Source organism: Peromyscus californicus, unplaced genomic scaffold, assembly GCF_007827085.1.
Source record: "Peromyscus californicus insignis strain IS unplaced genomic scaffold, ASM782708v3 Scaffold_10__1_contigs__length_136768540, whole genome shotgun sequence".
NCBI lineage: Eukaryota > Metazoa > Chordata > Mammalia > Rodentia > Cricetidae > Peromyscus > Peromyscus californicus.
Window position 1 is genome coordinate 14073711 of NW_026294391.1, and position 72089 is coordinate 14145799.

A 72089-nucleotide genomic window follows, 5' to 3' on the forward strand; every position below is an offset into this window, starting at 1 on the left:
TTTGGGGGCTGCCACCCAGATCCCAAATAAATCACTCATGGAGGCATATTCTTAATTACAAACTAGCCTTAGCTTGTTTTGTTTCTCGTCAGCTTTCCTTAACTTATCACATCTACCTTTTGCCTCTGGGCTTTTCCTATTCTTTTACTTGTATAAGTCTTACTTTTACTCCATGGCTTGCTGTGTAGCTGGGTGGATGGCCCTTGATGTCCTCCTCCTTCTCTGGCTACTTCTTTTTTCAATCTCTCCTCTCAGATTTCTCCTTCTATATATTCTCTCTGCCTGCCAGCCCTGCCTATCCTTTCTCCTGCCTCACCATTGGCTGTTCAGCTCTTTATTAGACCATCAGGTGTTTTACACAGGCACAGTAACACAGCTTCACAGAGTGAAACAAATGCAACATAAACAAAAGTAACACACCTTAAAATAACATTCTACTACATGGCTTTCTCCATTCTCCACATTCATCATTTTTATTCAGCAATATGTTTGTTTGTGCTGTCAGTAATTTCCATTATTTTATTCATATCCTCTTTAAGTTCATTCAGGTGTTTGTGTACTCTTTGAACTCCTTAAATTTTTTATGTTTATAACCTTTTTAATCATCTGTGCTGGAGAGATGATGGCCCAGTGGTTAAAATCAGTTGTTCTTGCAGAGGACCTGGGTTCAATTCCCAGCACGCATATGGCAGCTCCTAACCATCCATAATTCCAGTTCCAAGGGACACAACATCCTCTTCTTAACTCTGTAGGCCCCAGGTATGTATGTGATGCACAGGTACACATACAGACAAAACACTCATCCACATAAAATAAAAAGAAATAAATTGGAAAAATATTAAATCTGTGTCCTGAGTTCATCTAGGTAATTCACATTGGAGAACATTTCTATTGAACTAGTGGTCTTTGTGGTAGACATAATTTCCTGGCCTTTTATATTATTTGTGTTTTTTCGATGGTCCTGGCCATGTAGGTTTATTTCATTGATTGTGTGCTGATATGAGATTTCAGCTTGCCTTTGTGAGTGAAAATCTGTTTCTGTTGTTGCCCAAACTTGGTTGATTTCAGATCAAGTAGGAAGAGTTTGTATGTCAGTCCTTCAGATATTATGTTGAATTTTAATCATAGAGAGGTTGTTTCCAACTCAGTCTTAAGACATTGAGGCACAAGAATGTAGCTCCCAGCTGAGTGTGGGCATGGAGCGGCATGGAGCTGCACAGAGGGGGATACGACTACCTAGCTGGGAGTAGAGTTGAAAGCTGACATGGAGCAAGGGACCTGGTGTGGATTTACAGACAGTGTGTGCAAATGGTACTCCTGGATGGCCTTGGGCACCACGGGTGATGCCAGGCAATGGCTAGCCCAGACTCACAGAGGATGTGTGTGTATGTGGGTGCCACTTCCAGCTGGTCCTATGCAGGGCACAGACCTGGGTGAGAAGACGTGGCTCTGGGTTTGGATGTAGGTGTCTCTTGCAGAGAGTGCAAGGGTGGGACCCCTTTCTGTTCTTAAATGTCGGTGTGACAGCATCTCTCACTGTAATGCAGGTTGGTTGCAAATTTAATCTCCTGCCTTGATTTCTGGAATACCTGAATTACGGAAGTACATTGCCACACATGCTTTGATCCCTTCAGGTTTTGTTCCCATTCATTTTAGACACAATGAACCAATTTCTTTTTATAAAAAGACCTCACTCTGTCTGGCTTCCCAAACCTCAAATCTGTTCTTCCTTATCTCTGGAGCTCCATTTTGGTACTTCTGGTTCAGTCTTATTTCCTGTTTAGGTGCCAAATTACATGGCATTTCCTCTGAGAAGGATTAGTGTTCCCTGCTATGAGATGAGCCTGCAGAGCTGAGTGAATCATCACTATCATAAAAAAGTCATCCATTATGTTAGAATTCCTTCTTTTTTATACAAAAAGCTATACAAAAGGCTTAGTGAAGACAGAGGCCACATTTTATTTGCTCAACCCTTGTATATATAGAGATAGTATAATTCTTGACCCAGTGTTTTGAGTGGTTTTCTGAAACTGTAAGGCTAGAGGCATTAGATAAAATCGAATGGCTTTCTATTTATGTGCCTAAAGCTTGCTAGAAAAAAACACAAAGAACTCACAATTTTCTATTTCAAACTCAATGGAGGTGCTTTCTTCACATATCAGCTGTGAGAATTAGATGAAGTTATTTGTAAAAAGAGAGTGTTCCTGAGAGAGGATTCCTATATATATAATGTTATGGGATACATATAGATAATGAGATAGTTTAGAGAAACAAGTTAATATATCCATACACTCATGTTTCCTCATTTAAAAAATGTGAGCAAGGGGCTGGAGAGATGGCTCAGAGGTTAAGAGCACTGACTGCTCTTCCAGAGGTCCTGAGTTCGATTCCCAGCAACCACATGGTGGCTCACAACCATCCGTAATGAGATCTGGTGCCCTCTTCTGCCCTACAGGGATTCATGCTGTATACATAATAAATAAATAAATCTTTAAAAAAAAGTGAGCAAAAGCAGCTGGCTTTCATTTTGTAGTAGAACAACAATAGTATTCTTCATATCTGGTACTCAGTTCTACCTCTCTTCCTTATTGAGAATGGCTTATTTTACTTAATCATGTTGAGCCTCTGTTTTCTCATCTGCATTTGACTAATGGGATCAATGTGATTTGATCAGTACATGCTGGATTTGTGTATCAACATACTACACTATTAATTTACCATTAATGTGTAAAATTATTTCATGTTAACAAAAATTACTTAGTGATTTCTAAAATGTGCACCAGGTAATGGACCCACCTACTCAGAATGGCTTTTGAAGTCTTCCATATTTTCTTTGTAGCACCCAAGAAGTAAAGCTTAAGTTTGACTGAGCAGACAAAAGGGAACATTTTACTTTTAATCAATTCTGCCCAGAGCCCTCCTCTATCCCCTCAGCACTGGTCTCAAATGAGTTCAGACTCCCAGAAATACTTGCATGCTTCTTTATGTGTAGACCTGGCAAAGCAGTGTTTTAATAGTCTTCTTAGACAGAGGATGGACTTTTTTGTTTACCATATTTACCATTTCAGAAATATGAGTAACATTGAATTCACCATACCATTTTGTCAGTCTTACCCATGATCTTCATCCAAGAGCATGAGCTTTGAAAGTAAAACTGGATTTCCATCCTCAACTCACAGTGTTAGCTTTTTGATTCATTTAATTGGCTTCAGGTGTACATTCTTTTCTGGGGCTATAAATTTGAGATAGCCTAGGTTCTAGAGAGATGAGTTGAGGGAGCAAGTTTCTCCACTTTATAGCCATGAGAACCACCATGCCTATGATGTGAAACTTTGAACTCTCCAGTTTTGGTAGTGATGCATGTTAGAGGGACTTTTTCCTTTATTTCTCCTGTGGAAATTTTAAAATGTACTTTGCTTTTTTTTTTTTTTTTTTTTTTTTTGGTTTTTCAAGACATGGTTTCTCTGTGTTGTTTTGATGTCTGTCCTGGATGTCCCTCTGTAGACCAGGCTGGCCTCGAACTCACAGAGATCTGCCTGCCTCTGCGTCCTGAGTGTTGGAATTAAAGGCGTGTGCCACCACCACCCGGCTGTACTTTGCTTTTTAAAACAAGTTTTGTTTTGATTCACATAAAAATCAAGAAGGCAGTACAGAGGTCCCTTGAACCTTATATCCAGTTTGCCCTATTAAAATCTTACATTGTAGTGATGTGTGGTGATATATTGTGTCCCCCAATATATTGTGTACCCTAATAAAACTTATCTGGCGTCAGAGAACAGAACAGCCACTAGATTAGACATAGAGGCCAGACAGTGGTGGCACATACTCTTAATCCTAGCATTCTGGAGGCAGAGATCCATCTGGGTCTCTGTGAGTTCAAGGCCACACTGGAAACAGAGCCAGGCATGGTGAAACACACCTTTAATCCCAGCACTTGAGATCTCATGTCTTTGCTTGGGAAAGACACATGCCTTTAATCCCAGGAAGTGATGGCAGGAAGCAGAAAGGCATGTAAGGCATGAGAACCAGGACTAGAGGCTTTTAAACTTTTAGGCTTTTTAGCAGCAGTTCAGCTGAGATCCATTTGTGTGAGGACTCAGAGGCTTCCAGTCTGAGGAAACAGGATCAGCTGAGGAATTGGCGAGGCGAGGTTGGCTGTGGCTTGTTCTGTCTCTATAGTCTTTCAGCCTTTCACCCCAATATCTGGCTCTAGGTTTTTTATTTAATAAGACTATTTAAGACTCATGTTACAGACATGTTTATTATAATTAAAAATTATATAATATTATATTGAAAAAAGTTATTATTTAAAACATTTTTGAATTTAAATATATTTTAATCATATTCTTCCTCTCCCCCAAGTCCAGATCCTTTTTCCCTCCCTATCCATCCAACTTTTTAAGTTCTTTCTCAAAAAACAAACACCAAATACAATGAAACCCCTAGAACAAAGACAATAAAACCCTGACCAAAAAGAAAAACAAACAAACCAATAAACAAAACCCCATCAAACTATAACCAAATAAAAGCACACAAGAACTGTGGAGTCCATTCTATGTCTGTCAACTACCACTGACCAGGAGGCCTGCCCTGGAGGGGCTGGTATACCCAGTGCCACTCCATTGGAGAAAACAGATTTTCCCTCTCCCAGCAGGTAAAAGTGACAGTTCAGCTGTTAACCTTTACCCTAATGGCTAGGTTTCCATTCATTCATTTAAAAGATATAACAAAATAAAATATAATAAAACCAAAACCATCACAACAAAGTTGTACAGGACAAACCAACAGAAGGAATAGAGCCCAAGAAAAGGAACAAGAATCAGAGACTCACTCATTTGCATCCTCAGGAGTCCCATGAATACACTAAACTGGAAGCCATGATATATACACAGAAGACCTGGTGCAGACCTATGCAGGCCTATGAAGGCCCTGTGTACTCTGCTTCAGTTGAAGTAATTCATTTTCAAGCCATTTCAGTTCTCAGTTCAAGGGTATAGTGTTGTAAAATATTATTGAACTGGGCAAAGATGTGTTACATTTGTTTATGCTGCAGAATAGTACTTTAACTGTGTAAAGGTGTGTTACTATTGTTTATCCTGCATTTGTTTAACGATGTAAGGATGGGTTGCATCTGTTTCACCTTGTCTGCTGAAGGCACCTGATTGGTCTAATAAAGAGCTGACTAGCCGATACCTAGATAGGAGAAAGGATAGGTGGGGCTGGCAGATAGAACAAATAGGAGGAGAAATATAGGCTCAAAGAGAGAGAAGAACGAGAGAATGAGGGACACACCTCCAGCCAGCCAGAGAAGCAGTGAAAGTAAGTTATACAGAAGGAAGGTAATAAGTTCTGAGGCAAAAGGCAGATAAACAGGTTAATTTAAGTTAAAAGAGCTAGCCAGCAAAGAGCTTAAGCTAGGCTGAGCATTCAAAATTAATAAGTCTCCGCTGTCATGATTTGGGAGCTGGTCCTGGTGGCTCCAATGAAAAAGCATGGAACAGTATAGTCTCATCATAATGGGGAAGTCAAGGCAGCATGAGCTTGAAGCTGCTGGTTATGATGTCTGAAATCAAGAACCAGGCAGGAATGGATGTTTGCTGTTGCTCAGCTTTGGCTACTTACATAGTCCAGAATTTCAATCAAGGATTGTTTCCACACACAGTGGGCAGGTCTTCCTACCTCAGTTAACCTAATCAATACAGATCCCCACAGACTTGTCCAGAGGCCCAATTCCCATATGATTCTAAGCTGATGATTGACACTAGCTATTATGCCATCTGAACTGACTAGTTCAAGACCTGTGGCTTCAGAGCTTTGTGTGTGAAGATATTAAGACACTGACACACACACACACACACACACACACACAGCACAGCACAATTGACCTACTTTGTCTTGCACCAGGAATTTGTAAATAGTGTATCTAGAGTTCAGACCCAAGTTTTATGTTTTGTTTCCTGTATTTGTGCATATCAGAAGCAACACAAATTTAATAGTGGCCCTTAGCAGCAGCCTAAACTTTCTAAGGAAGAGCAATGTGTCAGTGTGGAATGTGATTAAAATAGAAACATCATGGACTTTTTGTAAATATTCTAGTGGAGATCTATCTATCTATCTATCTATCTATCTATCTATCTATCTATCTATCTATCTATCTGTGTGTGTAATATATAATCATATAGTACATTAGATTATATGCAAAGAATCAAGACTGAAACTTGCCTTTTTAAAAAGCTTGGTTATCTCTGGAGAGAGGGATTATGCGTGATTTTTTAACTCAATTTTCATTTTCAGAATTTTATGAAGATGAATTAAAATATGTTATTTTCAAAGAAAATTGTGGGACTGGAGAGATGGCTCAGAAGTTAAGAGCACTTGCTGTTCTTGCAAAGGACTTGATTTCGGTTCCCAGCGCCAAATTGGCAGCTTACAAAATATCCTTAACCCCAATTCAGGGGATCTGGTGACCTCATGCAGTGCACATACATAGAAGCAAAACACTCTCTCTCTCTCTCTCTCTCTCTCTCTCTCTCTCTCTCTCTCTATATATATATATATATATATATATATACACATATATATATGTATGTATATATAAACAACAGAGATTATACAGTGGAGTGTTGTTCCTTTTGCACTTTAACTTACATCCTGCTCACATACTGCATACTGGGTGAACTAAGATCTTTTTGCACAGGTTAACTGGAGGTCTTCCAAGAAAAAACTTCTTGGAAAGAAACCGGTAGTTAGCAACACATGTAGCTCAGGAAGAAAACCCAGCTTTTTAGAGTACAGTTTATCTTTCTGTGAATTATTATTCTGACCAGCCATCCATACTTAGACTCTGAAAGAGAGAGGTGGCCTACTAGTAAACTCTAAGGCATACATCTTTCCAATTTTTATTATGGAAAATTTCAAACATATACAAAAGTATAGAGAATAATGAATTCTCAAACATCTATCACACAGCTCCAACAATTATCAAATCAGAGCCAATCTTGTTTCATCTATATACAAACTTATACCACCCTGATTATATTGAAGCAAATAACAGTAGCATATCTTTAAATTTTCAGTACAGTTTTCTAAAAGATAAGGGCTTCTTTAGAAAGCAAAACCACAGTACATATCACAAATAGAAACTCCAGTAAATGATAAGATGTGGTTTTATTTCAAAGTCTGTAGGATATGGGGACACAATACATTTATTTCACTGGTACCATGAGGAAGGGTGTTTACACTAAAGTGGAGTTCAAGCCTTTCCCAATATAATGGTTTATAATGAAAAAGTAAAACACAACAGCCATATTAGTACCTCTTTGGAACCCTTGTAATGAGCTGAATAAGAGTATTGACATCACACACCCTGTGGCAAAACTCCATAAAATTTCCTTGTCCTTATCATAAACTTACTCCTCTGGAAAGAGTTGACCCAAGCTCCCTCATTTAAATTCTTCATTTTGGGTTCCTCTTTTACAGTAGTCTTTCTCCCTGAAGCCTTTCTAAATCACACCAATTTAGCACTCTCAGCCCTTTGCAATTTTACATGCAGAAAGCATGTGGTACTGAGAAGCTAGGAAAGGGATGAGAACCACAGGCAACAGAAACAGTGAGAGAGGCAAAAGACACTTAGGCAATGAAATGGCATAATGAGCTTTGAAAACTGCTTTAAAAGCAGGTATTCTTCATGCTCACCATCAAATATTACAGAATACTGAATCTTTAAAATTAAAAAAAAAAACAGCATTTTTCTGCAAGGAAATGTTGACATTTAAGAAATAGAGCATTGCAAAAAATTAAATGTATTATTTGTATATTATTTTAAAATTTATTTTTATAAAAACTCACAATAGGTTTTCATTGTAGTGTCTTTACAATTACCTTTATAGCAAGTGATATTTTTGAATAAAATTTTAAGCAAATTAACAACAGTACAAAAACACTAAAGTTGTTACATGAAGGACTAATTCTATAAAATGTTACCCTCAGTGATGGCATAATATTAAAACCGTACCAGCCGTTGTATGATATGACATAAAATGAGTACTAATTCTTGTCCTGGAACATCTTCAACTGTCCTGAAATGTTTATGAAACACCTAATACACATGAGCCACACACATGGTGCTGAGACAGCAGATACTCTACTAGCACCAGATTGGGAGGGAAATGCTTTGCCACAAAGAGATTACAAAATATTAATTGAATCAAAGACCTCCAGTGATGCCAACCATATTTCAAGTAGTGTCTTGGATGCACAATATGCAGAGTAAGGAAAAATAGTCGTTGCTCTCAAAGGTAATAGTCTAATGAAGAAGGCAGACACATCAGAAAAGCACAACAAAAGGCTATAGGTGCTGAATTAAGTCCGCTCACATACAATAGTACAACAACCAGAGCAAAAAATGTTGGTAAAATAGACAGAGGAGTGTTCCAAGATGTAGAAGGAAAACCAGATGGGCGGTCTTCCAGGGAACCTTAAAAGTGCTCCGGTGAACTTGACAATACCACTGAATACTGGATTCACATCAATGATTTTATTTCAGTGTAATCTGGAACATGGTTTCTGTTCATCTGGAAAAAGAAACAAACATACATTTTGCAGGTGTATATTTACAATTCTTCCAAGCAGCACAGTTATTAAGGCCATAGTAGGTGCACCCATCACTTGGCGTTAGAAAGCCCATGCAGGCTCTAAGGCAAATGCAATGTGAACCTAGATCAGCAGTTAAGGGAATTACAGGTACACATGTACACACATACACACACATTCCCATTGTCTCTTTCAAAAAATCGTGAAACCAGTGATACCAAAGGGGAATTGGAAATTAAGATGCAAAAAAAAATTCATGAATTCTACCTTGTAAACTAGAGTCTAGACTTACAGGAGTAATTCAAATTGGTCAAGTCCAACAAACTGTTAACCATTACACAGAAGTGTGTTTCTTAATTCAGTTAAAAGACCATCTCATTGGAGATGTTTACAACAGTATCTATTTTTGTATCATCTACAATGACAGATTTAGGATGATTTGGTAATTTGGGTGAAATTACAGTGTAAGAACTGCAATTAGGTCTAACTTCCAAGTCCTGGTGTAGTTTCTATCACCTCCCGTTCTCTCATAAAAACCTCTTGTGGCCATACTGACCTCTCATAGTCCTGTTTGCTCTGTTACATACAGTGTCATATCAAGAGAGGGCTACCAGGCAAATAGTAAGCCTGAAGGTAAAAGTTCTGCTCAGGGACAATTTTCATCTACATCCTGTAAGGCAATCTTAGAGAAATGAAACCATCCTGTTCAATGAAAAAACCTTATTACTCATCTCAAATGAATCTATACAGAATAATAAAGCAAATGGATTATACAAGTCAATTTCCTGTCTTTAGTTTGTTTCTAAAGTATAGACAAGATTACATTTCCAGTATATATACAAACCTATATTAACATGTTTCCTCTGTACATCAGGAAGAACAAAACACTTTACCATGGGGCTGTGAGTGGAGCTAAGTAGTCCAGTGCATGCTCAGCATGCATGAGGTGCTAGGGAAAAAAAATCCCTAGTTACCAACAAAACACTTGAAAAGTGGAAAATGAAAGCTATTTATAAAATGTATGGGAAATAGCAGTCTAGTCATCCTTTGTTTTACATCTAGTACCCTCCTATGAGTGAGTACATACCATATTTGTCTTTCTATGAACCAATAGCTGAGGAGCCCCCAACTGGATCAGGCCCTCTGGGTAAGTGAGATAGTTGATTAGCTTGAACTGTTTGGGAGGCATCCAGGCAGTGGGACCAGGACCTGCCCTCAGTGCATGAGCTGGCTGTTTGGAACCTGGGGCCTATGCTCGGACACTTACCTCAGCCTGGGAGGAGGGGACTGGACCTGCCTGGACTGAATCTACCAGATTGAGCTGAATCCCCAGGGGAGTCCTTGCCCTGGAGGAGATGGGCATGGGGGGTGGGCTGGGGGGAAGGCGGAGGGGGGCGGGAGGAGGGAGGACAGGGGAATCCGTGGCTGATATGTAAAATTAAATCAAATTATAAAATTAAAAAAATAAATAGATAATACATGTTAGCAAAAAAAAGTATGGGAAATAAACTTCTAATTCATATCTGCAAATAACAATTATCTGATGGAGTAATCTTCCCTTTTCAATTGAAAGATGGATGTAAAATTTGGTTGTATATTAGTATAATCATAAATACTATATAAAATGACTTAGCACTCTTGGAAAAATACCCAGTTGTTAAACAGCTTTTGGAGGACTGACTGGTAGAATTAATATACTATCCCCAATTACCTGTTTAAATATGGAACTACTGACAAACTCTTGAAGAGAAAAATAATTCACAGTATATTTATAGGCAAACAATTCTTAATAATGTATTATGAATACACTTTTGATTATGCATAATTTAAAAATGCACTAAGAGGATCTACAGGATGGCTCAGTGTGTAAAGGCACTTGTGACCAACCCTGACTACATGAGTTCTGTTTCCTGACCCTGCGTGGTGAAAGAATAGACCACCACTCCTACACCTTGAAGTCCTTTGACCTCTATAGCTACACAAACACACACATGCGTGCATGTATATGCACATACACACAAATAAATGTAATTTTAAAGGATGACATATTGCTGACTCTAGTAATAGCAAGTAAAGCCTCCATTGCATTTCTGACAGGGTTTCTAAGATTTTTATAAAAAGAAATATCCATAAAGCCAAATTCATTATATCTGTAATGTCAATATTGAAGTTAAGGTTAATGGAAATAAAATTGCAGAATCTACTAGAAACTTTTTAACTTTGAAGACAGGCGGTGGTGGCGCACGCCTTTAATCCCAGCACTCGGGTGGCAGAGCCAGGCGGATCTCTGTGAGTTCGAGACCAGCCTGGGCTACAGAGTGAGTTCCAGGACAGGCACCAAAACTACACAGAGAAACCCTGTCTCAAAAAACAAAAAACAAAAAACAATAAAAGTAATTTTGATTGGAATTAAGAATAAGTGCTTCAAATTAGTCATATAATCTTTCCTTTGGTCAAAGTATATTTTGATCAAAGTATATTCTGGAAATTAGGGTTTGTATTTTAAATATGAAGTAAAATTTTTCATAAAGGGAAACCAGAGTTCTTCAGAAAATGCAAGGACCCTACTTTTAGAAGCTTAAAACAATATTGTGAAATAACAAAAAGCCAAATGGAGAAAAAAACATTTGAATGCTCTGAATATAAATCACACAAAAAGGCAATAAGAACAAATATACATAGGGTTCAAAACCAAAATTATCTCTGGTATTAAAGGGCAGAAACCCAGTATAGTGATGAGGACAAATAAAATGGCTTTGGTGTTAGAAACTATGAATTCCAGGAGCTGCATACTGATTTTTTTATGTGTTCATGAAGTACAAATTGTTTACACATTGATTTGTACATTAATGAAATTTTAAAAAGATGGTGCCCCATTAAATTTTTAGCAGTAATTATGTTTTAAAAATGTAATTTGAGAGCAATAAATGCGCTATCTTTATCAAACAGCCCTCCTCAAGGCTCAGGAATCTATAGGGAAGAGGAGGCAATGGATTGATTGTAAGAGTTGTAAGTGGTGTATGACACCAAAGAAACAGCATCTCCCCCAAACACAACAGGACTGAAGTACATGTGAGCTCACAGAGCCTGTGACAGCATGTACAAGGCCTGCCCAAATTCAAGTGAGACACAATCCCAGCATGGAGAAGGGGAAGTGGCACAAAGTCCCACCCCTGACCAAGAAGCTATTTGCAATTGATACCTGCTGGGAGAGAGAAAATCCGTTTTCTCTGGGGGAGGGGTGACACTGCCTCTTTCAACCCAACTCCAGCTTAGGCCTCATGCTCAGGAATAGTTGAGCAACACAAAATGGACCCCATGTTATTTTGTGTGCTTTTATGATCTGGTGTTTGTGTTTGTTTCCTTGGTTTCTGAGCAAGAAAGAAAGCACAGAGTTGAGTGTGGGTTGGGGGGTGAGGAGCTCCTGGGAGGGCTTGGGGCAGGGGAAACAGCATGATCAAAACATAGTCTGAGATTTTTTTTCAAAATAAGCTAATAAAAAGTAAACAGCTCTAACTCAAGTGAATTTAGTTCTTTAACATGGTCATTTTCCCCCAAGTATATTCATTGTCCTCATCAGAGATGTTTCTTAAAAATGCTCCTGTTAAATATGGAATGATCTTTCCAGTCTTTAATATTATCTTTTAAAAGTGCCTTCTAGATACCTAAACAGATATGGCAGGGGACCTGAGGAGAGTTCCAGAAGACACAATGACATATTTAGAGGTGGCTCCTTATTTCAAACAAGTATCAAAGAGCAACAACAGTACAACCAAAAGGTTTATCGTAAGAAATGAAACCTTCACTCGGTGCTTCATGTGTCTTCACAGTTTGAGAAGTATGTCAACAGCTGAGCAACAGGAATATAAAGAATGGAAATGGTCTGAATGATTGCAAATATGCAATCACCATAAAAGATTCCATTCCTGCGGTGACCGAGGGGCAGGGAATTTCAACTGGGAAGTCACTAAATTCAAGTATAGATTACTTTCACAATGAACATACACTGAGAAAAGCACAGTTTTTAAAAGAGGATCCAAAAAGTTGCTGGGGGTTGGAAGCTGTTGGATGAGTGGGCTAAAACTATTGTATAAATAGAATTACCCTGATCAAAAGTATCTTATTAGCAAGTCTCTAGAAATATCCTGTCTATCCGGGCAACCCCTTGTATTTTTTTGGTTTTTTGAGACAGGGTTTCTCTGTGTAGCTTTGCGCCTTTCCTGGAACTTGCTTTGTAGACCAGGCTGGCCTCGAACTGACAGAGATCCGCCTGGCTCTGCCTCCCGAGTGCTGGGTTTAAAGGCGTGTGCCACCACCCCCGGCTTCCCCTTGTAAATTATATAGGAAATGGACATAACCATTTTAATTTTCAAGAAAATTCTACAGTTGGTGATTCCTCACTACTGATTTAAAGTGTCCAGTAGTGAAAAGTCAACTGTAAAATTTTCTTGAAAATTAAAATGGTTTTCTGTTATAGGAAAATACAGGAAGCTTCTGTCCTAGGCATGTTAGATGACATTTTGAGGTCTAAAAGTACTGTATGTAGAAAAGAAAGATGTAAAGTCTCAAATTTTTCTTTTTCTTATTTTAATTTCAAACAAATCGCTTGAGTCAACGTTTACCAAGAATGGCTCACTGCCAAGAACCAACGCTGTGAATGAGAAAACAAGGGGAAAAACATAAAAAGATGCCCCCCCACCCCATCCCCCGCCCCACCAGCTGGTAGAACTCTAAAGGCCTCCACTAAGAAACCACAAGCCTGACATCAAAAGCGCGCACGCACACTCACGCACAAACACATGTAAAGGGTGTTTAAAGGAAAAAAAACACCACCCAAACAAAAACATCACAGGGCAGACAGACACGCACGCATACACACACGCATACAAAAGCACACCCTCTATGAAGAGCAGGGCAAGCAGTTAAGGCACCTTTCACGAAATCCCATGCAGCTCTGGCTGACCGCAAGATTTTTACAGTGTCACCAAGAAGCGATTAGAAAAGCATGTGAAAAAACGTGCAAATTGTCTGCAAACAGCGCCTGGCAACAGAGACAGTTTGCAAGCGTGATTCAGAGGTCTGCCTGCCAAGGAAACAAAAGAAGCCTCCCTCCTGCCCGTGCGGGCGCACTGGGCAGGAGAGGTGCTCTCCTGGCAGGCAGGCAGGCAGGAGGCAAGTGCGGGGAGGCGACAGGCGGGAGTCCGGGCGGGCGGGAGCGGTACATACTAGGGCTCGCTCTCCGGCGGGGACGGGGCGGCCGAGTTTCCATTAGTCGGGGAGCCGCCCAGCTTCAGTTTCTCCAGGTACTCGGCATGCACGGGCTTGTGGCACTGGAGGACCTTGATGGCATCTTCGATCTTGAACCACTCTCGCTTCCTGCCGATGCTGACCGAGTCTTCCCAATCCTCCAGCAGCTCGGTGACGGTGAGCACGAACACGTAGGTCCGGTGCTTGCGGTCCTGGTTCTGCTCGAAGACGCCCAGCAGCCGGCCCAACTTCCCCTTGACTCCCGCCTCCTCGTACACCTCGCGCACCGCCGCGCCGTCCGGCTCCTCCTCGGGCTCCATGCCCCCGCCGGGCACGATCCAGCGGTCGGGGTAGCGGCTGCTGCTCACCAGGAGCACCTCGTCTTCGCGCTCGCTGCGGAAGCACAGGCACGCGGCGCGCTTCTTGAAGCCCTCGGGGTCGTAGGTCCGCGTCTGGTTCGGCTTGCACTTCATCCTCGCCGCCGCCGCTGCCGCCGCTGCCGCCGCCGCCTGTGTGTGGTCGCTTGCAGCTGCCGAGCGGGCCGCCGCTGCTGCTGCTGCTGCTGCGGGCAGGGAGAGCGAGGACTGCAGAAGAGAGGAAGAGCAGAGCGGAGTCTGAGCCGAGCCCGAGCCCGGGGAGACTAGGCGGGGGCGGGCACGGGGGCGGGGGCGAGCCGGCGCGTCAGTCAGTCCGGGGAGGGCAGCGCCGGCCGGGTACGCCGAGGGTCGCGAGCCCGCCGCCTGATTGGAGGCGCCGCTTCCGCCGCCTGGAGCCGGGAGCCCAGAGCCCGCGCCTCCGCACAGCCCCCCGACTGGACCGTGCGCGGTCCCCGCCCGCCCGCCTGCCTGCCCGCCTGCCCGCCTGCTTGCCCGCCTGCCCGCCTGCTTACCGGCTTGCCCGCCTGCTTACCGGCTTGCCCGCCCGCCCGCTTGCCCACTTGCCCGCTTGCCCGCTTACCCGCTTGCCGCTTACCCGCTTGCCGCTTGCCCGCTTGCCCGCTTGCCTGCTCGCCTGTCCGCGATCGCGCGCTCGCTCTGCCGCCCGGCCGCCCAAGCAGGGGTTGAGCGAGGTGAGGCGCGTGCGCGCGCGTGGCCGGGCCCGCGTGCGCGCGCGCGGCGGAGGGCGAGGGGCGGAGGCGGGGGTCTCTCGACTCCCGCAACGCGCGACGCCACTGGCTCACTGCGCAGGCGCCCCTCACCGCTGTGCCTGGGAAGCTTCTAGCTCCCTGGGCGCTGGGGAGGTGCACCCCATTGTGACACTGCGCAGGGTCCCCACCACGTGTGAGTGTGGGCCAGACATGGCAGCGGCGGGGGCCAGCCTCCCTCCCATCCTCCCCGCCCCCCGAGAAAGGCACAGGCAACAGGGTCGAGGTCCGCGTCATCATCCTCTCCCATTATGAACAGCACTTGCCTTATTTCTAGGCAGAAGGCAGGGTGTCGCCAGAATGACCAATGGCAGTCTTGCCAGAATAATCTTTGCTGAGTCACATGCAGCTTGCTTTCTTCAACAGGTTCTCTTCTGCGGCTTGTCAACCATCTTGGCTCAGCCCTTGTCTTAAACACTTGCACACAACCCCTGTTCCCATTTGGCATAGCCTCTCTGTTCCTCAGTTTCCCAGTCATGGAACCCCGGGACTCCTTGTCACAACCCTTGTTTCAACCCCAGTGCAAGTTGTTTCTGGAGCAGCACCCCCACAAAGTCGTGGATTCCCTGTCAGAGCCTCCATCCTCACACACTGCACCCTTTCCTGGCCTGCTCACAGATGAGCATCCAGGGCTTTGGTGATCCTTGAAAACAAGTGTGTGTGTGTGTGTGTGTGTGTGTGTGTGTGTGTGTGTGTGTGTGTGTGTGTGTGTGTGTGTACTCTGAACAGGTGTAGGCCCAAGGTGGGCAAAGGTTTCTTCCTCCACTGCTTCCATTGCTCTCCCACCATTATGACTTTGGGGACAGGTTTTCCACAATTAGGCTGCACTAGACCAGAAAGCCCCAGGAATTCAGAGTCTCAGTTTCTAGAGGCTCCCTGGCACTGGGATTGCAGCCTGGCTTGTATGTGGGTGGTGTGGATCAGAACTCAGGTCCTCAAGCTGAAGCCCCAAGCACTTTAAGTAGTGAGCCATTGCCCTGGCCCAGTGGTTTTTATTTGGAGATTGCAAAGGTCAGTGTGCTTTGATCACACTAACCTCTTGCCAGAGAAGCAGCTTCCCAGAGTCCAAAATTAACACAAAACTTCAACCATACTTTAAAATGTTTTCTCTAAGGTTTCTGTCATTCCTTCTCTGTTGTAGACTTCTAGGTTTCAGGGTATACTGAATGTCTCCCCCATCGTTTTAGGATTTTTTGTCTCTCTCTCTCACCAGCACTCAAGTGCTATCAAGCGGGTCCTGGGGTGGGTTAAAGGTTAATAGAACCCTGCTTTGGAAAGGAAAACAGTTCCATCAAAGGGAAGTAATCTCAGAAAACTTGGGCGGTGGCTGTGACACACACAGGGCAGATTTCGAGTATCAACTGAACAACATTTTCAGTCCCGGTTAAATCAGGAACAACAATGAAAGTGGTCCTGTTCTCAAGGATAACAAATGCCTGAGCTATCTTGGCCAGGTACGACTTTTGTAAATGACTGCTGTGGTCTGTGCGGAGAGTATGGGCAGGTGCAGGTGGAGACACTGGCTTGTAGAGAGATACTATTGCTACTGAAGATACGGTACGTAGGAAAGAATGGTCAAAGACCTTTGGAGAGGATCAACCTGTGATTAAAGACAAAGTAGGAAAAGAGAGCTAGCAAGCACCTTCTGTGGTGTAGACACACAAAGGATTGCTGTTAACCAGATAAAAGCAGAGAATATGCCGGTTACAACCAGTATTCTTAAATGTTTCTTAAGAAGCTCTGAACTGGTGAAATGAGATTGTGAGAGATCAAAGTCTACTATTCTGGTTAAAAGATTCTTGTGATTTGATTTGTGGATGATATATTCTTAGGTAAAACTCAGGGAAATGTAGACCTATTTTTTTTCCTGTTAACTAAAGAATGGAATGTCAGTATTTATAAGAACAGTGGCTTGCTTTCCTGTGTAGTGACTGCAATCACATGGAAAAGACTGTTGCAACACAGACATTCAAATGGGCAATATCAACGAACACAAAGCACATGAAAAAGACAAGAAGTCGTAAAAACTCAGTTTAGGCCTAATAATAGTGGAAAATGTCCCAAGTTCTTCTCAGACACTGAATAGTGCCTTGAATAAAGCAGGGGACACCGGCGTGAAGCTAGGAGATCACAACTGTCTGACTAAACCAAAGCCAGGGAGCTCTTGCCTCCTTGCTGCTTGAGAGTCACCACCATCAAGAATGACACAGTAACTATCCAGACCAGAATGTGCATTTCATGACCATCTGTCTACTGTAGAAGAAAGAAATGGCCTTTGATGGCCTTCACCCTAGAAAGGCAACACTAATGAAGGAAAAGAAATTCAGGAAAAACTAGACAAAATGTGAAGGACCACACCAGATGTTATCATCGTAGCTGGAGTCAGAACCCATTTTGTTGGTGTCAAGATAACTGGCTTCAGCATCGTTTATGACTTTTTGGATTGTGCAAAGACAGTTTTGAGCCTAAATATGAATGCTCAAGACTTGGCCTGCATGAGAAGAAAAATATCTCAGGAAAACAGTGAAAGGAAGTGCAAGAACAGTGAAGGAGGTCAGTAGCAAAAAGTGAGCTGAAGACTGTATAACAGCAAAAGAAAAGAAAAGATTCTGTGGTGAGCTGACCCACTGTAAAGACACCAGAAATACGAAGGTCATTTTTAAGACAACAGCCTTGCAAGGTATGACTTGTTGAAATTTCAGTTTCTTCCTCATGACAATCAGGGCAGGTCACAGATCTCTGAGGTAGTAGACTGCTAACAACTGGGAAGTGTGCCTGTCCCTTTGGCCTTGTCTCTGGCCTTTGCTACGTAAGTCACTTCATCCAGTTTGACAAGAGCAAACTTGAAGCAAGCCGACTTGAAAGTGCTTGTCCTAGGGGATCTGCCTGTGTTTTAGTGCTTGAAACACTTTGAGAGTAATGTGAAGCAGCATAGGCTGTGTGGATCACGAGAGACCCAAGGGCCAGTTCATCCCACTCATCCCAGCAAGCATAAACCAAGTCACTCAATAAATGTGGAAGATGATCATTGCAGACCATTCATCCACCAGTGTAGCCAGGCAGACAACAGGGCTGTTGCCAGAGATGATTCCAGAGATGATTAAGGAAGCCGAGCCAAGGATGGCAGGAAAAGCTCTCATTGGAGCCCAGCCGAAACTGCCTGCAGAATTCTTGAGCAAAATAAGGAATTGCTGTTTTACAGTACTGTTTCCTTGGAGCGTTTTGTCACACACAAGGGCTACCTGATAGAACATGTAACCATAAATGGTGCTCAGAATCCAATGAAAAACAGAATGGTTGTCCCAGTATACCCATAACCTCTGCTTCAAGGGGTTGGCAACTTCCCATGGAATGAGAAGGAAGGGTGTGAGATTAAGCCATGTGATATTTGTTGATTACCCTGTATCTGGCAAACTCTCCAGTCACCCACTTATCCTATACATCTGTCAACCCAGAAATTAAGGGAGGCAGTCAATTATTGTATCCATTTGAATAAAGAAAAGGGGAAGGCTTACTGGGGAAGTTGTACTTCAGGTGTAGTGTCTCCCATACCTGTACTCTCTTGAAATCACCTTGCCCTCACTAAAGACTTTTGTACAGAGCTGAAGTCGGCTGTGGTTTAGCTTGATGATGTTCATAGCTGTCTTCTTGGGGGAAAGAGTTCACTTTGGTAAGGATTGCTGACTTCATTGAAAGGTATTTTCCATTTTCATGTACTCTGTGCCATCTGTTTTCTTTTTAAAAGCCTCTGAGTACCTCCAGGGTTCCCGGTAATAACACCTGTGGCTCCTTGCCATGTTACTTCACACTTTGAAAGGCCAGTTACCCCTGCAAGATAACATGGAATGAAATGATAGCCAAAAGAAGATGTCTGATTCTATCATCAGTCTAGAAAAGGATTTTGCTTAGTGGCTAGTCTTCCTCCTCAGAGAAGCTTATACCATTGAGAACTATTAGTTCTCATCTATGAAGTGGGGCAAGTCCCTCATGAAGCCCAACTCTTCCAAGAGACTTTTGGGACCTTATGCTCACTCCCATTGTGCATGAGTTCTGCTCTCTGGCCTTGAATTTGAAAGTTCCCCTTGGCTTCTCTTCTATCATAGCTCCCATGAATGGTCCTATGGCTCTCTGTCTGCTTGATGGAGGGGGAGTGTAAGGCTTGGTGCTACCCTGAAACATGCCCTTTCTTCCTGTTGAGCCAGCATAGTCCCTGAGCCTTAGTGTCTACCAAGGACTAAAAACACATCGACTGAATAAATTTTGTGAACAAAGTTCCATGGCTCCCAAAGGATCTTTCCTCTTGAGTCTGTGAGTTGCATGAAATGAAGTTTCCTTAAACCTGGGGCAGCTCTCCATGTCTTTTCACACAAGAAGGTGGGGGGGTGCCTTTCACATCAAAATCCACACCCGCCCCCCAGTTCTCTGTTCTATGTGTACCACACACACGTTTTTCTCTCTGGGGAATGGCAGTGGCTGTATAGTGGATCTCCAGTAGGTAATTCAGCAAATGTTCCCTCGGGGATACAATGGCTGGAACACAAAAGACCCTAGCATTCCTGATGTGATTGCAGGTTGAATCACTGTGTAATCAGAGAAGCTTCTTCTCTGCCTTTTGTGACTAATGTGATGTTTTGTAGAGGAGAAAACAATTTCTAATATTAAATAAACAAAAAAGCCCTGTTATTACTAACAACATAAACCCGAGACTAATATTGAGAGACAGTGCCCAGCATATATACTGCAGTAGGTGTTGCATGCATCTTCTTTTGTCCAATCTTAGAATCCTTTGAAGAAGATAGCGTCATTGCATATGGGGAGGGATGACATTAAGATTTGATGCCTATGGGATGCTTCAGTATCTAGCAGCTGCTAGACAGGTACATGATGTCAAATTCCGGGGTCTGCAGAATGGACTGCCCAGGAAGCCTCCAGCTCAGGAAGTCCCCTGAGCTTCCCCAGCTCCTGTCTCAGTGCTGTCCCCATTCTGGCTGCTCTGGCTCCTCAGCCCATGCAGGGATTCCTCCTTGTCCTCAGCCTCTCAGAATCTCCTCCTATTGAACACTCCCTCCAGCTGCATTGACCAAAGGCTGCTGAAGTCCACACTGATTCCCACTGTGTTACGGAAAGGGCACAGTCCCTGGCACTGTTAGAGAGGTGGAAGGCTTGCTCTATTCATGTCCTGCCTGCTTCAGAGGAGCACAGATTCTTGCAGCGTTGGTTTCTGTGTCTGATGGAATGTGCATACATAGTTTTCTGCACTGTGACAGCTGCATATGGCCTCAATGGTCACACCACAGCAGTTCAACCACAGGGCCTTCAATAGAGCCTATGACACAAGAGGAATTTCTATATTTAGAATAATTCCAAATTTTCAGCAGCTTCTGCTGTCAGTGAATAGTTGACTTCCATAGTCAAGTCAGCCTTTCTAAGAACCTCTTGGTTTCTGAAACATTGTGTTTGGCAGTACTTATGAAACTCATCTATGTTTTTCAAATAAAATGATCAAAGTAGAAAATGATAAAAATTTAGCAGGAAGAAGTAATAAATGATTGTATCTTCTAATTCACATCCTTAAGTGTTTAGGCAGCAAGCATGAATGTCTAAAAGGAGACCCAAGGCAACCCATACCATCCTCATTTTTCCAGACCTAGCCAAAGCAATCCTTAGCTGGGAAATGCTGGAGGAATTCCCCTTTTTTCATGGACTTTGTTGCAGTCTCTGTGGTTCAGATGGGGGTGTATGGCCATTAAGGTCATGTGCAACTGTCATAGTGTAGAAAACCATGCATGCAGATGTTAATCCATTGGGTTTTAAAGGTTTGTATATGGTTTGATCAATCCAGCATTTATTAATGTGATGCTACACACACACACACACACACACACACACACACACACACACACACACACACACAGAGAGAGACAGAGAGAGACAGAGACAGAGAGAGACAGACACAGAGAGACAGACACAGAGACAGAGACAGACTGACTATTTATGAGATCAGCAACACTGAGTTTTTGATTGCAGCCTATCTCCCTGACTCTGACTCTTGGGGAATGTCTCTCACACCAGACCCTTCATAATCAATTCCCTTTAACTCAGAGCCCTCCCCGAGGTTCCTGTGCATCTTGCTTTGCTTGTCTCCTGTTGTCCCGCAGGAGGCCATGGAACTGCCAGCTCCACCTTATTTGAAGGATAGGGCCTGAGAGCCACCTCTATCATCCATGTCCTCCCCATTGACTATGGGCCCATCTTCGTGCTGCCCGTTCATTGCTATATATTGCAGTTAATCTCCATCCACAGTATTGAGAATTCCCCACAGTCCTCCTGGCTGTACTCGTGTGAGTCTACACCGTGGAGAGCCAAACATGGTTATGCCTGAGCCAAAAGTTAGTTCATCATTCTCTCCAACAGAGGGTAGTTCACAGAATTTTTTTAACCATAGCATATTCAATACAGCAATAACGGCAATGACCGTTTCTTACTTTTTACAACTACATGAAAAATCAGTCCCACTTTAGGGACTTAAGTAGCACTCATTTCTTTTCTGGGCTCCACAGGTCTGATGTCTGCCATGGATCACTTGAAAACTTAGGTTAGGTTCCCCAAAGGTGAGGCTGACTTGTCACTAGGTAGAGATCTTATCTGAGACTCTGCCTCCAGCCCTTTCGTGTGATGAGCAGAAATCAGTTCCTTCTTCATACAGGCATTATGAAGTCCCTCCTTCAAATCTTAGTGTTTCCCATGTCTGAGACCAGTTCTACCACTGCACCCCCTTTTTTCTCCTGTAGTAGATTATTATTTTAAGGTGTGTTACTTTTGTTTATGTTGCATTTGTTTAACTCTGTGAAGCTGTATTACTATGCCTGTCTAAAACACCTGATGGGCTAATAAAGAACTGAACAGCCAATGGCAAGGCAGGAGAAAGGATAGGTGGGTCTGGAAGGCAGAGAGTATATATAGAAGGAGAAAACTGGGAGGAGAGATCTAGGAGCCAGAGAATGAGAAGGACTCCAGGGGCTAGCCACCCAGCTACACAGCAAGCCACGGCATAAGAGTAAGATTTACAGAAATAAGACAATGGGAAAAGCCCAGAGGAAAAGGTAGACAGGCTAACTTAAGAAAAGCTGGCTAAAAACTAAGTCAAGCTAAAGATGGGCATTCATAAGTAATAATAAGCCTCCACCTGTGATTTATTTGGGGGCTGGATGGTGGGCCCCCAAAAGAGGAAAAACGCGCAACAACATTGTACTTTCAGTGATAAGTACACAAAACAAGTACATGGAGATAAATAATGAATGATTATACAATCTAAACATATACTAGCACAACCTGAAACTGTGCAATCAAATTCTCTCAAAACTGCGTTTTTCCTGTTTATTGCTGTGTTGAAACACAATGTCCCAAAGCAACTTGGGGAGGAAAGGGTTATTTACTTCGCTTACATTTCTACATCACTCTCCATCATCAAAGGAAGTCAGGACAGGAACTCAAACAGGTCAGGAAACTGAGGCAGGAGCTGATGCAGAAGCAACGGAGGGGTCCTGCTTCCTGGCTTGCTCAGCCTGTTTTCCCATAGAAACCAGGACCTCCAGCTCAGGAGTGGCCCCTCCTACAATGGCCTATGCGTCCCCCATCAATCACTAATTAAGAAAATGAACTACAGGCTTGCATAGTGCCCAATCTTATGGAAACATTTTCCCAATTGAGGCTTCCTCCACTCCGGTGATTCATGTCAAGGTGACATAAAAGTAGCCAGCACAGTGTCCATTATGCCCCCAACTCTCTATCTCCTCCATGGTATCTACCATGCAGCTCAGTAATTGAAAGCTGTGCTTTTCTCCTTGGTGTACTTTTGCCACCTCTGTACACAATTCTATATAATCATTCTTTGCCTTGCTCTCCCTAAATATCCCATGCTTGCAATATCTTGCAATAGATAATGATTTGATAATGGGTCCAGAAATCCTCAACATCATATGTATTACTTGGGGCCTAATGTGTACTGTGAGCCCACAGCGTATCGCACATCCAGTTCTTGTTCGAATGTAATCTTTATCAATTTTGATGGTATCAATAGCATTTCTTCTCTTGTGGAAACAAAAACAAAACCTCTTCCCCAACATAACACATATCCTGGTTTCCATTCTGAGGTCAACACATCTTTAAAGTGTACAGGCTGACTTAATTCAGTAGTTTTTTTTCTATTATCCAATGTCCCTCTTCATCTGTCGTTCCTTTCTCATTAGCATTTAGAAAAATTAAAGTTAATAAAGCATTATGCAATCTGTCTCTAGGGGTCTTTATTTGGTCTGGAGAGATGGCTCAGAAGTTAAGAGCACTGGCTGACTGATCTTCCAGAGGTCCTAAGTTCAATTCCTGGCAACCACATGGTTGTTCACAACCATCTCTAATGCGATCTGGTGCCCTGTTCTGGTGTGCAAGCATACATGCAGGCTGAACACTTTGTATATAATAAGAAATAAATAAATCTTTTTTAAAAAAATCTGGGGGCAACAGCATCTTTAGGGGATCCTGAAAAAAAATTGGGATAATTTTCAAGTCCTGGAAGAGCTAGCTCTATCATTTGTTGACCAGTCTCTGTAATGGAAAATTGCAGGGCTTACTTTAGTCCTGGCTAGAGTTGTCTGTGAGGTTGGACCATCTCAGCTAGCCACCTTGAAATTGTCCTGAGCAGTTTGTAGTCCAAAGCTGATCTTTAGGTGGTGTTTTTTCAGCTTAGTGGCATTATCACAGTCCAGGTGGAATCCTCATTGTGGGCCCCATCATCCTTTTGGAGACTTCAGGGGTCACAGTTAGGCATGGTACATGGTTCATTACAGAAAACTTAAACATTTTAAATGTCATTTGCAGCAGATCTCAAAGAGGTTAAAGACTCATAATTTTTTATATACATCCAGAGTATAAAAACTTAATTCCTAGTTACCTGATAGAGACTCAAACTGGAGATCAAGTACAGGGAGCTAGATGAAGCCTTTTTCTAGAATTACTACTCTTTATGACCATTAATATCATGAAAAAAGTTTAAATATATATATTAATTCTATACATTTTGATATTACATTCATACCTTAAGAAAAGTTTTAGAATCAAAATAAAACCAAAGGATCATGGGATTAGTAGCAATAGAATAGTCCCTAAATTTGTTTTTTCTCCTGTCCCATATCAGGTGGCTCTTCTGACATAAGACAGAGATTTTTGGATTTTCCTTTTAAAAAGCATGCTCAGGTTTAGAGAAGGAGAGAGCCATGTTCCAACTCCAAAGCCAACTTTAATTTTTGACCTGGGACTACAAAAAGACCATTTGTATTATCTGTGTGTAGAGAACAGTAGAAACAAACACTTAATCAAGATAGAATAGATAATGGAGTATTTTCTCTGATTTTGTCAAATTCAACTGGACTAGACATTGTTAATGTGATTCTTGCCTGTATATATTTGTATACAGTTATGGTACTTACTGTATATCATTTTTCTATGTTAGTTAAAATCTTCACTTTTTATTTGTGTGATATTTTGTTTGTGTTCTGACAAATAAAGCTTGCCTGGAGATCAGAAGGCAGAGCTAGCCGCTAGTTAACTATAGAAGCTGGGCAGTGGTGCTCACACCTTTAATCCCAGCACTAGGGAGGTGGAAACAGGGTCTCGGCCCATTTTGGTTGGAGCATCCAGAGAGGTAAGAAGTCACTGGCGGCTGCTTCTCCTTCTCTGATCTTTCAGGTTATTACCCCAATATCTGACTCCTGGTTTCTATTGATAAGATTAATTAGATTTATGCTTCATATAAATTTATGCTTCATATAATATTTTTACACTCAGTGCTTTGCCAATGATGATCATTACCAATGATTTAAATGCAGCCAGTTTCCCCAGTAAATTTCCTTTACAGAAAGTTTCTCAGTTTTTTTGGCCATTGAAACATTCTAGTATTTCATGTTTTATTTAATTGTGTCTTTGTGTTAATTGTCTTGGGACTGGAAAATTCTTCATATTTTATTTTCTTTGTATTTCATTGACATAATAGCTTTGTAAAGTAAGGCCAATTTAGTAGATGGTGCTTCCGTTTGAGTTTATCTCATTCTTTGGTACTTAATTTTATTTTGTAATGTAATTCTAATGACAACCAATGATCTCCATTCCCTGGGGGCAGGAGGAAATGTGAAAATTACAACAGTAACCTTGTCAGACCAAGGCTCTGTCAGTGGTTTTCCAGCACTTGCAGAGGTAGAAATTTGAAGGATAACTGCAGAATCAGTGTTCAAACCTTTAAGAGGAGCAACTGTTCTTATATCTTTTGCTACTAGCACCCCATCCTTTCCCTATAGGGGCCTTAATAATGCAATAGAGAATTACCATCAAGTTCTAGTGGGTAAGCAAGAACAATAACAACAATGGCAATAGCTTGAATTATTTTGGGGGTCTTTAGGACACATGTAAGCAACAGCTCCAGGGGTAGCATCACATAACTTGGTTTGGGATATTCATCTGGTTATCTGTGCCTTCTTGAATGATTGCCCTGTGTATGGCAACTTAAACTTTTATATGAATATCTAAATACATCTAAATACATAAATAAATGCAATGCCCACCTCAGTGACTCCTTTCTAATTTCCTGCCTTCTATAACACTCCAAATCAAAACCATAAAACTCAAGATTAGTGGCTAGCATCCACATAAAAGGGAGAACATGTAGCATTTGTCTTTCTGGGCCTGGGTCACTCAGTATAATTTTTCCCAATTTCATCAATTTACCTGCAAATTTCATAATTTTTTTTTTTACAGATGAACAAATTTCTATAGCTGTGTAGTATAATTTATGTCCAGATATTGTGATGTATCAAGCATTCTTCTTCCTGCTTAGAATTACTTTGGGTATTTGGAGTTTTATATGCTTACATACGCATTTTAGAAATAATTTTTCTTATATGGAGATTCTCATTGGTATTTTGATGGTGATTGCATTAAGTTTGTAGATTGCTTTCAGTAATATATTTTCACAATATTAATTCTGCCAATCTATGAGTATGGAGGGCTTTCTGATTTCTAGTGCCTTCTTCAGTCTTGATTTTGTGTCATAAAGTTTTCGTTTTGGTGAGTTTTCACCTCTTTAGTAAGGTTTATTACTAGACATTTTGCTTTTGTTTTGGAGTTATTAAGAGTGAGAGAGGTTTTGGGGGAGGGAGGTTTCCTTTTTGATTGCCTACTTTTGTAGTTTGATTTTGTATTTATACCCTGCAACATTGCTTTAAGTGTTTACCAGAATGAACAGTTTTCTGATGGACTCTTTAGGAACTTTTAAGTATAAGACTGTGTCAACTGCAGGTAGAAATAATTTGATAGGTCCTTTTCTGTTTATATATTTTTAATTTCTTTCTCTTGTCATAATTGTTCTAGATGAGACTTTGAGTTCTGTATTGAATAACATTGGTGAGTGTGGACATGCCTGTGTTATGCCTCATTCAAGAGGAAGTATTTTCAGAATTTTATATTTTGTAGATTTGTCCCATACAACATTTATTATATAGAGTTATGCTCCTTCTGTTCCTAGTTTCTTTGTGGCATTTATCATGAAAGGATATGGACCTTTGTCAAAGGCTTCTTCTGCATCTATTAAGATAACTATATAATTTCTCTCCTTAAATCTATTTATGTACTATATATATATTACATTTGAGTTATCTTTTTCATTGCTGTGACAAATTTCATGACCAATGCAGCTGAAGCAAGAAATGGCTTATTATTTTCAGTATCTGAGGCTACAGCTCATCATGGAGAGGAAGGCATGGCAGCAAGAGCATGAAGCAATTGGTAACATTGGGTCCACAGTCAAGAGATAGAGATGGATGCTGATATTCACCTAGCTTTCTTCATTTGATCCAGATACCTCAGTTCATGGGATGGTGTGGTTCATATTCAGGGTGAGTCTTTGCTGCTCAGTTAATCCTTCTAGAGACACCCTGAAAGACATGCCCAGAGATGCTTACATGGTGATTATAAATCTATTCAAGTTGACAATGAAAATCAACCATCACAACATATAGATTTGTGTATATCTAACTAGATTTGCATCCCTGGAATGAAGCCAAGTTGCCCATGGTGTCTGATCTTAATATGCCCAAGCAGGGCAGGAACCTGGAGGCAGGAACTAAAATAGAGATGACAGAGGAACACTTCTTTATTCATGGTGCAAGAATGGTTTTGAGAATATTTGCATTCATGTTCATCAAGGACGTTGCTCTATTATTGGATATTTTGTGGTTTCCTTATTCATTTTTATGTTCAGAGTAATGCCAGCTTCATGTTCTAGTTTACCCTCTCACTGTGATAAACACTGTGACCAAAAGCACCATGAGGAGAAAAGGATTCATGGGCCTTTTATTTCCACATCATAGTCCATCATTGAGGGAAGCCAAGGCAGGAACTCAGGCATGGCAGAAATCTGGGCGCATGAACTGAAGTAGGAACTACAGAGGAGCACTTCTTACTGGCTTCTTCCTCATCGCTTACTCGACTTGATTTTTTTTAATTATTTATTTTATTTTTGGACTATAATTACATCATTTCTTCCTCTCTTTTCTCCTTTCAAACCTCTTCAAACTCTCGGTTTTTTTTCATTAGTTCTTATTGCGTGGGTATGTACACATGTATATACATACATATCCCTAATATAGCCTGCTCAGTTTGTATGATGTTACTTGTACGCATGTTTTAGGTCTGATCATCTGGTACTGGATAACCAAGTGGTGTGCTCTTCCCTGGGAAAAACTCCTTCTCCCACTCTCTGCATTCCATAGTTGACAGTAGTTCTTTGTGTAGAGTTGAGGCCTCAAGGTATAAGCCAAAGACCACCTAATAAAAAACCCCAACACCAGGCATGAGAAGCTCTCTTTTGAGTTGTTGGTCAAGTTTATCCAAGGGACCACAAAAGCATTGCAGACTATTTATACTGCCCTTTGTTACCCCACCACCACCAAAGGTGGAAGCTAGGTCCCCATTGCTGAATACACCATGCACTTCAGACATGGGGCCTAGAGGCTTCTGAGCTGGAACTGATCAAAATGCCTCAGTTTGCTTTTTTATGCAACCCAGGGCTACTTGTCCAGGGATGGCACTACCCACAATTATCTTGGCCCTCCCGCATCAATCATTAATCAAGAAAATGCCTCCAGATTTGCCTACAGGTCATTCATATGGAAGTGTTTTCTCAATTGAGGTTCTGTCTTTCCAAAGAGCTAGCTTGTGAAAAGTTGACAAAAACTTACCAGCACACATTGTACAATAGATTTGGTAGTATTCCTCCAATTTCTGTTTTATGAAGCAGTTTGAAGGACACTGATGTTGGTCCTTTGAAGGCTGAATAGACTATGACAATGAATCTGTATGGCTCTGGCCTTTTCTTTGTTAGGGAACTTTAGTTTCGTGCTTTAATATCACACTTGTTATGGATTTGTTTATATTTTTAAATCTTCATGGATCAATTTTGATACACTGTATTTGTCTAGGAAGTTATCAATTTGTATACATTTTCCAATTTTTTAATGTAAGTTTTCAAAGTATTCCCTAATGATACCCAAAATATCACTGACGTCCATCCACTCTAACATCCCCCTTTTCACCCCCAATTGTATTAACTTGTGTTTTCTCCCTGTCTCTGTTTCTGTGTGTGTCTCTCTGATTTATATTGATGAGGGATCTACTAACTCTTTCTATGATCAATTCTGTGTATTGTTATTTTACTTCCCATTTCATTAATTTCTTCCATATTTATATTTCCTGCTACTCAGAGCTTTGGGGTTCAGCTTGTTTGTGGTTCCTTAACACAAGATGTATCATTATTTATGTGAGTTTTTTTTAATAGAAGCACTTAGGGATAAAAACTTCTATTAGAACTACTGTAGCTGAGTTTCAAAGGTTCTAATAGATTGTGCTTTCATTTTGAAAGCATATTTCCTTTGAGTTTAGTAATTTGTTAAATTTACTCTGTGATTTCTTCAATGACAAATTTCTTTCATTTAAAAGTATATTGTTCAGTCTCCGTATATGCTTTCTGGAGTTTTTCTTAATATTGATTTCTGGTTTATTTCACTATTATTTGATCCTTTTGTATTTATTGAGACTTGCTTTATGGCTTATAGTATGGTCTGTTTTAGAGAAGATTTCATGAGCTACTGAGAGGATGTATAGGGTTCTGTATTCTCTTTCTGACGAGTAAATTATTATGTATATATAAATTTCTCTAAGATACATATTTGATCTAAGGTGTAGTTTATCTTGGAAGTTTCTCTGTTCAATTTTAGTTGGAATGTCCTCTAAAGATGAGATTGGGACATTAAAGTCACCCACTATTATTGAATATATACAGAATCTGTGCAACTTGATGCATTCATACTTCTTTTATAAAAATCAGAACCTCAATGTTTGGTGTGTGTATATTTACCATTGTTTTATCTTCTGTTTTTAATGACTTACTTATTTCATGTGTATAGGTGTTTTACCTGTATGTATGTCTGCCATGTGGGTGCCTGGAATTGAACCCAGGTCCTCTGCATGAGTAGCAGGTACTCTTACCAAGCAAGTGATCTCTCCAGCCCTGTTTTATCTTCTTGATGAATTGTTCCTTTCATTGACTTATAGTGATTTATTCATTTCAAGACCAATTTTGGTTTCTCAGATATTCGAAAAGTTATGCCACATGGTTTTCAATATCCATTCCATCAATAAAATAGACTTCCATCCTTTTTCTCAGTCTGTGTGTGTCTTTCATATTGAGATGTTTTGGAGAAAACAGGCTATATTTTCTAACTCAGTCAACTACTGTGTATCTCTTCATTTGCAAGTTGAGTCCATTTAAATTTGATGTAATTATTGAGAAATGTTTACTAATTCCTCAATTTTATATTTCTCCATTACAGCTTATAATTTTTTTTGCTTTGTAATTTTGACATCTTGAGTAAAATTTGTCTTAGAGAAGTTGGTCTTTGTTGATATCTATTTGGGGTTCTAAAGACCTTCCAACTTTGCATATCAATTTATTTCTCTAAATTTGAGGAAATATATAATGTAATTTAATTGGGTAGATCACCTGTGTCTTTACTTTCTACCTCTGATCCTTCTTCTCTTCCATGGATTTTGAGGTTTAGTCTCTTGATCATATCCTAGAATTCTTGAGCACTGTGGTCACACTTACTTATTTTTCTTCCCTTTACTGAAGTTTGACTATAGTATTGCATCAGGTTTTTACTCTTTTCCTGATATTCTGTCTTCTGCCTAGATGAGTCTATTGATCACATTTTACACTGTTTCTTGTTTGATTTGCATTTTTAACATTTCTATTTTTCCAGCATTCCAGTTTCCTTTCTGATTTTTTTCTCCTACACTGCTATTTTCTATGCTGCTGATTTTCATATCCATTTAGTAGAGTATTTTTCTAAGATGCTGAGTTTCTTCCCCAAGTTCCAGATTGAATTCATCCTCTTTGACATCATGGATTATGTTTAATAGTAAACATTTGAAAATTTCATCTTTTATTTTTTGCATTCAGTAGACAAGGAGGTACAATCTTTTAAAAGGGTCATATCACTTTGCTTCGTGTTTTTTGTATCATTGTTGTTTTCTATTGGGATTTGTGCATTTATTCATTTGACTTTCTCTCTTGGTTTCATATCTCTCCACGAGCCCTGTTCTTATTATTACTGATAAAGGAGAAGACGAACTAGTATAACAGAAGCAATGTCAAACCATGCAAGATATAGATGGTGAAAGGATAGAACGTGGCAAAGTGGGTACCTGTGGCAGGCCCTGCCTAGGTATGCTGTTCAGAGAACAAGTCACATGCAACAGACAGTGCAAGAGGTTTATTGGAGGAGGGGGAGAGTGAAAGAGAAAAGGCCTACTCGGAGTGGGGACATGAAAGAGGCAGGCAGGCAGACAGACAGAGCAAACAGGCAAGAGAGGAGCGAGAGGGGTGTGAGAAAGAAGCAAGAGGAGACTTTTAAGGGGTGTGCCTGCTGCATAGCTGAGGGTGGAGAGGCACCTGGTGGCAGGTGCTGATGTAACTGCTGCCGAGGCAGGCTGTGGCCAGAGCTAACAGGTGGATCTTTAAAATCAATCCAGGTCCACTAATACTTTAACGATAACCATTAAAGGAAAAATGAGAAAGCCAATATATATTGTACAATGAAGTTAAAAACTATGTAGGAATCTGCACACCCACCAGCGTAGGTCCAGACATATAGTTTGTGAACCCTGGTCATGAGGCCACCTTTGCTAGGCCTAGATCCAGATTTGTGGCCTTTGAACCCTCTTGGTTTGTGAGCCACCTTTGACTGGTAAGAGGCTCCTTTCTTCTTCAGTCCTTCCCTCCACCTGCTGCTGTCTCTATATCCACAGGTCAAGTTCCAGATCCATAGTTTAGGAGCCATCTTTGACTAGTTCAAGTAAACAGTTCCTCCACCTGATTTACTTTCCTTAACTCCAGTCATGTATCTCTTGCACTGGCCTCTTCTAAACTAGGCAAGATTCTCCCGTCAGATACAAAACCAAATAAAGAAGTTCACATGCCAAGGTAAAATCACAAAACCAAAACAAACACAAATAGCTAAGCCAGCATGCTCCTATCAAACCCACTAGTCCTGCCAGGCAGTGGTGGCACACGCCTTTAATCCCAGCACTTGGGAGGCAGAGCCAGGTGGATCTCTGTGAGTTCGAGGCCAGCCTGGGCTACAGAGTGAGTTCTAGGAGAAGCGCAAAGCTACACAGAGAAACCCTGTTTTGAAAAACCAAAAACCAAAACAAAACAAAAAACAAAAAACAAAACAAAACAAACAAACAAAAAAAACAAAACAGACTAGTCCTATAGAAGTTTTTCCTAATGAGAACTATCTAGATGAACCCTGAGACATAGGAGTTAAAAGAGCAATCATGAATTTTGTCAAGGGATTTAAAGGAGATGAAAACAAACACTTCATTGAACGTCAAGAGGATAACAATAAATGCTTGAGTGATGTTCAAGAAATACAAATACATGGCTGAATAAAATGATGGTGATGATTCAGGATTTTAAAACCAAATTTAATAAACAGAAATATTGAAGAGAATACAAGTTGAAATGAAAAATGGAGTTGAAAAACTCAATATCCCAATTAGGAAAACTCAGGGGAAATCCTTACAAGTAGAATGATAAAGTAGAAGATACAGACCAGATAAGTAAAGACTATCAAAATATAATTTTAAAAGCACAGGAAAGGAATATGTAAGACATATTGTAGGACACCATCAAAAGACGAAATCTTCTAATTACAGGCATAGATGAAGGAGAAGAATCTCAGGTCATTGGCATAGACCAGATCTTTAACAGGATCATATAAGAAAAAGTCTTTCCCAAACCAAGAAAAAATATATCCATACAGTACATGGAAGTGTGTAGTTGGAACTTTTTCTGTGTCCCGCCTAGCCCATGGTCTGGACAAATCTCTCACCCCCAATCTCGCAGCCTTTTATAAAATAATCACACAGAGGCTTAATATTAATTATAACTGCTTGGCCATTTGCTCAGGCTTATTACTGATCAGCTCTTACACTTAAATTAACCCGTAATTTTTATCTATGTTTATTCCTCATGGCTTGGTATCTTTTTTCAGTTCTGCCTTCACATCTTGCTTCCTCTGTGTCTGGCTGGCAACTCCTGACTCAGCCTTCCTCTTCCCAGAATTCTCCTTATCTCTTATCCCACCTATACTACCTGCCTGGTTATTGGCCAATCTGCATTTTACTTATCAACCAGTCTATGCAACACATTCACAGTATACAGAGCAACATTCTACAGCACTTCCCCTTTTCTGTCTAATTAAAAAGGAAGGCTTTAACTTTAACATAGTAAAATTACATATAATAGAACAGTTATCAAGCAAGAATTACAGTTACAATATCTGGTCTAGTTGTATTTGGCAAAATTAAAGAAAATATTCTATCTATCCTATATTTGTGAGTCTAAAGTTTCATATCTAATTTATCTTTTATCATAACCAAGGAAAATTATAATTATAACTATCTAGTCTTCAACTATATCAAAGACTCCAGAAGGATATAATATTACCTAAGTAAACAGGAAGAGAATTGTAAGCAACTTCCAAAAATTCTGGAAATGACAGAGACACCTGCCTGCCTGGACAGTCATCCAAAGTTCCTCTACAATATTGGGGCATCCATCTTCAGCTCATAGGTCTAGAGTCTCTTAGTCATTTTTCTCTGTGTCCTGTAGAATGTCTAGCAGTTTCTTCTGTGAAGCAGGAACCTGAAGGACCATCTCGCCTTACAAAGATTAGTGGTCACCTTCCTATGGGTCTGGCATGTCCAGTTTATACAACATTTTGTCAAGCAGTCCAGGCAATTTTAAATGCCATATTGTGTAGGTCTGTGAAGTGTTTGAAGATTACCTACATAACTGAAATATGCATATCTAGAAAACTTAACTAACATGGCTACTACAAGTGTGATTATCATAGATGACTAATTATTAATCTGTATTTTTCAACTATATACTACAATTTCAAATAGTTACACAAACAAAATATTTTAAACAAGAGTAGAAATATACATACAGTATAACAAAATTAACTTTAACTTTGTATCAATGAACTAAAATCCATAGCAATGTAAAACATTTTAAGCAAGTTGTTGCTCTTTAAAAGTAGATTCAATAATCTACCCTTTTATCCTATCATAGCTATATCTGACATTTCTATATCAGAAGTGTCTCTAAAATAGATTACACCTTGTGACAGAAAACAAATCTTTACAAATTCAAAAAGATTGAAATCACATCTTGTCTCCTATCTGACCAAAATGTGATGAAATTTTAAATTAATAGTAAACAAATCTCGGCCGGGCGGTGGTGGCGCACGCCTTTAATCCCAGCACTCGGGAGGCAGAGCCAGGCGGATCTCTGTGAGTTCGAGGCCAGCCTGGGCTACCAAGTGAGTTCCAGGAAAGGCGCAAAGCTACACAGAGAAACCCTGTCTCGAAAAACCAAAAAAAAAAAAAAAAAAAAAAAACAAATAGTAAACAAATCTCAAGTAAACACATAACTCAGGGAGATTAAACAACCCATAGTACTGTATGATGAAGGGGTCAAAGAAGAAATTAAGAAAGAACTCAACATAAACTGGGAGCTAAATGAAAATGAAAACACAAAAGAACCACTAGGATACATTATAAGTAGTTCCAAGAGGGAAGTTTATAGCCCTAAGTGATTACATTAAAAAAAATTAGAAGAAACACAAAGAAATGACCTAATGATACAACTCAAAAACTTGGAAAAAGGAGAACAATCAAAACCTAAACCCAGCAGATGGAAAGAAATAATAAAAACCAAATCAGAAATCAATGAAATATAAACAAGAAAATATAAAGTATCAATGAATTTAAGAGCTGGTTCTTTGAGAAGAGAAACAAGATGGGCAGACTCTTGGCCCAACTATCAGAAGAAATTAGGACCAAAATTAACAGGGAAACATTACAACAGACACCAAAAATTTCCAGAGTTTAATGAGAATACTTTTATAATCTATATTCCATTAAGCTAGAACAACTAAAAAAAGTGGATGAATTTCTAGATTCATCCAAAACACCAAAATTAAACAAAGAAGAGCTCAACAACATACACATACCCCATAACAAAGGAGAATAAAACAGTAACAAAAAGACTTCCTGCTAAAAAGGAATTCCAGGGCCATATAGATTCACAAAAAATTCTACCAGACTTTAAAAGAACTACAACCAATAATTCTTAAATTATTTTTAAAAACAAAAATAGAAGGAATCACTCCCAAACTCATTCTGTGAAGCCAGAATTACTCTAATACCCAAGCCAAGTAAAGACAAGAGAAAAATAAAATTGCAGATTAATATCCATGATTATCACAAACGCAAAAATTCTCAACACAACACTAGGAAACAAAATACAGGCTTGTATTATAAAGATCATCTACCATGATCAAGTTTAGTTCATACCAGAAATGCAGGGTTATTTCAAAATACATAAATCAATAGATTAAATTATAGAAATGGACTTAAAAACAAAGTGGTATTATAATAGATGCAGAAAAAGCCTTTGGCAAAGCCCAATATGCTTTCATGAGGAACATCCTAGAGAGAGTAGGACTGGAGGGAACATACCTTGACATAATAAAAGTTATAGATAAGAAACCCATCGCCAACATCATCCTATATGGAGAAAAACGTGAAGCAATCTCACTGAAGTTATGAAGGAGGCAGGGCTGTCCACTATCCCCACTCCTTTTAAACATGGTGTTCTAAACACTAGCTGACGCAATAAGGCAAGAGAAGGAAATTAAAGGGACACGAATAGGAAAAGAAGATGTCAATTTATTCCTGTTTGCAAATGATATGATATATGTAAGATTTCCCCAAAAGTTACCAGAAAACGTCTTGAAACAACAGTTTCATCAAAGTGGGAAGATACAAAATCAACTTTGAAAACCAGTATCCTTTCTATATACCAACAACAAACACAGTGAGAAAAAGACCATGAACATGCTTGTATTTACAATAGGAAGAAATAAACTATCTTGGAAAAAAACGTAGTAAATGAAAGACTTCAAGTCTATGAAGAAAGGGATTGACAAAGACACTAGAAAATTTAAAGACAGTCCACGTTGATTGATTTATAGAATTAAGATTGTGAAAATGAACATCCCACCAAAAGCAATTTACAGATTCAATGTGACCCTTCCCTCCAAAAATACCCAAAACATTCTTCACAAAAATAGAAAAATAAATCCTAAAATTCATATGGAACCAGTAATGGTCTTGAATAGCCAAAGAAGTCTTGAGTGAAAAAACAATAGTGATCTGGGCACGGTGGTATACAACTTTAATCCTTGCATTTAGGGGGCAGAGGCAGGCAGATCTCTGAGTTTGAGGCCAACCTACTCTACAGAGTTGCATGATAGCCAGGGATATACAGAGAAACCATTCCTTGAGAAATCAAAAAGTAAGAAAGAATAATACCTTAAAGAATGCCATTCTAGATTAAATTATAGATCTGTAATAATAAAAACAATACGGTACTGGCACAAAACCAGACATGTAGACCAAAAGAATAAAATTGAAGAGTCAAACATGAGTACATGTAACTTCAGCCATCTGATCTATGTCAGAGACCAAAAGCATGCACTGGATCAAAGACAACATCTTCAATAAATGGTGCTGGGAAAACTGAATGTTTATAATACAGAGTAATAAAATTAGTCCCATATCTTTTACTGTGCACAAAAATTAGCTCCAAGTAGATCAGAAACCTCAATTTGAAACCTGAGGTGCTAAAATAGGCAGTACCCTACAAGACACAGACGTAGGGAAGGACTTTCTGAGTAGGACTCCATTTGCCCTGGAGACAAGGCGAAGAACTGACAAATAGGACCTCATAAAACTCAAAAGCTTGTGTACAGCCAAGGAAACAATCAAGTGAAGGAGAAACCCACAGAGTGAGACTCTTGCTAGCTATCCGTGTGATAGATCATTAATATCCAGAATGTACAAAGAACTCAGAAAACAAAAAGTCAAGGAAACAAACGGTCCAAGGAAACAATGAGCTAGTGATTTAAACAGAGAGATCTAAATAGAAGAAATAAAAATATCTAAGAAATATTTAAGAAGTGTTCATGATTCTTAGCAATTAAGGAATTCAAATTAAAACAACTCTGAGATTTTTATCTCACCCCAGCCAGAATGGCTAAGATCAACAAAGTAGCTGACAATAAATGCTAGTAAGGTTGTGGGGAAAGGCATTGTAAATTGGTCCGGCTACTATGCATATCAGTGTGAAGAATTCTACAGAGCTAAAAATATTTTATATTTACCTAAAATTAATTATATACCTCCACGACTCTCTTAAACAAAGCTCTGCCACCCGGGTTGACAATGCTCCCCACAAGAACCATACATTAACAAAAACTCTATTACTAGGCATGAGAAACCTCCTTTTGAATGGTTGACCAGGGTAGTCTAAGTGACTCCCCAAACAAGATGTGCCTATGGCTGTTGCCCTTGGTTCCCTTTCACGAGTTGAAGGTAACTCCCTATTGCTGAGTTAGGCACTTAGGACACAGGACTTGTATGATTCAAGCTGGATTTAACCTGAAAGCCTCCTTCCTGTGTTGGAGCTTTCATAGTACCAGAAAGTACTATACAAAATCCCAAGGAGGGAAGCTATTAATAATCCTACCCAGCTATGATACCTATGAACCACAACAATGATCAGCATGACTATATATCTGCAAACATATAATATGTGGCTAATTGGACTTAAGGCCCACTCAAGAGGAGGGAAATCATGTCTGGTACTATAAACCTATCCAACTACACAGGACTAATAACATCATGTATCTTAGAAGAGAATCTACTACTATCACCATACTAGATCAGTATAACTACATTCTAAATCTTATCTTCATACCCACAGGTAAGTGTAGCCACCCCACCTCATCAAAAAAGCCTCTCTTTACAGGAAATGGAGACCATTATGGAAAACTAAAACTGGACACAATACAGAGATCAACAGATTGTGGGGACCCCACCCCCAATAGATACATTTACAGTATAGCTCTTGATTCTGTGGCTCAGGGAACATTGTTGAAGAGGGTGTAGAAAAACTGTAAGAGCCATAATACCAAGATGTCTGCTGTGAGGCTCTGTCTCCTAGAAATGGCTACATATAGACATGCCAATGCAGAAAGGGAAAAGTCTCAAGGGGTCCAGCCATTAGACAAAGAGCTATGGGCAACTAATTACTTCTCAGAGAGGGAGAATTAATTTCTCGCAAGGATGAGTACTCTAATTGGTTTTTCAATACAAAGTAGTCAGCCCTGAAACGATATACATACAGACAACAAAAATTAATTTAGAAGGCTGTATTTACATATTTGTGTGTGTGTGTGTGTGCAAGACTAATAATCAGAGAAAATTTGAGAGTAGGGAGTCAAAGAAAGGGCTGGAGGGAGGGGACATGGGAAGAAAGGGATGTTATGCAATTATATTTCAATTAAATTTTGTACTATTATTAATAGTAATACATATTTACACTGAATATAGAGAGAGTAAATAAATGAAATAAGGGAAGGGGCAAGGAAAATTGTAAAATAAAGGAAAAGGAATGTTGAAAATGATTTTTAAAAATGAGACATGTAGCAGAATGTTATGGAGAGAATGAAAAAAAAGCCAGAGAAGACTTAAAAGCCAGGGCCGGTGAGATGGCTCAGAAGATAAAGGCAAAGTGTGGAGGCCTGAGTTCAATCCCTGGAAACTACATGGCGGCAGCGAACCGAAGTCTGCAAGTTTTCCTCTAAACTCTACATGGACACTCTGAACTTTATGTGTGCAAATGCACTAAAAGAAATGTAGTAAAAAGTAATAAAATAATTAAAACACAAGGAAAGGACGAGTAAATATAATAGAGATTTCCAATAATGAGAAAGTTAGAAGCAAAGTTAAATAGCTATGAAAGGAAATTAAAAATAAAACCATAATACCATTTTTTTCTATTTTAAAAAATAAGATCACATCAAAATACTTATGAAAGTACAATAAAACTCTTTAAAAGGGAAACAGGAGTAAAGAAGAAAACTGCATAAAGCAATGAAACGTGTAAACAAATTGGATGAATGTGTGAGGGGGAATAAAAATTAAAACATAAAAATTATATCTATAAAATAAAGTGGGGGACTGGAGAGATGGCTCAGCGGTTAAGAGCACTGGCTGCTCTTCCAGGGGTCCTGAGTTCAATTCCCAGCACCCATATAGCAGCTCACAACGGTTTGTAACTCCAGTTCTGGGAGAATCTGACACCTTCACACCAATGTATATAAAATAAAGTTAAATAAATTATAAAAAAAAAAAAAAAAAAAACGGCCGGGCGGTGGTGGCGCACGCCTTTAATCCCAGCACTCGGGAGGCAGAGCCAGGCGGATCTCTGTGAGTTCGAGGCCAGCCTGGGCTACCAAGTGAGTTCCAGGAGAGGCGCAAAGCTACACAGAGAAACCCTGTCTCGAAAAACCAAAAAAAAAAAAAAAAAAAAAAAAAAAAAAATAAAGTGAAACTACTACTAAATGTAAGGAGTGTGGTGATAGAGTGCTTCAGGCATTGGTCTTGCCAATTCTACTGTGTAGTAAATAGAAAATAAGGGGGGCAACATAGGGCCAACCAAAAGACCTACAGCCAGTTCCCTGTTCGGTAATTGTCGGTTGAACTCGTGGACTCTCATCTTTCCTATGGTTTATGCTGCGGTTGAGCCTGGACGGGAAAAGCATTCAGTTTCCAGGGCAACTGTCTTTGCTTTAGTAGCTTCTCTTCCTTGCAAACCAGGAGCCTCTCCTGGCCACTTTTGGCTTTGTATTCTGTGAGCCTGGTTCCTCCTCCTACCTTCCCAAGCGTCTCCAAATCGAAACTCCTAGGATGCCTAGTGTTCTAGCTAGGGCTCTCTCCCAAATGCATTGGGAGTTGGGAAAGCAACGACAGCACAGATGTTGGCACAGGATGACTTCCAAGAATTTATCACTCTGCTGGAGGGATTCAGTTGGGGGTGTGGAGCATTCCACTGGGCGTTAGAGTTCTGGGGCTCTACAATAGTCAATGGCTCCTAAACGGCTCAAGAGGTTGATCTATGCTTTGACTACAGGCTCAAGGCTACCAAACCCCGGGTTATTCTCAGCTGAGAAGGTTTCTTCCAGTTCCCGGATGGTGGGGCTATCCTTTTCTGTGCACTTTATTACCTGAGCCCAACCTCTTGTGGCCTGCACTTTTCAGTTTGGCAACATCTTTTCTTCTTACTCTCCATAAGTGGTTGACTCTTATGGCCCTAGCAGGGTAAATTCAGGTTATTTGACTTGTGGTTGCCTTCTGTTCTCAGGCTCCCCCAAAACAGTCCAAAACAATAGGTTGCTTTCAACATGGCACCCAGCCTCTGACCAATGACAAAATGGAATTCATCTGCAATACCACTTTGTCCTGTGGAGCAATCACTCTCTTACTAAAGCCTGCAACTGGAAGTGAGGCCTTGATTTCTGTGGGCATGTTATGAAGGATGACTGCCAGCCCCTTTTCACCAGGCCTGCCTGCCTGCCCTTTGGTGGAGGTTTCTACTTTCCTCTGTTTTCTGCCTCCAGTGAGCTGTGCAGCTGGAGCTGAGTTCAGCTGGCATTCCTTCTTTGCAGAGCAGCACTCAGATTTCTCTCCTCCATTTTCTTGCTTGCTTGCTTGTTTTATTTTGTTTTTATTGAAAAATAGAGTCTTCTCTCATACAATACATCCCAACCACAGTTTCCCCTCTGTCCATTCCTCCCATCCTCCATCCTCTCTCCCCAGATCCAAACCCTCTCTATTTCCTTTTCAGAAAAGAGCCGGCCTCCAAGAGACAAGAGACAGCTCAACCGGACAAAACAAGATACAATAAGAGAAGGCAAAAGCTGTCATATCGAGGCTGGATGAGGCACACCCCCACTCCCACTGTTAAGAGTCCCACAAAACCCCCAGCTAACTGCCACAACATACAGGCAGATGGACTGGTGTAGTCCCATGCAGGCCGGTGATTGCCGTGTCAGGCTCTGTGAGCCACCATGAGTCCGCTTTGTTGATTCTGTGGGCCATGTTCTCATGGTGTCCTCAACACCTCTGGCTCCTACAATCCTTTCTCCCCTCTTCTGAGGGGTTCCCTGATCTCTGAGGGGAGGGACCCGATGTAGACCTCTAATGTAGACTCTGTCTCCACATAATGTCTGGCTGTGGATCTCTGCACCTGCTCCCAACTGCAGGAGGAAGTCTCTCTGATTATGACTGGACAAGACACCATTCTATGAGTATAGCAGAATATTATTAGGAATCATTTCACTGATTTTTCCCCAGTCCTATTCAGTTCTACCTTAGGTCTCTGGGCTATCCAGTCTCCAGTTCCTGGGCATCCAGGCAGTGTAGGGCATGGGCTCCCTCTCATGGCATAGGCCTCAAGTGAAACCAAACGTTGTTTGGCCACTCCCATAAGTTATGTGCCACAGTTGTCCCCGAATATCTTGCAGGCAGGACAGATTGTAGTTCAAGGGTTTTGTGGCTAGGTTGGTGTCCAGATTTCTCTTTCCCTAGCCTGCAGAGTACCTTCTTGTTCCAAAGAGACTAGCACATAGGGGTGAAGGCTTCATGCAGGAACCAGCTTGACCTCTCTCTGTTCAATAAGCTGTGTGGATGTTGTCCTCAGCAATGGGGCTCCACTGTCAGTTTTCAGAGAGCAACCCTCTGTCCTAGTATCAGCCTGAGTTGTTTAGGGATCTCCATGGGACCCCGTTGGCCAACAACTCAACCAAATGCAAGGGGGTCCCACCACTGGAAGCCTTGCCTGGCTAGAAAAGATGGCCAGTTCAGGCTCCATAACCTCCATTCCTAGGAGTCCTCACTAGGGTCATCCTCATAAATTCCAGGAAGTTTCCACTGCACTGGGTTTCTAACCCCCAAAGCTCCCCAATTCCAGCTGTCTCTCTCCATATTCTCTCCCTCCATCCTGTTGTGGAATATTGGTTTAAGATGTGTTACATTCACTTATACTATGGAAAATTTGTTTAATGATGCAAAGATGTGTTCTTTTATGTTGCATTAGTTTTACTCTGTGGAGCTGTGTTACTTTGCCTGTCTAAAACACCTGATTGGTCTAATAAAGAGCTGAGTAGCCAATAACTAAGCAGGAGAAAGGATAGGCGGGGCTGGCGGGTAGAGAGAATAAATAGGAGAACTCTAGGCTTAAGAGAAGAGTGAGGAGTGAGAAAAGGAGGAAAGGAGGATGCCAGGGGCAAGCCACACAGCCACACAGCCAGTCACAGAGTAAGAAGGAATGAAAGATATATAAAATAATGATAAAAAGCCCAGAGGCAAAATGTAGTTAAAAAAGAAATGGGGTAATTTAAGTTAGAAAAGCTGCCCAGAAACAAGCCAAGCTAAGGCTGGGCTTTCATAAGTAAGAATAAAATCTCCATATATTTATTTGGGACCTGGGTGGCAGGCCCCCAAAGAATAAAAAAAAAACACAACTACACATCTCCCCAACACCTGATCCTTGCCACTCCCATCCCCATCTACCCCCAGTCAACACACTAAATTTATTCTATTTTGCTTTCCCAGGGAGATCCATTTGTCCCCCTTGAGCCCTCCTCTTTACCTAATCTCTCTGGGTCTGCTTGATTATCATTTACTTAATGGCTAATATCCACTTATAAGTGAGTACATACCATATTTGTCTTTCTGGGTCTGGGTCAGGATGATTTTTTCTAGTTGCATCCATTTGCCTACAAATTTCATGATGCTATTTTTTAAACAGCTGAGTAAATGTACATTTTCTTTATCCATTCTTCATTTGGGGGACCTCAGAGTTGTTTCCAGTTTCTGGCTATTATAAATGAAGCCACATTGAACACAGTTGAGCAAGTGGTAGGATGGAGCATTCTTTAGGTATATGCCCAAGAGAGATATCGCTGGATCTTGAGGTAGATTGATTCCCAGCTTTCTGAGGAAATGCCATATTGATTTTCAAAGTGGTTGTACAAGTTTTCACTCCCACCAACAATGGAGGAGTATTCCCCTTGCTCCACATCCTGGCCAGCATGACCTGTCACTTGTTTTTATCTTAGTCATTCTGACAGGTGTAAGATGGAATCTCAAAGTAGTTTTAATTTGCATTTCCCTGATGGCTAATGATGTTGAACATTTCTTTAAGTGTTTCTCAGCCATTTTAGATTCCTCTATTGAGAATTCTCTGTTTAGATCTGTACCCCATATTTAATTGATTATTTGTTTTTTATATCTAATTTCTTGAGTTCTTTATATATTTTGTGTATTAATCCTCTATAGATGTGCAGTTGGTAAAAATCTTTTTCCATTCTGTAGGCTGCCATTTTGTCCTATTGATGGTGTCCTTTGCCTCACAGCTTTTCGTTTTCATGAGGTCCCATTTATTAATTATTGATCTTAGTGCCTGTGCTATTGGTGTTCTGTTCAGGAAATTGTCTCCTGTGCCGATGAATTCAAGGCTATTTACTACTTTCTCTTCTATCAGGTCCAATGTATCTGACTTTATATTGAAGTCTTTGAACCACTTGGACTTGAGTATTGTGCAGAGTAATAAATATGCATTCTCCTACATGTAGACATACAGTTAGACCAGCACCATTTGTTGATGCTTCCTTTTTTCATTGTGTTTTCTGGCTTCTTTAACAAAAATCAGATGTCTGTAGGTGTGTAGATTTATGTCTGGGTCTTTGATTCAATTCCATTGATCAATGTGTCTGTTTTTATGCCAATACCTTGATGTTTTTATTACTGTAGCTCTGTAGTAGAGCTTGGAGTCAGGGATGGTGATACCTCTGGAAGTTCTTTTATTGTTCAGGATTGTTTTAGCTACCCTGAGTTTTTTATTTTTCCCTATTACATTGAGTATTGTCCTTTCAAGGTCTGTAAAGAATTGTGTTGGGATTTTGATGGGGATTGCATTGAATATGTAGATTGCTTTTGGTAGGACGGCCATTTTTACTATGTTAATCCTATCTTCCATGAGCATGGGAGATCTTTCCATCTTCTGATATTTCTTCTGTTTTCTTTCAATTTGATATTTCTTCATCTTCTTCAGATATTGTTCAATTTCTTTCTTTAAAGACTTGACGTTTTTATCATACAAATCTTTTGCTTGCTTGGTTAGAGTTACTCCAAGATATTTTATATTATTTGAGGCTATTATGAAGGGTGTTGTTTCCTTGATTTCTTTCTCAGAACTAGGGAGACTGAGGCAGGAGGATCAGTGTGAGTTCAAAGTCATCTAGGGCTACAGAATGAGACAGTCTCAAAAACAAAATCACACTGGAAAGGGGTGTGAATATAAAAACAAAGTATAGACTTCTAGTTTTAAAATTGATCACAGCATCTGCTTGCCTTCATTCCTAGTGGAGCTAAATACATTGCTGTGCTTACTCCTTGTCTGCTCACTTCACTATCCTTCGCCTTCCTGGAGGGTAGGATATTTATTGGTTACACTATCAATCTCCAGTATGAAATGGGACAGCCAGGCCAAACAAAGATTTTTTTTAATAGGAGGATGATACATTTATTTTTATTTCAAGAAAATCACAACAATTTTCAAGCTGCTGCAAGTGCCGTCTACAGTTTTCCATTACAGATCTACTTTAAAAAGGGTTTCCAAGGACAGTAAAACAAGCCTCTTTTTCAGAGAAATAGTCCCAAATTCTCCTTCCAAAATAAAAACTCCATTCTAGTAAATAGCAAATGCATCAAATTACAATAAACTACAACTCTTAAATGACAGTCCAGAAATCTTTCAACAGTCTATTGGAAAGAATGTAGACATTTTAAAAAACTCCCCACTGTCATGAACATAAATTGAAGTTTTTCAGCCAGGGTATAAGCTGAAATCAAAACAGATATAAAAATTCCAAAAGTGTGTTAGCATTTTCTCTCTTTTCTTTCTTTCTTTCTTTCTTTCTTTCTTTCTTTCTTTCTTTCTTTCTTTCTTTCTTTCTTTCTTTCTTTCTTTCTTCTTTTTTTACTTTTATTGATTCCTTGTGGATTTCACAGTATGCATTCTGATCCCACTTATCTTCCTGTCTCTTCCCATCTGTCCTTTGCCCTTGCAGCCTCCCCCCAAATCAAAACCAAATTTAAAAAAGAAAAACCCAAAACCAAATGAGATAATCAAACAAAACAAAACCAAAACCAAAACAACAAAAAGAAGAATCTTGTCATAGAAGCTGTAGTGTGGCCCATTGAGACACACAGTTTACTCTTTAGTCCATTCATCTTTACTTGCAAGTGTTCATTTCCATGAGCCATTGGTCTAGCTCAAGCCTCTGGTTTCTGCTATACCACTGATAATGGGCTCTCACTGGGGCTCCTCTTGGATATCCTGTTGTCTTGTGTCATGGAGATCCTGCTGTTTTGGATCTGTGCGTTTGTCCCCTGTACATGCTCCAACGTTCATAGATTTGGTAGATGTTGGGGTTGGCCAATTCATAGCGCTGGTTCTGGGCCTGCGTTGGTCAGCTTGCTCGCTTCCCCTCATTGTCACTACCCGGGTGAGCTCTCCAGCACTGCCTGACCTAGCTCACCCAGTGCAGCCTGCAGCAAGGAGCGGAGCCAGTTCTGCTCTCAGGCCCTCAGACTGGGTCCCCCTCACTCATATCACTAGGCCAAACTCTCCTGTTTCACCCAGGCAAGGTACCCCTAGGGCCCTCTCTCCCAGTTGTTGTAGGGGGCATATGAGGGGGTGGGACGGCACTCATGCCCTTTGGGCTGGCTCACATGCACCCCCTCATAATAGGGTCGGCTCTAGTGTGCTGCCCAGGCAGAGTGAAGGGCCTGCTCTCCTGTGTGCTGCAGCTAGTGTGGGGCAGGACTAGTTCGCTCATTTTCATGACCCCAGGACCAGCTCTCTCACGTGCCACAGGTAGCAAGAAGTGAAAGGGGGATGGCGTCTTTCCCTCATCCATGCTAGCACATGCAGATGAGGTGGGGCAGGGTCAGCTCTGTTGCTCTCTTACCCTCAGGGCTGGCTCACTTGCATTCCTGGCAACAGGTTCAGCTCTAGTGCTTCCCAGGTGAGGTGAACATCTGTGGTGAGGGGCTGGGCCATCTTTCCCAAGTGCAGGAGAGAGCCTGAGGGGTAGGGCCAGGTCACCTGCTGCAATATACAGTGAGGGGCAGGACCAGCCATCCTAGGGCCAGTGAAGGGCTGGGACAGCTCAGCACAACATGGTTCCAATGACCCCCATGCTAATACCAGCCATGGATATCACCACAGACCCCAGCTGCAGCAGGACCATGGGCCCAGGCATGGCCCTTCCAGCAGCTCAGACCTGGATGCTGTCACGGCCCCAGTAGAAGCACAAGCCACTCAGTTCAGTACAGCCCTAGTGGCAGCATGGCCCCTGGGCACTAACATGGTCCCAGGTGGCTGGCCAGACTCCAGTCATCCGCATGGCCCTCGGTGACAACAGTGGCCCTAGACATCAACTCAGACCCTGGCTACTGTAGGGCCATGGACCCAGGCATAGTCCTCTGCAGCAGCCCTGGCCCAGATGACACCATGGCCCTGGGTAGGCAGCTCAGGCCACTCAGATCAGGATGTCCCTGGTGGCAGCATGGCCCTCGGACACCCTCATGACTGCAGGTTTCAGCTCAGACCCCGGGCATCTCTGTGGCTTTTGGTGGCAACATGGGCCACAGATATCAATACAGACCCTGGTCCTAGGCAGCAGCCCAGGTCTAGATGTCACCATGGTCCCAGGTGGCAGTGCAGGCCACCCTGACCAGCATGGCCCCCACAGCAGCATGACTCTTGGACACCAACATGGCCCCAGGTGGCAGTCCTGACCCCTGGCATCTTCATGGTCTTAGATGGTCTCAGGAGCCACAGACATCAACACAGACCCTGGCTGTGTCAGGGCCACAGACCCAGATATAGCCCTGGACTACAGCCCTGGTCTGGATGAAACCATGGCCCCAGTTGACAGCCTTGGCCATCCAAATCAGCCTGGCCCCAGCAGCAGCACAGCCCTCGGACACCCACATGGTCACATGTTGCAGCCCAGACCCTGGACATCCACATGGGCCCTGGGAACAACACGGGCCAGGGATATCAACACAAACCCCGGCTGCAGCAGGACCACGAACCCAGACATGGTTCTCGGCAGCGGCCCCAGGTGGCTGTTTAGCCCATACAGATTGGCATGGCTCCCATGGCAGAGCAGCCCTCAGACACCAACATGGCCTCAGGTGGCAGCCCAGACCACAGGCTCCTGCACAGCTCCCCGCAGTGACAGGAGCCACAGACATCAACACAGGCCCCCTTGGCTGCTCCAGGGTGCAGGACCAAGACCTGGCCCTTGGTCATAGCCCAGACCCAGACATCTCCCTAGACTCATGTGGCCAGCTGGCCATTCACGTCAGTCCTTTCCTCAACACCTTCACCTCTCCAGATCTGCCTCTCTCCCCAGTCCATGAACCATTCTGCCTATCCCTCTCTTCCACCTCCCCTCCCTGTACTCTCTCACCATAATTGTGCCCAACTCCCCAGGGCCAGCACTCTTGGTTGAGTACTGCCTGCCCCAGCCACAAGGGATGGTGCACAGCTGTTGTTATCCTCTTTCCTGTGGCTAGGCCTAGAGACCCTGGGCAGTACTTGGTATGATGGTACCTGATCATCAGTGTCAGAGGTGCCGGGCAGACTCCTGGTTGATTGTGACCCCAGCAGACCCAGACCCAAAAGTCTGGGGCAGAGACACCATCTGTGTCCATTACCGACACAGGTGGTTCTTGGTTGATGGTGACCCTGCAGACCCAAAAGTCGGTGGCGGTGGGATGGAGGGGGAAGGTTGCCATCTGTGTCTGCTGCTGATTCAGCATGTATTGGCATTTTCACTCATTTGCTGTACTGAACTGACCATGCAAATAGGAATCTGGTCTAAAATGCACAGACTGTCAAGCAGCCATGTACATCTTTCTTCATCACTCATGCTAAGAGATGTAAACGCTTAAGATCCAAACATCATCAAATATATAGGCTTCAAAAAACATCTAAGTTAGGACATTCACCATTTTAGCTAAGTTATGCATGGAACACTGTAGTTGGTTTTTTTTTTTTCCTCTTTGGGGGCCCGCCATCCAACTCTCAAATAAATTCTTACTTATGAATGCCCAGCCTTAGCTTGGCTTGTTTCTAGCCAGCTTTTCTAACTTAATTTATTCTGTTTGCCTCTGGGCTTTTACCTTTCTTTATTCTATATATCTTTCTTTTCTTCTTACTCTGTGGCTGTGTGGCTGTGTGGCTGGCCCCTGACGTCCTCCTCTCCTCCTTTTCTCACTCCTTCCCTTCTCTCCTCATTCTTCTCTCTTGCCTAGATGTTCCCTTCTCTTTATTCTCTCTGCCTGCCAGCCCCACCTATCTCTCTCTCCTGCCTTGCTATCGGCCATTTAGCTTTTTATTAGACCATCAGGTGTTTTAGACAGACAAAGTAACACAGCTTCACAGAGTTAAACAAATGCAACATAAAAGAATGCAACACATCTTTGCATCATTAGACAAATATTCCACTGCATCAATGAATGTAACACATCTTAAACTAATATTCCATGATAGGACACTGACAAGTGATCACTTATATACAATAATGTGAAGTAGAGTTTTTGAAAAATAAAGTTTCGTGGAACAGTCCTGGAAAGATACACCAGAGGAATGAATGGCAGGGTATCTCTTTCATTTCTTTCAGTCCTTTTAAAGTCCATGCCATAGAATCTAAAACCTAGTTTCCTTCCCTAGGCTGAGAGCTTGCTACCATGCCGGTAATTTTTATGAAGGAAAAAAGACTTAGGTGGGATATGTTTATTCATCACAGCTGCTGTGCCAGTTGCCTAGGAGATGAACAGCGTCATGGATTTCTGGGAAATGTTCATGCATAAGAATATTGCCTTAGATGATTTAAAACTGTCCCCATGTAACGGTACATTATCAACCCTTGGTGAAGCCTTTAAAAAGAAACATCTAGGTTGAAAAGTAGGTTAAAGGAAGTAAATATAGCATCTGCTTTGAAAGCTATCAAGTCAGGAACTCTCCCAATTATGAAATCTCGTCGAGAAGTTCTTTTCTTTTGTCAAAGTCCAGGTGATGACAATATTTTACTTCAGCCCTGGCACTGTTTTGTCAACATCTCTATCTCGTGAATCACCATCTGCCCCTTCTACTTCAGGTAAATCTACGTCTTCATCACAACCCAGGTGCTTCATCATCTCAAAAACAGTCAAAATAAGGCATGTCTTCATCTGAACCATCTTCCCAGTCTTTTTAGTCACTAAAATCCACACTAACCCAATTAAACCTTGCACTTTCTTCTGATAACTTTGGTCATTATTGGTCAGATTCTCCTTTGTCCAACATGATAAATATGATCTAGCTGTTCTTTTATGCTTACAATCATTTTGATTGATATGGTTTTGAAAAAGATATATTTCATTTAAATGTTTAAAATTGTTATTCCTCTATGACAAATGAAATTAAGTTTGGATTTTTCAGATTTTGCATTAACATGTTTACTCCCTTCAATATGTTAGCACTTTGTAAAAAATAATGGTGAACCTGGCACAGTATGAGTGAACAGGTGGGCAGGCCTTCCGGCCCCGGAAAACTTGATTGAGACTCCATCCAGCCTTTTCTGCCTCTTCTGAAGCCTTTGAAGGAAGGCACAGTGAGCTTAGCCTTGATCCCCAGAACGCAGCGCAGGGCAGAAGATCCTCAGTCCTCGAGGAGAAGAAAGTGTGGGGAAAAGGGGTTATGAAGACTGAGAGAATAATGTGTGTCCTGCAGGGAGCAGATGCTTGTTTTTTAAAATCAGGTATTTTGATGGGCAGTTATCATAATGCATCGGTTTGACCTTTATTTATTTAAATTTCCACCCCCTTGTTTATTTGTGAAAATGAAAATGGTTTTCTTGCCAAATACAGTTACTTTGTGTTATTCAATATCTTCCTTTTATTAAAGTGATAAAGGATCATGTTGATAAGTGTAATTTTTATTAGGTCCTGATTACATCTCTGCCACAATGACTATTTTCATTTCCATTTTATGAAGAAAATGTAGGTCAGCAAGACAGTAATACAAGATTAACAAATGGATAAGCACACATCTCAGCCTACGTTTTCTTCATCACATATTTCAAGTTATCTTATTGATGATGCAGAGAAAAATTGTCGCAGCTGAAGTCCTAATAGGGGGGATAGAGGTAACATAGGTGACACCATCATGTCTCTGCCCCTAATATGCAGGTTTGTTTGTTGTTCATCACAAACGATTTTATCTGACTGAAAAGGTAAATAAAAATGTGGTATTCTACTGAACAGAGAAGTTGGTAGTGGTTCATTATAACCATCTAGAGCAGTGGTTTTCAACCTTCCTAATGCTGCGACCCTTTAATACAGTTCCTCATGTGGTAATCCCCACCATAAAATTATTTTCATTGCTACTTCATAACTGTAATCTTGCTACTGTTATGAATCATAATGTAAATATCTGATATGCAGGATAGCCTTAGACAACCCTTGTGAAAGGGTTGTTGGACATTCTCCCAAAGGGATCACCACCCACAGGTTGAGAACCACTGATCTAGAATGTTTGGATCAACTAATAGTTCACACAGGGTCACTAAAAATTATATCTGATATCATCATTGATATATGTAGTACAAAGGGTTACATACTAACATGTCTTTAAGAAATAGAGTTGCAAAATACATCATTTATTTCATGGATTTTTTTCATATTGGTTAGTACTTTTTAGTTGCAAAGCTGGAGTTATAAATGTGCTACAGAAACAGGGCTGGGAATGTGACTTCGTAGCAGAATACTTGTCTAGTATGAGCAAATCCCTGGCCTTGGTCTCCAGCAACATGTACACACACATGCACGCGCGCACACACACATACACACACACACACACACACACACACACACACACACACACACACACACCATGCAAATTGGAAACAGAACTCAGTGTGCCCTGAGAGGAAAGTGGAATTTAACTAGTTGCTGACAGTGCACAAGAAACGAACAGATGTCTACCACCTACCACTTCCTTCACCCTGTCTTTACATGGAGGAACAGGGGATCTGAACCATCTTCCCTGAAGCCAACAATCAGGGAGATGGGGATAGCATAGCAAGTTGTGGGCCCAGTAGGAGACAAAGGGGTGAGGACTCTGAAGATGAGAAATTCACAATGCTCACCATCCCTCTCACACTTACTCTTGTCTCACAAAGTAAGAGAGAGGGACCTGGGAAAAGCATGGTGGAACATGCAATGTGGTACAGCACATAATGGGAACTGCAGTTCCCGAGCAGCACTGGCTGAGGATAGTACAAGTGTGGCGAGGGAATCTGTACCTGAGCACTTATCAACACCCCCCTACACATACACACACCCTGGCTATAATAGGGAGGACGTACAGAGATCACAGGAAGTTTGTGACTAAATTTGCTTTAATATCCTGATAGACAGAACTAAGATAAACACAGGGATTGGGCCTTGCCGCATTCAGAAAAAACATTATCTGGAAACAAAATGCCTTCTGTTTTATTTTGGTGCTTATCTATATATATATTATTTTAATATTCAATATATTTAAAAATTTTTTTCGTATACATATGTACTTTCAATTTTAAAATATTTACACTTATGTACTTTTGATGTTTAGTTGTTTTGTTATACTTATATCTCATTGGAAAAGGCTTTTATGTCTAGCCCTCTTTTTGATAACTAATATATAGTATTTTTTACTGCTTTTCATATCTCTAATCCATATACTTTGTTCTTATCTTTACCATATTTTTTTGTATTTATTTATTGTTTGTTTGTTTTTACATCCAGACCGCAGTTTCCCCTCCCTCCTCTCCTCCAAGTCCCTCCCCTGCCTCTCTTCTGCGTCTCCCCCCACAACCATTCCTCCTCCATTTCTATTCAGAAAAGTGAAAGCCATGGATATCAGCCAGCCATGGTATATCAAGTTTCAGTGAGCCTAAGCACCTCTTCTGCTATTAAGACTTGAGGAGGCAACCCAGCAGGAGGGAAGGGACCAAAAAGCAGGCCACAGGGTGATAAGACAGCCCCTGCTCCTACTGTTAGGGGTTCTACAAGAAGACCAAGCTACACAATTGTAACACATGCAGAGTGCCTAGGTCGGTCCCATGCAGGCTCCCTGGTTGTCAGTTCAGTCTCTGTGAGTCCAGGTCAGCGATTGTGTGATACTTTATCCTGTTTTTAACCTTTTCCCATTTCATCCTCACGTCACTGCTTAGCCCTAAGGAAAACTAGTCCTGCTGTCTCCAAATGACAAAGAGGACATAATTAGAATGCAAATAGTTTCTCCTGAAGTCGACACTGGAACGGTTGTAGAAACATCATCATTGTTGCTTCAGTTGGCTTTCCTCCAAACAGAAATACACATTAAGATAATCCACTAAGAGGATTCAAGTAAAATAAACTAAAGAACAACAGTGGAGAGAAATGAGAAAACATGAAAAACTACAAGATGCATACATAGAGAAAAGGAACACAAAATAACAAGACATCATTTCACTATAAGCTGGCAACTTCTTGATACCATAAAATGAAGATAATGAGATAGTTGAAATGTCGAGAAAATATTTCAGAGTCCTACTTTTAAAAAGGATTAATGACGATATAGAGGACTCAAACAAGTAACAAAATTAGTTCAAGACACAGACAAGAATATTACCAAAGTAGATGAAATAATCCTGAACTTTGAGCCAAAGTTTTTTTAAATGGTGAAAAAAAAATCAGCAAATAAAATGGAGATGCTAAAAAAGGACCACACAGAAAAGGACACACTGATTCTGAAAAAGAATCAGTCAGCCATATAACAAGCACAGAATAAAACATCATTAGTGGAAAGAACAAACAGAAGAATGGATTTTAAAAACAGAGAACAAGCTTGTGACAATAATTATACAGACATATATAAAGATTAAAAAATTCACTTCCAAAAACCCTGGGTACATTCAAGAGATCAATCCTGAGAATATGTGGGGTAGAAAAAGGAACGGAGACAGACAAAGCTTAAATGGTGTCTTTGATAAAATTATGGTTGTTAAATTCCTAAACTTAAAGAAATAGACTCTGAAACACACACACACACACACACACACACACACACACACACACACACACACACACACAGAGAGAGAGAGAGAGAGAGAGAGAGAGAGAGAGAGAGGCTACATTTAGAACTCCAAATAGAAATGACAGACAAGAGCCTCTTCAAGACATAGCCTAGTCAAGGTGTCAAAATGCAAAGCAAAGGCAGCTACTAAAAGGAGGAAAAACTCCTATACATAGTCAAAATAACCCCAGAATAATACTATCTTTCATCAGCAATAAAAAAGCCAGAATGCCATGGCAGGATATATTTTGAGATCTAAAATAAAATAATTGTTAATCATTATTGCTATACTCAGGCAAGTTACTTCTTCAAATTGATAAGGAAATAAATGTTCACAAGCTAAGCCTATTCTTGATAGTCAAGTCAGCACTATGGAAAGTTTTTTTTCTGTTTTCTTTTTTGTTTGTTTCTTTCTTTTTTGTTTTGTTGTTGCTTTTTGTTTTTGCCTGTTTGTTTTGTTTTTGATTTAGGGACTCTCTAAGTAATCTTGGCTGTTCTGGAACTCATTACAACCTCGAACTCACAGAGATCCACTTGCCTCTACCTCCCGAGTGCTGGGATTAAAGGAAAATTATACACAGAAGAAGAAAGATGTTGTTATCCATGAAAATACTAGTAAAAATAACATTCACGACAGGAAAAGATGAACAGAAGAGAATGAACAAAGAGAACCAGGAAGGAATCAATTATGTCCAACATTGCAAAACTGCAAACTTGTATGCTACCAGAGAGGAAGAGAACAAATATCAATAAAGCAACCAACCAGAACAACCTACAAAATCATCATGAATAGGAAATCCCCATCAATAAAAAGTTTGAATGCAAATGAACTTAATTCACCAATAAAAGATGCTGACTAATTGACTAGAATTAGAAAAAGCAATATTCCATCTATCTCTTGTTTCCAAATACTTAACTAATAAAAACTTCCTAAATCTGAGTCAAAGGTCAGAAAGTAACCTACCAAGTAAGTGGAAATCATAAACAAGCTGGTGTAAAGATAATCATATCTGATAAAATAGTCTTCAAACTAAAGCTATCCAGTGGAGACAATGGACATGCTACATATTAATAAGGCAAAAAAATTCATTAAGAAGATACAACTGGCCGGGCGGTGGTGGTGCATGCCTTTAATCCCAGCGCTCGGGAGGCAGAGGCAGGCGGATCTCTGTGAGTTTGAGGCCAGCCTGGTCTACCCAGTGAGTTCCAGGAAAGGCGCCAAAACTACACAGAGAAGCTCTGTATCAAAAAAACAAAAACCAAAAAAAATTAGAAGATACAACTGGGGTTGGAGAGATTTATCAGTAAAGAGCACTTCCTGCTTATCCAGAGGACCTGGGTTCAATTCCAAACACCCACATGGTGGCCCACAACTGTCTGTATCTCCAGTTTCAAGGGATTCATAGGCTGCAAGCATGCATGTGGCACACAAACATACATGAAAGCAGAACATCACTTAAAATATAATTTTTTAAAATTAAAAGAAATAAAAAGATACTATTTTAAAAGTATATACTCTTAATACTGAGACCTAAATTTCATAAAAGCAAATGCTAAAAGGTATAAAAATTGTGTAGCTCACAAGATAATATTAGCAGAGACTCCTCTGTCATACCTAAATATAGCCTCCAAACAAACAAATTTCAGACCTAAATCATATCTTAGGTAAACTGGATTAACAAATATGTACAGAATATTCCAGCCAACAGAGAATACATCTGTTTGTTTTCCTCAATGGTTCATGGAACTGTCTCTAAAATTGATCACATTAGAGGTCACAAAAAAGCCATAGCACCTAAAAAATTGAAATATTTCTCTGCGTCTTACCAGATCATAGTGGAATAAAAATAGAAATCAATAGCAACACTGTCCTCTGAAAATACATGTATACGTGAGGAATAAATAATATACTTTTATTTAAAAGTGGGCCACTGAATAGTGAGAGGAAATTTAAAAATTCCTAGAATCAATTGAAAATTATGACACAAAATACCACAACCTTGATCTATTGCCAGGGAAGTCCCAAGAGGATAGTTTACAGCTGTAAGCGCTCACATGAAAAGGAGAGAGAAATATCTAAAATAAATAACCTAATTATGTAAATAAAGTTTGGAGAGAAATTCAAATGCAATAAGTGGTGAAAAATAATACACTAGGGTGGAAATTACCAAACTAGAAACTAAACTAACAATACTTAGCATTAGCATTGCTTTGAATGTCAACTTGTCACAAATTCGAATCACTCGCTTGAAGAACTGTTCTGATGCCTTAATTGACGTGAAAAGACTCAGCTTGATAGTGGACTGTCCCTTCTGGTAGCAGACCAGGTTTTAAAAAGGTATGATGAAGGAAGATTAATCTTGCCTTTGCTTGTTTGACCTTCTCTCCTGCCACCAAGTTGACTTTCCTGGTGGTGTTGTTGCTGCTGCTGCTGCTGTTGATTCCTTCACTGACAGTAGAACCATAGTTTCCAAGTTTTCATGGTGGACGAGGGACCGGCAGTTCTCTGGGAACATTCTGGGCTTCTTGAGCCAGATTGGGACTACTGAGGCATTGGGCCTTGTGAACTAAGTAACTATTGTCTGGTAGGACTGCTACAACCATTGAGGCATTCACCCTCGAGGACAGAGTAACTACTGGGTTCTCCACTTTGTGGTGTCATTTTAAAGTTGACTTAATAAATTCATATATATATATATATGATATACACAAATATATATGATACTTTAATCCCCTTGGTTCTGTTCCTCCCAGGAACCTTGACCAAAAAAACCCTAGAATTAGTCAAACACAGAGTTGGTTTCCTTAAAAGATTAACATGCTTACCCCTAGCCAAACCAACCAAGAAAAGGGAACAAAGACTCGAGTTAATAAAACGAGATGAAAGGGGAGTTGTTACAACAGAATCCAGTGAAATTGTTGTGGCTTGAATGTAAATTTTTCCCCATAGCCTTATGCATTTGAATATCTTGTCTCCAGCTGGTTGCGCTGCTTGGAAATGTTGTGGTCCCTTTAGGAAGTGAAGCCTTCTTGGCGGAAGTGCATTACTAGGAGATGAGCCTTGAGATTTTGTAGCCCATCCCCACTTCCTGTTTTCTCTCCGTCTCTCTGCTTCATGAGTATGGATGCAGTATAATCAGCTTACTTTATTCTCCTGCCACTGTGTCTACCTGGCCTGTTGTTATGTTGTCCTAGATTTGGAGGTATGAAAGATGGAAGACTGAGGGACCGTGTAGTCTTATTCCACAGAGGTAAAGAACTGCTGAGGCAAGGCAGTGTGTGGCAGGGTCAGAGTCCCTGAAAGGAGGACCTCAAAGGCCATTACATGAAGCTGTGATAGTGGAGCCTGGGTTGTAGTTGGAACTTGCAGATATTGGAGATGTTAGAGTCATGGGATATCTGCCAAGGAAGGCTGACTATAGGAAGTGGACCTAGCCCGAGAGACTCTCTCTCTCTCTCTCTCTCTCTCTCTCTCTCTCTCTCTCTCTCTCTCTGTATGTATGTGTGTGTTTCAGATAAACAGTTACCTAAGCCCTTTCAACTGAGTTGATTGTATCAGGTACCCCAGATGCAAGACATGGAGCTACAAGATTTGGTGGTTGACATGTTTTTGCTGTTTCAGTCTTGTTTTTGTTCAGTCTGAACTTACTATGTTCTCATTCTTTCATTTTTGCAATTCAAATCGTTACTTTGTCCCAGGTACTTTGGAAGCATGAATTAATTCACTGCTGAATTCTACTAAGCTTTTATAGATATAGTACCAAAACTTCTCAAACTATTCCACAAAACAGAAAGAAAAGAAACAGGACCAAACTCATTTTATGAAGCCGGTGTTACCCTTGTACCCAAACTGGATAAATATGCTACTTTTTATTTTGTATTTAGACAGGGTCTCTCTTTGTAGCATTGGCTGTCTTGCAACTTATTCTACAGACCAGGCTTGCCTCAGAGATCCTCCTGCCTCTGCTTCCCAAGTTCTGTGATTAAAGGCATGTGCTACCTCTCCCAGGTAAAACACAATTTAAAAAAATCCTCTGTAGACAAATTTCCCCAAGCAGAGATGGAGAATTTCTTAACAAAACCCTTTCAAACCAAATTTAAGAATTCATTAAGATCATACTTTACAACCAAATTGATTTCATCCCATAGATACAAGGTTGGCTCAACGTATATAGACCATCAAGTATAACAGTATTTTATATAAATTGACTCAGTGACAGAAATCACATAATCTTCTCAAGAGATGCAGATAAGGCATTTGTTATAGTTAATATGCCTTCATGATAAATGTATTGGTGAAGCAATAAATAGAAAGAACATACCTCAATATAATAAATGCTATAGAATGTAGCTGGAAGTTTTCCTGTGTCCCACCTGGTCCTGTAGCCGCTCAGACCCAAGTAAACACACAGGCTTATATCAATTACAAATTGGATGGCCATGGCCTATGGCTCAGTTTTCTTGCTAGCTAGCTCTTATAACTAAACTCAGCCTGTTTCTATTAATCTATATGTCACCATGTGTTCTGTGGTTTACCTGTGTGCCATTACATGCTTCTCCCTAGACCGCAGGATGGCATCTCCTCCACCTCTGCCTCTCTTCTTCCTTTCTCCTGGAATTCTCACCTGCCTCTAAGCTGCCTTACCATAGGCCAAACAGCTTTCTTTATCATCCAGTCAGAGCAACACATTTCACAGCATACAGAAAGACATCCCACATCAATAGAACAAAGTTATAGCCAGCATATATCAATGAGGGAAATGAAAGCCTCTCCTCTCCATTCTAATTCACTGTAATGCTGCTTCTTAATTAGGATGATAAACCAAGGGAAGATATAAAAGGAATAGTACAGAAAAGGAAGAAGCTAAATTCACCATTTGAAGATGGCTGACAATTTCATTCTGAAAATAGGCTACAAACAAACTCCACAAAACCTTTCAATCTGATAAGCACTTTCAGTAAAGTTGCAAATTACAAAATCAATATAAGAAATTCAGTATCCTTTGTATTTACCAATAACAAACTTAATAAGAATTTAGGAAAAATATAGCATTTCTGATAACTTCAAATAATCCTAGGAGTAAACCTAACCAGGGAGGCAAAGGACTTCTATGATGAACACTTACAAAACCCTAAAGAAATAAATAAATTGAAGAATATAGTAGATGATGGAATGACCTTTCAATTTTCTAGATTAGCAGAATTAATATTCTAGAAATGGCTCTACTAACAAAAGTAATCTACAGATTTAGCTTCCCTAAAGTCAAGGAAACAGCACAGTGAACAGATTGGCTGTTGGAGGGAGAAAATATTTGCCAGCTATACTTCAAACATAGGGTTAGCATCTAGATTCTAGATTCTAAAATATATAAAGAACTCCAAATAAACAATACTTCCAGTCAATAAAGGCCAATTAAGTTGAGGGAAAAAAGAACAAATGTCCAATAAATATTTTTTAAAATCCACTCAGGAATTGCAAATGAAAATGACTTTTGAGCTTCCACATCACCACAGTCAGAATAGCAGTCATTAAGAAAATAAATGACACCAGATGCTGATGAGGATGTGGGGGAAGAGTCACCTTAATTCAATGCTGCTTGGAGTATAAACTGGTGTACTTGGTATGGAAACCAGCATAGCAGTTTCTTAAAAAGCTAAAACTAGAACTACATGTGACCCAGATATATCACCCATGGATATAGCTAGGAGGTGGTATCAGGCTAGATGTCTACCAACATATGAAGAGATAAAGAAAATATGGTACATACATATAATGCAATTTTATTTGATCATAAAGAAAAATTAAATGGTTGGGCCTAGAAAAATTGAGCAAGGCAATACAAGTTCAGAAAGAAAAACACCCATTCTCTCTAAAGTGTGGATTCTAGCTTCTAATGTTTACACATATGCATCTTTGTGGGAATGAGTATTGGCATAGGCCATGCAACTAGAAGATGAGAAATACAGGTTTTATGGAAGGAATTCTGGAGGACAAAAACACATGACATTAAAATGGAAAGGGGAAGTCTGGAAGTATAATGACACAAAAGAAGGGGGCAAGGACTGATGAGAGGAGTGGAGGGAGAGTGTTGAACTGGGAAGCAGTGTGAAGGAGGGATCAGCTAAACTAGAATATGTAAGGAAATGGCATAGGGAAACCTGTTGTTGTTTTGTAGGCTACTTTCAATAGATGTTCCAAAGGTTTTTCTCATGTAATCCTGACTAGTCTCAAACTCATTATGTAGCCCAGTTAGGTTTTGATATCTTCCTGATCCTGCTGCTTCCACCTCTCAGGTGCTAGGATCACCATGCCCAGCTAAAACATGTAGTTTCAAAGTAGATTGTTGGGGCTGGGGTGACGGCTAGGTGGATAAAATGCTTGCCATACAAGTGTGAGGACCAGAGTTCAGATTCCCAGAACCCATGTAATTTCTGGGTAGACATGGTAAAATGTCTGTAATCTAGCATTAGGAAGGCAAAGACAGGAGATTCCCAGAGCATTCTGGGTAGCTAGATGTGTCATATCGGTGAGTTCTGGGTTAAGCTGAGAGACCCTCCCTCAGTGAATAAGGTGAAAATATATCAATAAAGACTTCTGATTTTAACTTTGGATTTTCACATACACTCACATATGCATGCCCATACATGTATGAACATGGATACACACATACAAGCACACCATACACATACACATGCAAAAAAAAAGTAAATTGTAGTATGCTATACTGAAGTGGTTTTTCCTCTATAAAGAGACACAAAATGACTTTATGCCACCAGAGGCAATTCCATTAAAACCAGGACCATGAAAATATGATTACTACTGCTGAGAAATCCTCACCACTGTAAATAAATATAAAGAGACTAATTTATTACAGTTTTCTGGTACATGTGTATAATCCCAGCATTTGGGGAGCAAAACCCTGTAGAATATGGAGAGTTTATGGAAGGAGGGAGGATGGAAGGGAAGAAGGGTGAAATATGGTATGTTTTTGAAAGAAGTAAAAATAATCACTGCTTGAAGAAGAAAAAGGTTAACATTAGAAAACTAGAAACAGCATAAAGTATGTTTATACAAATGAGTTTTACGGAAATATAGAGTGAAGTGGTAACTATCTAGTATATCAGTAAGTTAATGTGCATCAGCAAGACCCAGTATAATAATGAGAGAAGTAATAATAGTAACAAAGGACCTTCTGTAAAAGTAATAAAACTTGAAAATTTTGAAAGATTTGCATAATAAATGGATAGACAGTTTTGTGAATTGGGGATAATAGAAGTCCTGACTGGGAGGATATGGAAGTCTTCCCAATGTCTCAAATGATCAATGATCAATCCTTCAGGTTCTAGCTGTGTTACAAGGGTCCCTCACAGTCTTTAAATGGGATTCCCATGCCTCACCCGTGTGCTGGACTTTTGTTTGTTTTCTTTTGTACTTTTATTTTTTGGAATAAATCCACACTTTTACAACTAGGTATATCCCTTCAATTTCAGTGTCTTTGCAAGACAGTATACTAAAGAGATGGGAGAAAAGCACACTAATGTCCAGGAGTAAATTGGCCAGCCCCCTATTGATAGTGCTGGGCAAACATTTATTCTAGATATAACTGATAAATTTAATATAGTCCCACTCAAAATGTCAGTGAAATATTGTTTGCAGAATTTAACATAGCAATACTGATATTTACCTATTGGAATAACGAGGGAAGAATGCTTAGTCTTTAAAAAGAATAATTTTCACAAGCATTGTGTTCTACTCTGTAGATTCTCAATAATTATTAGGCAGCTCGGTGATGTTTTAAAACTACTTTTTTTCTATCTGCTTTCAACTTTAATGTTGCCCCTGCCCCCCCCCCAATTTAACTTTTTCTAAATGGAGACAGGCAAAAATGCCTTGGTTTTGTAATAGAAATTACTACTTAGTGATACCTAGTGTTAGAAGAGAAGAGAAGCATTTAAGTCATTCAACATAGGCTGGAAAGAATCTAATCTATGTTAAATATTAAATCTCCTTTAATTCTCATAAGCTCTTAGTATTAATGCCAATTATAAAGAAGTGAAGCAAAGATCAGAGTGGAATTTAGATTTGCATTCAGATTTTTCAGGCTCCCTGGCCTATGTGCTCATACTGTTACCACATCTTGTCTAAAGAATCATTTCTTTGAGTACTGCTGCTTGTTATGGAATTTTTCAGTGATGTACAGTTTATAACTTGGATAAGGTCTTCCCATGTTTTAAAACACCATATTCACTGGAAAGTGTGTCACTTTTCCCCCTCTTCTGCATGATATAATGAATAATCTTGAAGTTTACCCTAACACATGCCTACATTCCAGTCACATTCCCACCAAGTAATACATGTGTAATATTGAATAAAGTATTTAGACATTTGGAGTTTCAATTCCATAACCATGTATTAAAAGTTTGTGGAAAAGAGTGGAGTCTCTTTATCATGTTTTTATCTAATCATCTTGTTAAAATCTATACCATGCATGATTGTTTTAATGATGCTTCTTTTAGCTTTATTGTATGTTAGATGTTGAGTGTTTGCAGCACCCAGAATAGTGTAATGTGGAAAGACACAAATCTGGCTCATACTTAATTATATTTACATGACTGACTTTCATGTATGGCAAGTCATTAATTGTTTTTTTTATATAGAATTGTTGAATACAGCTTTAAGGACCTGTTACATAGGATCATATCATTCTTCAGAGAAGAGACTGGGAATGAATGTAATCAATGAGAATACTCTGATACCATGTTTATGTTAGGTGCTGTGGTACCTATACAAGGCACCAAGAAGAAGGCACAATTTTTACCCTCAGAATACTGAGTCTAGGTAGAGAACTGCAATTAGGCAAATCATAACGTCTCTTGATGATCTCTTCTATACCATAAAAATCATATAGATAGATAGATATGCAATTCAATGTTATGTATAAATGTATTATATAGCTTATAATCTAGGTTTTTTCCTTAATGGAGCTTTCATTAAGTGTCAGTAATGCTGGCAGGTTAATTGACCAAGATACATGAGTGGTGGAGTTTGGACTTAAATACTCAAGTATTCTGATACTAGTGCTGATTCGTCTTTCATTCCCTATGGCAATGCTTTATATATGTTATATGTATCAGCATGTATAATTCCCAAGGAAACAGTCATCTTGTTTCCCAGTGATTCACACCTGGAAAATCCAGGCACACGGCGTGGCTAGGCATGCCCATAAAGACCGAATCAGTCTCACTGAACTCTTAAATAAGGTATGTCAAAATGAGGCTGCCCATAGTCCTGATTTGTTTTTGTGTCAAGGAACTTAGAAAGCAAAGAGCCACAGTATTGGGGTCATTTATGAAAGGGAAATATTTTGCCCTGTAGGGCTGCAATCATCCTGTTTTTAGGCTGTCTCTTAGTGGGGCCCAAACCTAAGAGTGCAGGTCTCTGAAATAGCTGTTCTGTGAGAAAGGAAGGTACTTTTAATCTGAGTCTTGAGCATGAACAAATAGGCATGGCTTTTACTTCCTCCAAGTTTCCCTGTGCAAAAGCAATAGAAAAAAAAGTCTCTAGAAACTTCAGCCCATTTTAAGAAGTACAGATGAAAGAGCCATGAGAAGTATTTTGCTGGCTGTGAATGAAAGCATGCTTTCAGGCTGGAGCCAATGAACTCAGAATTGTAAACCGACTTTCATACTAGCTAGCCGTGTGATTTTGAGTTTAGAACAAGTCCTGACACATGGTATTCATAATAAATGTTTTCTGATTGAATACATTTAGTTTCCTCATATTAATTGTTAAATCCTTGAGGGCAAGGACCTTGGTTTTTGTCTCATTCATCCAATTCGCTGATTTTAAATTAAATATTGTTATACATGAATTGCAAATAAGAAAACATTCATCCAGTGTGGACATAGTACACAAATACTATTTTAGGCAATTGTGTTTTATTTTGGTGTGTGTGTGTGTGTGTGTGTGTGTGTGTGTGTGTGTGTGTGTGTGTGTGTGTGTATGTGTGTGAGTGTATGTATCAGGTACTAAGCAAACTTCTAATCAGCTATGATTTTTTTGGAGGGCAAGGATGTCTGACTCATTCTCTTTGGCAATTAGCAGTAACTAGCATATTGCAGTTTCTGTCATGATTTACAGCAATGTTCCCTTGATCCCAATCATTTGAGTGTCTCTCTTTGGAATTGTGTTTTAACTATGTATCACCTATGTGTGTTCTTTGCATAGAATATTTTGTTTTCTGAAAAAAGACATCATTTAAGATGAAATATAACCTATCTTTGACAACTGAAGGTGCAAGACGTTTTGAATTAGTTAAAACTAATTAAGATTCAACACATATAATAGTAAACTAATGATATGCAGCACACACACATCTTTTCTCTTTGAACACTTAATATTTTTTTCTTAAATTGTTTTTCTCTACTCAAGGAAGAGATTAAGATCAAAGGAAGTTAGTCATAGAGGTAGAAAATCAAGACCTTAAAATTAAGATTTTCCCATGTATATTAAAGGCCACATGAAATATTATTAGAGAAAGTCCACAGCTTTACTAATCTCAGGTGACTACCCCTGGTTCAGTCTTTATTTTTCTACACTGATTTAGCTCTCCTTGGCCCTCAGTCCTCACCTCTACATTTTCAGTAGATTTTTGTCCTAAAAGCTATTACCCAGTGATCCTGTGGACCACAGTGCCTACACATCTAACACCAAGGTCTGCTAGGATGGGTAAAAACATGAATACGTTCCACAGAAAACACATGACATGAAAACCATCACACTATTGAATGATATATAATAGGTCAATAAAGAATTAAAAAGGAAAAGTTTATATTCCTAGAATTGAATGTAAATGAAAACACCACAGATTAGAATCTATGGGATGCAATGAAGGAACCCTGAAGACGGAAGCTTACAACTCTAAGTGCCCACATCCAAAAAAAAAAAAATCAGAGGGAACAAAGACACTGGGAAGAACAAACCAAACTCAGAAGTAGTAGATGGAGAGAAATCATTAAAATCAGCATACCAGGTGGCTTCTGTTGCTATGATAAACACTATGACCAAAGCAACAGGAGGTGAAAGGGTTTATTTGCCTTACATGTCCTGATCACAGTTGATCGTTGAGGGAATTCAGGACAGGAACCTGGATGTAGGGACTGAAGCAGAAACCATTGAGAAATGTGGCTTACTGGCTTGCTCTCCATAGATCGTTGGGCTTTTTTTATTTACAACTCAGGGCCGCCTACCTGAGGGTAGCAGCACCCACAATGGACAGTATCCTCCCTATCAATCATTTGCCTATTGGCAGGTCTGATGGAGGGATTTTCTGAACTGAGGTTCCCTCTTCCTAGATGAGCCTGGCTTGTGTCCAGTTGACAAAAACTAGCACAATCAGGATGAAAATCAAAGAAAAAATACAAAAAATAATTAAAGAAAGAATTGGCTCTTTGAAAAGATAAATAAGATTGATAAACTCCTAACCAAACTAACCAAAAGAAAAAAGAGTTGGCCCAATGTTGTTATGGTCATTACTAGGGCGTTCCCCAACAAGACTGCAATGCCTGTGAGTCGGTAAAGGGCACCGAGATGAAGCACTCTGGAGGCAGTGTGAGGGACCAGTGTCTGGCTTTGGTGTATGTGAGCAACCACGCATGTAGTGGAAGCCTATCCACTGTGATTGGTTAGTACATGCCTCGGACTGAACAGTGAGTGCTCATACCACCAGAGTCTGTATACAGGAGAATCACCGAAAAGGAGACATGGAGAATGCAGATACATGAGCAAGCCAGCTACAGGCCACTCAAATGCCCTTCAGAATTCAGTGTTCTGCCTGCTGGGAATCCATGGTGTGCCATGCTTCTTACTTAAAAGCACACTGTGCCAGGTAGGCTGACTGCCAGGCCATGCCTGTATTTTCTCTTACACCCCAAATTAATAAAATCAGAAATGGGAAGGAAAACATTCCAACAGATATCAATTTAATTTCTAAAATCATGAGTACATAACTTTAAAACTGGAGGTTTAAGTATGGAGAAGAATGAGAGGGTAGAGCAGAGGATGGGGTAGGAGGAAGGGTAACTAATACTAAGGTTGTTATAAAAAACGCATGGAAACATACTATTTTATTATATGTATTCATATAAAGTTGTGTATTTAGCCAGGCATAGTGGAGCACGCCTTTAATCCCAGCACTCAGGAGGCAGAGGCAGGCAGATCTCTTGAGTTACTGGTCAGCCTTGTCTACAGAGTGAGTTCAGGACAGTCAGGGATACACAGAGAAATCCTATGAGAGAGAGAGAGAGAGAGAGAGAGAGAGAGAGAGAGAGAGAGAGAGAGAGAGAGAGAGGAGGGAGGGAGGGAGGGAGGGAGGGAGGGAGGGAGGGAGGGGGGGGAGAGAGAGAGAGAGAAAGAGAGAGAGAGAGAGAGAGAGAGAGAGAGAGAGAGAGAGAGAGAGAGAGAGAGAGAGAGAGAGAGAGAGAGAGCTACTCTACACAGAGGATCATGTTCCTCCCCCAAACCTGACAAATAAAAAGCCCAGTGGTTGGTGTGGGATACCTCCCCCATGGTTTAATTTGAGGGTGTCTTGGAGACTCACAGAACAATAAGCTCTTGCCACTGCTCTTGATTGCCCCACACAGCTTGATAAGATTCTGTTGCCGAAGACACTTTATTCATACTTTGTTCACAGGGCATGGAGAAATAAAGTTGGTACTGACCAAGAAGCATCCTCCCTACTAGATAGCTTTCATAATACTGGAAGGTATATGTAGCCTACTGAGGGAGGAAAGTCATCAACAGTCTTATCTAGCTGTGACCCTGTGAACTACAAAGGTGGCAAGTTATTCCCCTGGGTGCAAGAGGAGCATGAATGTTACAGGGTAATCAACCACTTTCTCATTGGATTTAAGGCATACTCGACAGGAGGAAAGACCTGTCTTTCACTGTAGATCTGGCCAACAACCAATGGTTGAGTGATCCCAGACTCCAGAAATAGGCCAACTTTTGTCCCGCTAAATGGAAATATTATCAAACTGAACTCTAAATTTGTGTCTCCTTACCCCAATCAGCACAGCTCACAGATCTCATCAGAGAAGTTTCTTTATACAGTGGACTGTGGTTAGCACAGAAACAAAGTACAGGGAATAAGTGTCTATGGAGTGCTCATCTACAAATAGGATATCTGTATTAACTTCTCCTCCTCCAAAGACTCAGGGACCATCAAGTAAGAGTGGGTAGAAAAATTGTAAGAGCCAGGGGTCAAAGAGGATTGGTGCAAAACTGTATCTTCTGGACATGACAGGGCCACTGAACTCAAACTCATTGCAGTTGTAGTCGCCTACACAAGACCTGTACAGGATCACGCAGGTCAATATTCTAGCATGAATGGGGAGGAGCTCACAAGCCCCAAACTGTAACTGAAGAGCTATGGACAGGCAATGGCTGCTATAGGAGGAATAGTTAGTTCTCTTTAAGGGTATTGTCCTTGGGAGGTGGTCCATATTCCAGTCGATGACTCACACCCATGAGTATATGAACAGCAAAATGTTGACTCCATGGGTTATGTTTCAAAAAGATGGGGTGATAAGGTGGAGGGTAGATCTGGAAGGGGTTAAGGGGAGGAATGAGGCATGAATATGGTCAAAACATCTTACATGAAATTCTCAAAGAATTCATAAAATATATTTTAAAAGAAACATGCAAAAGAAATGGATTATTTTCTCAAAGATTATGACCTACCAAAGTTAAACAAAGATGAGAAAGATAATTTAAGCAGACTTATAACAATAAAATTAAATCAATAAAAATGATTCTCTCCCAAATTAAAAAAGCTTAAGTATAGATGCAGTGTTTGCCAAATTTTACCTGACCTTCAAAATGAATTAGCACAAGTACTTCACTTCTCAAATTATTTTGGAAAATAGAGAAGTATGGAAAGATAGTAAACCAGTATAATCATGATACCAACACCAGATAAAAATACAACCACAAAAAGTAAAATTCTAGATCAATCACTTTGTTTTACATAGACACAGAAATTCTTTTTTTTTTCATTTTTCTTTATTAAGAAATTTTCTACTCACTCCACATGCTATCCACAGACCACCCCTCCTTCCACCCCTCAGCCCTCTTTCCCAAGCCACCCCACATCCCCACATCCCCCAAATCGAGGTCTCCCATGGGGAGTCAGCAGAGCCCAGCACACTGAGCCTGGGCAGGTCCAAGCCCCTTCCCACTGCACCAAGGCTGTGCAAGGTGTCACACCACAGGCACTGGATTCCAGAAGCCTACCCATAGACCAGGGACAGATCCCGATCCCCCTGCCTGGGTGCCCCCCAAACAGTTTGAGCCAAACAACTGTCTTCCGTATCCAGAGGGCCTAGTCCAGTCCCATGGGGGCTCCACAGCCACCGGTCCACAGTTCATGGGCTTCCACTAGTGTGGCCGGTCATCTCTGCACGTCCTCTCATCCTGATCTCCACGTCCCTCGCCTGCAGTATCTCTCCTCTCTCTCATCAATTGGATTCCCAGAGCTCAGCCTGGTGCCTGGCGGTGGATCTCTGTATCTGCCTCCATCTGTCACTGGCCAAAGGCTCTATGACAGCTAGGTTATTTGCTAGGCTGGTCACCAGAGTAGACCGGTCCAGGCACCCTCTGGACCACTGCCAGCAGACTAAGGTGGGGTCAACCTTGTGGATTCCTGCAAGCCTCCCCAGCACCCTGCCTCTTCCTATTCCCATAATGTCCTCATCTATCATGGTATCTTCCTCCCTGCCCTCCCACTCTGTCCCTGTGCCAGCTCAACCCTCCCATTTCCTGATGTTCTCATCCCCCACTCCTTGCCCTCTGCCATCCCCTGTCCCCAGTCCACTCATGTAGATCTCATCCACTTCTTCACAGGATCATCCATGACACAGAAATTCTTGATAAAATACTTTTAGGACAAGTTCAAAAACAGATCTAAATATCTTTTAGCATGAGCAAGTTGGCTTTATTCTAAACGGCAGGGATTGTTCAACATATGTAAATAAGTAAATGTAAATCATAACATAAATGGACTCAAGGACAGAAAGACATGATTAAGTCAATAGATGCACAAAATACTTTGACTGAAGTACAACACCCCTTCATGCTAAAAGTCCTGAAGAGTCTGGGTAGTGGTGGTACATGCCTTTAATCCCAAAACTTGGGAGGCAAAGACAGGCAGGCAGATCTCTGAGTTCGATGCCAGCCTGGTCTACATAGTGAGTTCCAGGACAGCTAGGGATACACAGAAAAACCCTGTCTCAACCCTACTCCCAAAAATGTCCTGGAAAAAATAAGGATTAAGATAACTAACATATCTCAATATTAAAGGGTATCCACGATAATCCTGTAGCCAAAATCATGCTAAATGAGAAAAACTTAAAGTAGTCCTACTAAAGCCAGGAGCCAGACAAAGGTGTCCACTCTCTCCTTTCCCTTTCAGTATAGTGATAGAAATCTTAAAAGGTCACAGCTTTAGGAAGGTTGAGGACCACTGCTCTAGAATATGGGACTGCGTAGAGAGGAAACAGTGGAGAGAGGGAGGGAGGGGACTGAAAAGTAATTCTTTATTTTTAGGACACATAGAAAGCAAGAGAAGTCCGTGGTGCTAACCTAGTATATGGCCTGAGATTTAAATTATAGTAAAAGGAATGTACTAAGTCATGGGAATCCAGAAAAAGAGGAAATTGCTTTCCAAATTGAAGCTGTGACCAGGAACTTTGCTTGGGAATTCACAAGTAGCTTTGTTCCAAAAAAAAAAATCTAAATCTAAATCAGGAGAGCTTGAGACAAGTGTGATTGAAGAAAAAAATTGTCCTGAGGAATAATGGATGTGGGGCATGTAACTGAACCATGGGATAGAACATGAAGAAAGAGAGACAGGCAGTAGGTATATTGTTTATACCCTTCTTACCCTTTATGGGATAATCTGTGTATATTGTTCAAGGAAACCTTCAAAGCAAATTTGCAAAGCATACATTTTCTTGGCCTGAAAATATAAGGAAATTAGTTCAAACTAGTTATGAAGGAGTTAGCAGCCCACTAAAATGGTGAGATTGTTTTAAACTGAAAACATCTTAACTGATAGTGGCCATGGGAAAGAAAACAAAAACATTATCTAAAATTAAGTAAAACCTCTTAATGAAAATACAGTTGTGTTGACTCTTAGAGGATTTCCTGTTTGCAAGAGGGCTGAGTCTAAGCACTAGGAAGTGCAAATTCATATGCCATAAACCATTTCAAGGGGAAATATCCATGAGGATCAAAAAACACAATAGAAACTTCCATACTTTCCCACTGAAGCCTGAACCCCAACACATACCTTTCGTTTACCTGATAGAGAAATATTTCTCCAAGGCTATTGAATAGAGCTACTCTTTATTCAGTGATCTCTGTCTATTGTGAGTTAATTCTCAGGTCCAGGCCATTTGGACATTTGAACCCAATTTGACAAGGGAAATGATTTTCTCCCTTAAACACAATGCCTTGCTCTGGTTGACAACTGTTGATGTCATTTTATCTGCAATCATTTGTGCCACAGTGAAAAGTTTGACGGGAACAGCATCACAAAGAGTTGTGTCATTCCCTGAAAGAGACCATAGAGCAGCTATGGAACTAACAGAGTACACATCTAGGGTCCTCACACGTACTTTGTGGCACAGTCTCCAACTCGGTAAAGATAAAGCAAGCCACGTTGAGAAGATAGGCCATTACAGACCCTGCTGCTCACACTCAGAGCACAGTACAATAAGATCCTTTTCCAAACTGTCAAGAAGCCCCAAGGCAGACTCACGTCCTCTGGTAGGGACAACTTGGGTCAGAAACATTTCAGAACAACCAGGGCAACTTTCAGATCTCATGAGATCACTCTGTGACTAAGAACAAGTCACATGTCCTTGAATTTCAGTTTGATAAAACATGAATACTTTTTTCTACAGCCAAGGAACATGTGAGGGAATGGGGATGCTCAGATAACTGTTTTCCACCAGCCATTAAGCTTAGAATGTAATCAGGTCCAGTTCTGTAACTTTTTTTTGCTTGTTGTTGAGATAATTGAACATAGGGCCTCCCACATGCTAGGCGAGTGTTCTGCTACTAAGCTGTATTCCCAGAACTGGAACTTCAAAAAAAAAATTTAATATGCATTGGAGATAACTATGTGACTTTAACAGAGATAAAACACATACAAACATATACTTTCACAAATAGGGATTTGGGGGAGCTTTTGGTAACACTCTGTGTTTTGAAATCTACAGAGTGTAAAGTCAAAAATGTCTCATCAGGGAGACATTTTCCTTATATACCACCATAAAATTTGAGAGAAATAAGACAGCATCACTGTGTAACAACAACTTAAGACTACACTGTCTTTCTCTGATGATTTTCACCATTACATTTGAGTAGATCTTCCAATAAGGTTAAACCTCACATAGGATTCAAAACCTATAATAATACAAGGAATTTCATACATTGCTTTATTCCTTTAATTTTGTTTTTGTGCTTTTTTTGTTCCTAATTGTTAAAGATACAGTTATATCTTGAAAACAAGAAATAACAGAAAATAATTTTTTGTGTAGCACTTGGGGTCAGATCCATGAGTTTTTGTTTGTTTGTTTATTTGTTTTCCTTTCAAGACAGGGTTTCTCTGTGTAGCCCTGGCTATCCTGGAACTCACTATGTAGACCAGGTTGGCCCTGAACTCACAGAGATCCACCTGCCTTTGCCTCCTGAGTGCTGAGATTAAAGGCATATGTCACCACCACTGCCTGGATAAATCCATACATTTGTATATGCTTAAGTAAGTATAGCAATGTAACAGGTATCCTAAAACATTTTTTTTCCTGAGGAAATCCCATGCTTGAGATGAGAACACCTGAAACCTGATGTCAGGACAACTTCCTCTTGGAAAAGACATCCTCAGAGTTCTATGACTTAGAGTGAAATCTGTGTCACACAGATTTCCTGGATTTTGTTTCACATTTTCTGCAAAACTGGAACATTGCTACATAAAATGTGTAGAGAAACTAGGAAATTTGTTCTTTCTATTTATGGCCACAGCTGTAAATGAATCCATTTCCTTTCATTCATTTCTCTCTCCTGCCTCTTCAGTGGGAGCAACAGATAGCCTGTCCAGGCTGCAGTAATGCACAGACTCTACCACTGAACTTTATGTACACCACTCAAAAAATTATTCTTTACATTGCCCAATGGGAGCAATGTAGTTCTTCCTGTTTTTTCTTTCTCCACTGAGGTGACAGGTAAGACAGACATAGAAGTGTACGAAAGTACACTGAATGAATGCCACATAAATACAGTGTGACTGCACAGGTAACCAAGATGGGCAGTTTGCAATTCTTAGGCAGTAGTGTTTACTATTATATTGACTACTTGAAATAGATAATTCATTATAAATTCTTAGTAAAACTCATATAAAACATTTGCCATTTAAACAGTTAATGGAATTCTGTTTATATGTCATTGTGTATGTGTATGTGCCAATCCATGTGTGTGTCGGGTAGAAATCTGAGTTAGTCTACTTGTACACAGCTAGACACATAGGAGAGAGTTGACTGTGGGAGTTTGAATGTAAATGTCTCTATAGGCTCAGATGTTTGAACACTTGGTCCCCAGTTGGTGGTGATGTTTGTGTAGGTTTAGGAGGCGTGGTCTTGTTGGAGGAAGTATGTCACTGGGGGTTATGAAAGCTACATGCCATTCCCAGTTTGCTATCTCTGTTTTGTGCTTACAATTTGAGATGTGAGCTCTGAGCTCTCAGCTTCCAGCTCCAGCTGCCATGTCTGCCATCTGCTACCTTGCCGTCCCCACTAAGATGGACCCTAGTCCTCTGGTACCAGAAGCCCAAGTAAATCCTTCCTTCTTTAAGTTGCCTTGGTCACGGTGTTTCATCACAACAGTAGAAAATTAAGTAATACAGAAGTCTTTCCTAAATTTAACTGTGTGCTTCATGAATATTTGTTGATTTATCTATTTATATATATTTCTTCAATCTTAATAAGATTATATAAGATTTATATAATGTGAAATGTTTTAAAAATTCTTCAATTTTATTCATTTTAAGCAAATTGCAACAGATAACCACAGAGTTAACACTGCTAGGAATTTGAAGACCTAACTTTGCTTTCGTTGTTTGGAGATAGGGTATAATGTAACACAGGTAGGCCTTGAGCTGGCTGAGGCCAAAGATAAGCCCATTCAACTTCTACCTCTAGAGTGCCTGGCATTATATTACAAACCTGTGTGCCTCCACTGGC

General features: G+C 40.5%; 1 protein-coding gene across 5 annotated transcripts; it reads right to left on the reverse strand.

The window, feature by feature from the left end:
• Positions 1-6885: 6885 nt before the first annotated feature.
• Positions 6886-15235, reverse strand: Nudt11 (nudix hydrolase 11). Of its 5 annotated transcripts, none has more exons than XM_052751851.1 (3): positions 14827-15235; positions 13819-14423; positions 6886-8573 (listed from the first exon to the last, which is right to left on the reverse strand). In XM_052751851.1, exons 1-2 carry the CDS (start codon positions 15221-15223, stop codon positions 13861-13863), a joined length of 960 nt encoding a protein of 319 aa, XP_052607811.1. In that variant the 5' UTR covers positions 15224-15235; the 3' UTR covers positions 6886-8573; positions 13819-13860. The 5 variants fall into 5 exon arrangements, with proteins under 5 accessions (XP_052607811.1, XP_052607726.1, XP_052607633.1 ...); XM_052751766.1 differs by having other exon boundaries at positions 14812-15235; XM_052751673.1 differs by having other exon boundaries at positions 14797-15235.
• Positions 15236-72089: the final 56854 nt, after the last annotated feature.

Excerpts from the sequence above, each read along its gene's own strand:
- Nudt11 (XM_052751673.1), bottom strand. The coding sequence starts at position 15,223 with ATGATGACGCGGACCTCGACCCTGTTGCCTGTGCCTTTCTCGGGGGGC. Across the intron at positions 14,424-14,796 it reads AGCGGGTAAGCGGCAAGCGG|TCCTCGCTCTCCCTGCCCGC; the intron begins GTAAGCGGGCAA and ends TCTCTTCTGCAG.